We start from the raw sequence: 72,089 nt of genomic DNA, 5'->3' as shown, positions 1-72,089 counted from the left end.
CCCAATATGCAGTATAGACACAAATCCACAGGAGGCATGGGTATCCCAGTATTGCGTGATTACTATACCGCATTTCTTCTGGACCAACTGAGATATTGGTTCATAGATTTAGATGCCAAACCATGGTGTAAATTGGAAAAGGCTTGAATGAAGGATTCCCCTCCCTTGGCGTTGCTTATGGCAGCTTGTATTACTAAACGGAACAATATCCCTAAACACCCTACTATCCAAGCCTCAGTCACAGCATGGAAAGAAATAACATCTGAAGGGAATGAATTCTACCCATCTAAAAGAGTACCAATACCTTTGGACATTGTTAAATGGTATATACCAAACATTAGATTATCCCAATGGTCATTACACAAAGTGGTAAACTGGATAGATATAACTGCAGAGGGTAAAATACTTCCATTTAGTAAGATACAGGAGAAATTCCATCTTCCAAGCTCTGAATTTCTAACGTATACGCAGCTAGCTTCCTATTTTCAGACATTTCAAGTGGTGTGGTTGCCAGTCACTGAAAAAATATGGTTTCATTTACACTCTGACTCTCCAAAATCTAAAGGTATCTCAGTAATTTATCAGTCTTTGAATTCTAAAGATGCCTTCACAAAACCCACGCAATTTCTAAGTTGGGAAAAAGAAATAGGAAAAGAATTCACAGATCTCCAATGGAAAATGGCCATAAAACACTTGAGTATGTACTTCAGGTGCTCGAACTACGATGAATTAATGCAAAAAATCTGGTTAAGATGGTATTACACCCCATACATTGTTGCTAAATTTTCTAACGGCATCTCCAACGTATGTTGGAGGGGATGCGGGAATGTTGGGACATTGTTACATATGCTGTGGGCCTGCCCAATTTTACAACCCTTTTGGGTAGCTGTGTTTGACATGATCTCTAGGATCGTAAGGAAAAGGGCCCCACTCCGGAAGGAACAGGCCATTCTAGGTATAAATATAAACGACTTCCCACCAAAATTTAGATCAGTGGTCTTGCATGTGTTCCTTGCGGCAAGATCCCTGATCATGAGTAATTGGAAAACACCAGACCCTCCATCAATTATAAGCGTCAAAGCCAGAATGAACTCCGTAATGGAATATGAACAAATTTTAGCATATAGGGACGGTAATTTGCAGAAATATGATAAGAACTGGTTCCTGTGGAAATTGTTTAATAATCGAGTCTAGGATTACCACCTTGCTTCTATTCTGATTTAGTACAGCTGGACAGGTTGACAGGTATGGATATGGTTTCTTTTGTTTATTTTCTATGCTCATGTTATTGGTATAGAATTCAGCGATTATGATTGGTTGCATGTTCACTTTAAGTAGGTACACTTCTCAATACCTACAGATTGTTACTGATTTGATTTGTATCTGAACTTATTATTCGGAATGTCATATGTACATTTCATAGTATATAATTACTATTTGTATGATTACTTTATTTTTCAATAAAAAGAGTTAAACAAAAAAAACCCCAGAAAAGTCCATTCAGTGATTCTTGGAGAATATTAATCTGCCAGAGTGTCATAAGCTAGATGTGACCAGAACTGTGTGCCTGCAACAGAGTGAACCTGACATAATTAGTTGAAAGTAAGTGTTAGAAAAGTTTTAAATGTTTATTGTGTGACTATTAGAAAAACAATAGTCCTGAGACTGATTTGTTAAAAAGCTTACTTCTGAGCACATTATTGTATTAACTCATTGTATTGTTTTGTCCTAATTAACTCCATAGTAAGTAGGATGATTAGATTTAACTAAATATGATAGCCTAAGAATGCACGGAACATGTATAGCTTATAAAGTGCAAGCCTGTGCCATGACAACTTAATTTATGTTTTCCTCAGCCAATAGAAGCACAGAGATGTTATTCTTGTGGGATATGTGAGGGCGGAACACTTTCTTTTGTTGGGACTTTTTCTTCAGCTTTCGTGCTGTAAGCATGTCTCCCTGTTGTGGGCCACATCAGAAATAAATTTTCCTGCTTCTCAGAACACCTGATGTTTTTTTTACTGATCACAAGGGAATTTCCTAACATTTTTGGTCTTTCGAGCCGGGAGCAACACGCTGGTTTTCAGATCAGACGGCCCGACAAATCTTCGGTGAGTATTGGACTTTGAAGCTCACCGAACCTTACAAGTCCCCCCAATCAATGTTATTTGGTGAAAAAGGGGCGGGGCCATAGATCTGAATTCCACTGTCTGTTTCCGAACCTTGTGTGATCCAGTCCAGGTGTTTGAGAGGTAAGATAATTTAAATTATTCTTAATTCTTTCTGAGTCTTTTCTTCTCTTTCTCTTGCTTCTGGTTTAATGTGTTGTAATTGCCGACATTGGTATTGATCGTATAATATCTAGATGATCCAGTGCTCGTAGACAGAGACACTTGGGGACGTTGTCTAAGGTAAAAAATTACGTCGCCCGCTGTCCGGACAGATAACAAAAAGATTTGAGGTATACCGAATGTCAGAGGTTTATTGCCTGACTATTTAAAGCGCTGTTTAGTTAAGTGATCTTTTAAAGATCGCAAGGCTAATTTTCTTCTGTGTGTGTTTACTTTATCTTTGTTGATGTTTTTTTTCTCTTGTATTGACATGGTTTTTGTGCTGCATATTTCTAAGCAGATAAGAAAACATTCTTCCCCCTAAGCACTGCACTCCCCCTCCCCCTCCCCTCATGGAAGGATGTTTTCTTTAAGAAGTGGTAAAGTTAACCCTTGATTAGCTATGACAACACAGAAGGGTTATATTGTATATATTGAAACTTAGCATAAAAGAAAAAAGGTAGATGGCATTTTGGAGTAAATAGAATGAATGTTGTAGAATTATCAGGTGGCTTGATGAATGTGAAAAGAAATGAAAAAAAAAAAAAAAAAAAGGCTGAGGATTTTTTCATTGCTACGAAGGTCAAGAAGCTGTTTCTCAGAAACAAGAAAATGCAGATTGCCTGACAGAGGTTAATTTGTGCATCTGTGAAAATATTAGGACTTTTGGTGGGAAAAAGAGTTTGAAAAATAGTCTTAAAGTAAATATTTATATTGGATTGGAGTTATTTTTAGAATTCATAGACTTTCAACTGTGAAGTGTTAATGATGCAATGCTGTTTATATTTGGGTACATTTATAAAGTCAAAAGGCAAAGTTCAAAAAAAGTATGGGTTAAAAATGGCGGCGTATTGGCTTCAGCATGCTAAAATTAGGGTAGAAGGAAAAAGGACAAAGGAAAAATGCCAAGCCCAATTGCCCCTAGTGGACAAAGAGGATGATCTCATCTGCTGTACCCAGAGACCACCTCCCTATGATGGTCCTCCCCCTCAGGTGCAAGTAACTGCCCAGAGTAACACCTTCCCTGTGACATCCACCCATCAAAGGAACCGCCTCTGAACAAAACCCCAATTCCACTTCTTCAATCTCTCCAGACAGTAGTTCAGTCTTGGAGATGAACAGATCGATCCTTGAAACATTAACTGACGCCATAACTCATGTACTAGGTGCCCCAGCAGGAGCCAAGAGACTAAGTAAACCTCCTATTAGGTATGGTGTGGAGGACGGTGAGGAATACCCCTTGATAGAGGTCCCAAACCCAAGGGGAGGACAGAATGATGCACTGGGCCAGCCATATCCCTTGACTATGACTGTTTTTCGACCATGGACTGACAGTGATATACAAAAGGCTACAGAACACATAAAACATCCAAAATTAGGTCCAGCTGAATTCATTGAAAACATAGAGGGATTACGGAACAGTTATAAATTGAATGGGGTGGAAGTAGAGAGAGCCCTGAGGAGAGTATTAGGGTCAGATTGGGCTTCGGTAAAGGGGGATTGGGACCCCTGCGCCCCAGCAAATGCACATGGATGGGGGGATCCATTGCCTCCAGAAAGCCCAGACTTAGGAAACAGGTTGACTGCCCTACTGAACAGATGCCAGCTTAGATGGGTACAACGGACTGATTGGCAAAAAATAAAAAATAAATAAATATGACAGTACAAGAAGACAAAGAAAGTGTCAGTGACTACCTAAATAAATTACGAGAGATTTTTAGAGTGCTCTCCGGGCTCCCCGAAGCTGAGGATGTGAATAGTGCATATTAGCAACAGCTAAAGATTGTTTTTTTAAATGGATTGAAACAGGATCATAAGGATTACATTGTTTAAAACATGGTTACTTACCGAACTGCATCAGTTTTAGATGTTTTACAATATGCTAAGCATTCTGAGAAGTATTTGAAAGCAAAAGCAAAAAAGAATGTGAAATTAAAGGTTCTTATGCAAGGTGATGAAAGGGAGGAGGATGCAGAAGAGTACACTGCTGAGGCAGAACTAGAGGGGTCTCATAGAGGAAGGATTACTCTACAGAAATAGACAGTGCAACGAGAGTACTTCCACCCTGTGTACAAGCACTGGTAGCATCAGCGGTGTAGTGGTTAGCACTCTCGCCTAGCAGTGAAGGGGTCACTGGTTCGAATCCTAATCATGATGCTGCCTGCCTGGAGTTTGCATGTACTCCCTGTGCCTGTGTGGATTTCCTCCGGGTGCTCTGGTTTCCTCCCGCACTCCGGGGACATGCAGGTGGGTTGATTGGCTTCTGTCCCGGTTTGGCCCTGGTATATGAATGGGGACGTTGGATCCTTGGGGGTGGAGAACGATGTGGGTGTACAGGGGTAGAGGCTAGACACTCACTCAGGCTGAACCGGATGGACTGGTGTCTTTATTCAACTTTACTAACTGAAAAGGTACCACATGCAGTGTTTGTTATCCTGTTACAGCAAAAGAATATCACATTTGAGCCCAGCACGACACCTTTCCTGTAAGACAATACTCTTGACACAACCTCACTTAACAATACAGAGGTGTACTACATTAAACCCATCCACGTTACTACTACTTCCTACTGACGGGTATAAATATGACTGCACTGTTGCCATCGCTGAAAAGGTACTGCCACGAAGTGATCTGAAAGATGTACCATTATCTAACCCTGACATGACACTTTTTGTTGATGGTTCTAGTAAGAAAAATCCAGATGGCAAAAATGCAACAGGATATGCAGTAGTGACACAGGATGAGATTTTGGAAGCGGGGCCACTACCAAAACATTATTCAGCACAAGTTGCAGAACTTGTAGCACTGACAAGAGCATGTATACTGTCAGAAGGAAATCTGTAACCATATACACTGACAGTCAATATGCCTTTTCAACAGTGCATGTTTTTGCACAACAATGGAAAAACAGGGGGATGGTCACCTCCAGTGGTAAACCAATTTCACATACGGACTTCATTTTAGAACTCCTAGATGCAATACAGTTACCAAAAAAGCTTGCAATCTGTAAATGTCAAGCACACACAAAATATACGGACCCCATCTCAAAGGGAAATAAAAGGGCAGATGAAGCTGCACATAAAATAATGACGAGAAATCATAGTGATAGATCATACAGTCCTTACTGATATGCAGCAAAATGCCCCCCCTGGGGAAAACAATATTGGAAAACAAAGGGTTGCACAATAATTGATGATATTTACACATCACCTGAAGGGAAACCGGTATTACCAAAATCTTTATTTAGGTATGCAGCAGTATTGACACATGGAGTAACGCATGTGTCAAACAGGGGGATGACTGAGATGTTAAATAAAGTATGTACAGCCTATGGATTCACAAACTACTCAAAAACTTTTTGCTCTCAATGTCTTATATGTGCAAGACACAATGCTCAGGGAGGTATAAGACCACAGAAAGGGAAGTTCCCTACACCACAATATCCATTCCAACACATTTGCATGGATTTTATTGAATTAGACAAATGTGAAAAGAAGAAATATTGTTTGGTACCCAGGCACCCTGACCAAATGGGTGGAGATATTCCCGACAGGAAGTGCAGATGCACAGACTGTAGCCAAAGCATTACTAAGAGATATTATTCCTAGATTTGGAATCCCTGAAAGGATTTACAGTGATAATGGACCCCATTTTGTAATTAAAAAATATACAACATTTGATAGAAGTGATGAGAATTAAAGGGAAATACCATTGTGCCTATCATCCCCAATCAGCTGGATTGGTAGAAAGACATAATGGCATTCTAAAAAGCAAACTGAGAAAAGTTATGGAAGAAATAGGTAAAAATAATTGGATGTATTGCCTACTAGTAGCTGTGACCAGTATGTATATCACACCCCCAAAAGAAGATGAAAAGGTGTATGTGGGAGATTGGGGTCTCAATAAAAAGTAATAAGAAAAAAGCAGTGGTACTCCCCAAGGTGGGATGGTCCTTTCAAAGTCCTTTTAACTACCCCTACTGTGATAAGGATTGTAGAGAGGTCTACCTGGATTCACCAGTCCCATTGTAAAAACGTTTTACAGGCAGAGTAGGGCCAGTTGGCTACAAGAGGTCCAGAAAGTCCGGCTACAAAGGGAGGTCTCACACAAGGTGGGACTTGTCTCAAACCGGTGAAGTCTCCCTCCCCTTCCAACTCCCCTATCCTATCCGCTGGAACTCTGTAGCTGGTTAGAATGAAAGGGACAGTAATTATCCTTGGGTAACTGGTGACTCTAGGAGAGGCATCCATAAGAGGGGGTAGGCGCTATGGAAGAGTAGAGGAACTTTTGGATTGGGAAAGAACAGGAAAAGCATTAAATCTAACCTTTATAGAGGGAATAACTAGCACTATACTGGTAGACTTCTGTCAGATTGCAGATTGTGGGGATACAACTGGGGCTAGAGGACTTCTATGGGCAGATAAATATATCTGCTGGCTCTGGAATAAGGCAGGATGTCAAGCATGGGATCAGGCCCTGTGGACTACAGCGCATCAAGATTGGGGGTATAATCAACCAGGGGCTAAAAAGAGTGGTATAAAGGAGAGACTCATAATCACAAAAGCGGCCAACTCCCCCTGCACAAATAGTAAGAACTGTAACCAACTATTAATAACATTAAAAGGAGCCGAGGAAGGAAGATCAGCGGTTGTATTCCATGGGAGCATGGGTGTCAGGAACTGACCCCTCAGGAACATTTTTCCTTGAGGTATTACCTCCTAATAAAATTAAACAACAGGAAAAAGTAGACTCAGAAGGGAAAGAAGAAGGCCATACTAAAATAGAAGTTCTGAGTAAAACTATAAGATTCACTAACCTAACAATAGAAGATGCCATAGCTTTGGAGACGGGCTACCAAGAAAAAAAATGAGTGGTTAGAATGGTTGAGGTACACGGTTAGAACTCTGAAAAAGGAAAACTGTTTAGTTTGTGCCGGAGCCAGACCACATTTAGCAACAGTTCCTTTTCCTCTAGATCACAATACAGATCCAGAAGGTTTAAAATGTATGTTGCAATTGTATAATAAGAGCTATAAACCTGAAACAAATTCTACTTGTCACACATTGAGTTTGTTGTTTCCCCCAGTACAGAGACCTCAGATACCCCCAGCGGTTACCGCTTATCCGGGCAACTTTACTTGTTTTGCACTCCCAGGGAACCGTAGCGCGGTGGATCTTGGGTCACTACCTGATGACTACTGTGTGGAGAGGATTAACACGGACAACGGTGACTGGGTTGGACATGACATTCAGAGAGCTGATGTCTGGTGGATGTTTGGGGATAAGAAACTGCGAGCTAGACTACCGGCCAATGCCCAAGGGGATTGCGCTATGGTCCAGCTGGCTATGCCCCTGAGAATCCTGTCAGAATACCCGTGGACTAAGAGTCACCGACAGTATCATAGGGACACCTCTCCCTTGGGGTCATTTGACTCTCAGATCTACATAGATGAGGTTGGGGTTCCTCGCGGGGTGCCGGACGAGTTTAAAGCCAGGAATCAGGTGACAGCTGGGTTTGAGTCTCTTCTCTGGTGGGTGACTATAGATAAAAATGTTGACTGGATTAATTATATATATTATAACCAACAACGATTTGTAAATTATACTAGGGATGCTGTGAAGGGCCTAGCAGAACAGTTGGCCCCCACATCTCTAATGGCCTGGCAGAACCGAATGGCTTTAGATATGGTCTTAGCTGAAAGAGGAGGGTATGCAAAATGTTTGGTAGCATGTGTTGTACATTTATCCCTACAATACAGCTCCTGGAGGGACCGTGACCAGGGCCTTGGAAGGACTGACTGCGCTATCGAATGAATTGGCGGAAAACTCAGGTATTAATGATCCATTCACAACTTGGCTTGAAGGATGGTTCGGTAAATGGACTGGATTTATCACATCATGTTTGATCTCAATCGCTGTGGCTTTGGCCGTTTTGGTCACTTGCGGATGCTGCTGCATTCCCTGTATTCGAGGACTTTCACAAAAACTCATTGAAACTGCAGTCTCAAGAACAATGTATCAAACCCTCTCTACCTCTGAGGAGACCTATGTGGACATTGAAGCTCAACTTAATGACATACAGTCCGAAAGTGTATAACACAGGGACTTTCATCGAAATGTGTGGAGATAAAATAGTCACACAAAGAGGAGGGAATGTTAGAAAAGTTTTAAATGTTTATTGTGTGACTATTAGAAAAACAATAGTCCTGAGACTGATTTGTTAAAAAGCTTACTTCTGAGCACATTATTGTATTAACTCATTGTATTGTTTTGTCCTAATTAACTCCATAGTAAGTAGGATGATTAGATTTAACTAAATATGATAGCCTAAGAATGCACGGAACATGTATAGCTTATAAAGTGCAAGCCTGTGCCATGACAACTTAATTTATGTTTTCCTCAGCCAATAGAAGCACAGAGATGTTATTCTTGTGGGATATGTGAGGGCGGAACACTTTCTTTTGTTGGGACTTTTTCTTCAGCTTTCGTGCTGTAAGCATGTCTCCCTGTTGTGGGCCACATCAGAAATAAATTTTCCTGCTTCTCAGAACACCTGATGTTTTTTTTACTGATCACAAGGGAATTTCCTAACAGTAAGTTTATTAAAGTAAATGCATATAAATGCACCACCAATACAAACTGAGTGAACAAACCAAACAACCAAACAGTGATAATAAATTAACCACCATATGTAGCAAAAGGGAGTACTAGAATTGTAGTCAAGCCAGGCCAGTGTCATAAACAGGAGATCAGTAGTTGGGGGGCCAGGAGTAAACAGACAGGGAACAAGGTGGAGGGATTAGACTGCAGGGCAAGGATCCAGGGATACAGGAGCAGATACAAACAGGTCCAGGATAAAGGAATCAGGGTTCAGGATCAGGATCAGGATAACAGATAAACAGGCTGCCAGCCAGGGCACAAGGAAAATACCTACCAGGGCAAGGTGTGTGTGCACTTGTTGGGTATTTATCCTATGGCTGCTATGAAAGTCATGTGTTGCCTGATTGCAGAAGGTAATACCTGCTGCACACTGCCAGGATCCCTCAGCTGGTGGACGCCAGTACTGCGGCCCAAAGATGACGCATAGTCACCCAAGCCAATAGTCAGGGATCAATATGGTGGAACAGCAAGCAGGATCTGGAACCAGAAGGGATGTCAGCAAAGCAAGACTTTAACACCTTGCCGACCAGCCACCACAGTTTTACTGCCGCAGTTTTACTGAGGCAGAATGGCACGGTGACACAATGTTATGTAACGTCTCTTCGCCCTGTAGCCACTAGGGGCGCCCGCTGCTCGCCCCAGAGTTGATGCGAGTGCCCAGCGGTTGTGATCACCACCAGGCTCCTGCGATCGTTGGTGACACACGAGAATCTCTTCTCTGAGGGGAGAAGAGACTGATACAAAGTATGAACAGCGATCTGTCATCTCCCCTAGACACTCACATCCCCCCTTCAGTTGAACACAGAGAGGGAACACAGTTAATCCCTTGATCGCCCCCTAGTGTTAACCCCTTTCCTGCCAGTGCCATTTTTACAGTAATCAGTGCATTTTTATAGCACTGATCGCTGTATAAATGCCAGTGGTCCCAAAAATGTGTCAGAAGTGTCCTCCACAATGTTGCAGTCCCGATAAAAATCACCACCATTACTAATAAAATAAAATGAAAAATGCTATAAATCCATCCCCTATTTTGTAGACGCTATAACTTTTGTGGAAACCAATCAATAGACGCTTATTGAGATTTTTATTACCAAAAATATGTAGAAGAATACATATCAGCCTAAACTGAGAAAAAGTTTGCTTTTTTAATAAAAAAAATTGGGGGTATTTATTATAGCAAAAAGTACAAAATATTGTGTTTCTTTCAAAATTTGTGGGGAAAAAAAGGACATGTATTTTGTTTGGGTGCAGCTTCGCACGACCACACACTTGTTGCTTAAAATGATGCAGTACTGAATCGCAAAACATCGGGGGGAATTTGGCACTTTGAGTGAGACACAAATATAATGTGCCTCCATCCCAAATTCAAAAGTGAAAATAGGAAGGTTGAGATTTTAAAATGATGCCATGGACATAGTGGAGGTAATTTACATAAAATACATATTTATTGATCATGATGAAATGCATAAAACAAATCAAGTCAGAGACAGAAACCACATGTAGGAAAGACATTATAATAAATATAATTTCATAAGTATTTACAAACACATATGTAACCATATCTAATACTGACATCAAGCGTACATGAAATATATAACAACTTGACGCTACATAGTGGTCATAATTGATGGATTATACATTTAAAAAATTCATATATGTACATATGACATTATAGCACTTGTGGAGGGAACAAGAAAAATAAAAGAAACACGATAGAACCATGTTTGGAAGATGAAAGGTATTCTGAGTTGATGGTGTACTATAAACATTAGTCTGCATCCCAAATTTCCTGACACGTTTCGTGTAAAAAAAGACTCTTCTGTGGCGAATGCTCTAAAAAAGATATAATAAAATATGATTGATCTAATTATAACTGATTATAACAGGGGAGGGCTGATGAGCCCACCCTGAATACTTACACAGAGTCAATGCAATGAAGTAAAGTGGGTGTAGAGCTAGGGCCAACAGGGGTGTCTGTCCCGGGAGCTGAGGTATTTTGGGGCCGCATGCTGGCAGGGCGCATACACCCCCACTGGGACACAAGGATTTAGGTTGCTGGTATTCATGGTGACACAAGGTGCTACGCCAGTGGTAACTGCCTAAGATAAAGGGATTTATAATAAATGTATCAAAATATACCAATAAAATAAAAAATAAAAATTGATAAAGATAGTATCTATCTATTGGTAATATTAAAAATCGGAAGTCTGTCCAGATAGAAAAATAAATGGAGATATAATCACATCCAAAACATAGTGAAGATAAATAAAATAAAGAAACAACAAAAACAATTCCGGTTTCTCTGAAACCAATCAATGGAAATAAAAAAAATAAAAAACTGGCTAGCAGGGTGGTGGGTAAAAAACTCCTTGTGATAACTTAAATATAACTTAGGCAGTTACCACTGGCGTAGTAGACATGTGCAAAAGGGAAAAAATTGTTTTGTTTCATTTTAATTCGTTAATTAATTAATTTCGTTTAGTTATATTTGATAAAATTCGTTTTCGGATTTCGTTTAGTTTTCTACCGAATTCGAAAAATCGGTCACATTCGAAAATATTTCAACCAAATTCGAAAATATTTCTACCAGATTCGAAATTATTTCAACCGCATTCTAAACTATTTCAACCGGATTTGAAAATATTTTGCAACCCGACTTTAGGGCTATGTATCTCGGGGTCACTTGGTGCTAGAAACCCCAAATGGAGATGTAGTGCTAGTTCAATTGTGTTTGCATACCAAATTTGGTGTTTCTAGCTTTAAGTGACCCCGAGATATGTGGCCCCAAAGTGGGGTCGCAAAATGCAATTCTCTGCTGCAGAAAAGTGCTTGATATTTTGTGACCCGACTTTGGGGCCACGTATCTCGGGGACACTTGGTGCTAGAAACCCCAAATTTGGAGATAGAGATGTCTCCATTCTTTCAGGTCTAAAGCTCTCTGTCACCAGTCTTGTAATTGCACTCCGTAGGTGACAATTTCTTGGAAAAGTAGCCACAAGGATGCATAGCGCTCTCAGAGCTAGGAAATTGAGACAGAAGGGCACCAACACCAGTCTCAAAAGCATCCACCTCAAGGATAAATAGGTAATAGGATCGGGATGTACCAACACAGGAGCAGAAACAAAGGTAGTCTTGAGACTCTCAAAGGCCTTAATGGACTCTGTGGGTTACCGTCCTTCCTGGTCATATCAGTCAGGGGCTTGACCAGGGATGAGAAGTTACAAATAAACTTCCGATAATAGTTGGAAAAGCCCAGAAAACACTGCAGAGGATGTAAACCCATGGGTCGGGGCCACTGTAGGACTGCCGAAAGTTTCTCTGGGTCCATCGAAAAAAACAGGAGTAGAAATGACATAACCCAGGAATTTAACCTGTTCGCGATGGAACTCGCACTTCAGTTCACAATAGAGATTGTTCTCTCTTAGTTTATGAAGCACACAACAGACATCTGTGTGGTGGCTCTCCAGGGACTTGGAAAATATGAGGATGTCATCGAGATAAACGCATAACTGCAACAAATCTTGGAGGACAGCGTTATTAAATTCCTGGAAAACTGCCAGGGTTTTACAAAGGCCAAAAGGCATTACGAGGTACTGGCCTGTTCTGGTATTAAACGCAGTTTTCTACTCACCGCCCCCCTTAATCCTCATGAGATTGTATGCCCCTCTCAAATAAAGCTTTGTGAAAAACGCTGTTCTCTTGAAGTGGTCAAATAACTCCGTAATCAATGTAAATTGATAGGCATTCTTAATTGTGAAATGACTGAGACCCCTATAATCAATACAAGGTCTCAGTTCACCACTCTTCTTCTTCACAAAGAAGAAACTAACACCAGCAGGAGACGAGGATTTGCGGGTGAAACTTTGAGAAAGTGCGTCTGCAACATAATCCTCCATAGCCTTATCCTCCTAGACCGACAAAGGGTAAACCCGGCCACAAGGGGGATATGGCACCAGGTTGAAGGTCAATTGTGCAATCATACGGCTGGTGTGGAGGCAAACTACCGGCTTGACCTTTGTCAAAGACATCACTAAAATTGAGGTACTCCTCCGGCAGGAAGGAGAGTGAAGAGGTGCACAGGACCTTGGTTACCTTCTGGAAGCATGTCTCACTGCATTGTGGTGACCAGGAGAGAACCTCGGCATGGAGCCAATAAAAAGATGGGATGTGCCTCTGTAATCAAGGATAACCAATAACCCGCGGAAACTTAGGTGAGGAAATAACTTGGAATTGAATTATCTCATGGTGAAGAGCCCCTACGGCCATGGACAATGGAACCATCTCATGAGTCACATGGGCAGGCTGTAGAGGTCTCCCATCAAGAGCCTCAATGGCAAGTGGAGTGTCACGCAGCTGCAGCAGAATCGAGTGCTTCAATACAAAGGCAGCATCAATGAACAGGCCTGCAGCCCCAGAGTCGAATAGAGCCTGTATCTCGAGAGATGACTCAGCCCAAGAAAGGGTGACGGAAATCAGGGGCTTATCCTTCTGGATAACTGGGGATGAAACAACGCCACCTAAGGTCTGTCTGTGACAGGACCTCAAGGTTCGGGCGTTTCCTGGACGGGTACGATAAGACTTCAAACAGTGACCTGCCTGGCCACAATAAAGGCACAATCTCTCCCTCCTCCTAAAGGCTCTCTCATCCACAGAGAGACACGTGAAGCCCAAGTGCATGGGTTCATCTTCACTGACCGACTTGGCACCAGGAGGTATGGGAGGTGAGGGAGGCACGGGTGGGACTGCAAAGCTCTGAGACAGATGTACAGGAGGCTTCCACAAGCGATCCTTAAAAGAGAGTGTTTGCTGCCAGAGTATGGAATTCAATGGCGTAGTTGGAAACAGTTCTCATACTTTGTTCAATGGACATGAGGCACTTGGCAGCAAAAGCAGAGCGTGTGGGAATGTCAAATACCCTTTTAAACGAAGCCACAAACTCAGGGTAGCTCAAGACAACAGGTTTTTGTGCCTCCCGTAGAGGGTTTGCTCAGGCCAAGGCTCTCTCAGAAAGCAAAGATATCACAAAACCTACTTTGCTTCTGTCCGTGGGAAACGCCTGGGGCAGCATTTCAAAAAGTATATCTCAACCTGGTTGAGAAGCCCTCTGCATTGGACGGGAATGTCCCCCAAATCGCAGATGGAGCAGCAGCAGGGTCGGCCTGCAACATAGGTTGTACCAGGGAGGCCACAGTGGGAGATTCCAGGTGAGCCGTGTGACTCAGAAGCCTTTGTAATGCCATGGCAAACTGATCCATGCGATGATCCAGTTCATCCAATCTGGAAAAAATATTACCAACAAGTGGATTGACTGCATCTTCTGAATTCATGGCCTTCGCCTACTGTCAGAAACCATGAAATCAGACCGAGACTGAAGTACAGTTAAATCACACTTGTTTAATAATAAAAGTAAAAAGAACAAATATAGTCAAAACATAGCCAAGGTTCAGTAACCGGAATGGATAATCAGCCAAACCAGAAGTCAGGGATCAATGTAGTGGAACAGCAAGCAGGATGTGGAGCCAGAAGGGATGCCATCAAAGCAAGTCTTTAATCAGGAACACAGGAAACAGTCTCTGTGATGTTGACCAAGGTGAAGGCAGAGATCCACTGGGCTGAAAGGCTTAAGTAGGCCGGACTGATGAGCAGGATATCATCAACAGCTGAGTAACTGTGGAGAGATAGGAGCTGGCAATTTACCTGACAGCTGAGCGGCCAGCTCTGAGAAGGAAGGCTGTTCTCACCCAGGAACACTGCTGCCAACTTCAGCTCCTGAACAGGCAAGGCCACCTCATCTGAGACACTCTTGAGTGAAGTATTTACCTCATCAACCCAGACCTCCATGGCTTTCGACATGGCCGCAAGAGCCAAGACAAGTTTACAGGACGACCCAGCCATCATGTAGATCCTCTTCAGATCTGTATCGATCAGTCTGTCTAGGCCATCTTTAATTGAGACATCGTCTTCCAATGGCAGGATAACATGTTTGGCCAACCTTATGTGGTCCGCATCTACCAGGGGAGCCGATTCAAGGGGCTGGACCTTCTGTGCCGTAGCCTCCTTGGCGGTATTCCCGAGTCTGGTTCGGGGTGAGATTTAATTACCATAAGCGGTATTCCCGAGCCAGACTTGGGATTGCATTGCTGGATCCATGTAGAGGGTTACTTACCTTGTCCCCTCGATCCAACAATGTCTCCCCACTGTCATCAGCGAGCCACCGTGTCTCGCTCGATCTGTGACAGCGCAGAGCTCTGTTCCCTGCGAGCGTTGCGACACACAGGGACCGAGTTCAGCGCCAAATTAAAAAAGTAAAAAACACAGTATAGATACAGTATACTGTAATCTTACAGATAACAGTACTGTATCAAATAATTATACATCCCCTTTGTCCCTAGTGGTTTGTCCAGTGTCCTGCATGCAGCTTTATATTATAAATACTGTTCTTTATGCCAGGAAACTGGAGATTGTTCATAGCAACCAAAAAGTGTCAGTTTATATCAAAAGTGGTTATAGACCAGCTAGAAAACAGCGATAATAAATTAGAATCACTCGCAGAATTGAGCGATAGTAATTTGTGGGGAAATTCATCATCAAACACTAAAAGTAATGACAGTGACAATTCTGCAACTCAGCATATTTCAGTGTTTTTGATTTGATTACATTATTGAATAATTGTTATTATTATATTATTATTTTTTATAATTATTTATAGTTATTTATTTTATTATATATATATATATATATATATATATATATATATATATAATATATATATGTAAGAAGGCCAGTATGGTGGCCTGAATTTATGGGAGGAGCCCGGGGGGTATTTAACCAGCCCACTCACCTGTGGTCTTTGTCGGTTTCCTGTGCTCAATACTACGTCACTAGGCCGACTGCTTGAGTTTCGTTGCCATTCGGATAACTTCTCTCTTACAAGAAGTCTTGTGGTTTTCGTTCCCGTTCGTGTTTTTGTACAACGTCTCTGGCTCGACTGCCGCAGGTAAGGGTCTCGATTGACCTTCCTTTACTAAAACATTTCTATTGAGTGTCTTAAAAACCCGAAACTCGACACTAAACCCTCGAGTCATTCGTTATGAAACCGGGTCGTTAGTCACTCGAACGCACCATTATCACAACTCGCTTCATTGCACGGGCCTCATTTCGGTAGAATTGCTTAAACTGAAAATGTCGCACTATTTCCGTAGCTTATTGTATTGTCTGCCTCGACACCGTGTTCCACAGACAAATCGTTGCCAGTCGCATCACACGGCTCACTTAGATCATTTCATTTTATAATTTCAAACATTTCACTCATTTCTGTCACATACTGCGCTCCGATTCGAATCCAGGCGCATCCGTAATGCGCCGATTCGTCCTGGTGTGCCCCAAGTTGCTCGGCCTCATTTCGGTACATGCTCCAGAGCCCGCTCGTTGTTAGTCGTAGCCTTCGGCTTATCGATCCGGGTCTCTGTCATGGGAATCATTTCACTGTCACCTATTACGTCCTGACTCGAAACCAGTCGCATTCGCAATGCACAGGTTCGATCGGCGTGTCCCAGTTGCGTTGGCCTAATTTAAGTACATGCTCTAGAGCCCGCTCGTTGTTAGTCGCAGGTTTTGCGACCTCCCCGATTCGTGTCTCTATCATGGGAACCATTTCATTATCACGTAATGCGCTCCGTTCGAATCCGATTGCATCCCTGTGCGTCGATTCGTCTGGACGTCCCCCAGGTATTTTTTCAGCCTCATTTCAGTGTATGCTCCAGAGACCAGTTCGTTTCCCAGTCACAGTTCGCGGCTGGTCGATCTAGGCCTCTGTCATGACATAAGTTGTTCGTTTCATTTCACTGTCACGCTCCGCGCTCCGGTTCGAATCCAGTCGCGTCTAAACACGCACCGATTCGTTACGGTCCGCCCCAGGTTTATTTCCCACATTTCAGTACATGCTCCAGAGTCCGGTTTGTTGTCAGTCGCTCTGGCGACATGACCATTTCGTGCCTCTGTCATGGCAATCGTGCTTCATTTCACTCTCACTTAGCGCGCTCCGATTCAAATCCAGTAGCATCCGTGATGCATCGATTCGTTTCGGCGTGCCCCAGATGGATCGGCCACATTTCACTTTTTCCACAGGTTGTCTTATTTTGACGTTCACAATTATAGCACTTATTCGTGCTCCCACGCTTGACACGGATCATCCCACATTTCATCCTTTGTGCAATGATACGTCAGATTGGGACAGGAGAATACGAAAAAAATAAATAAAGGAAAAGGAAAAAATAAAAAATGAGAGAATTACTTCGGAAAACTGTCTACTCACCAGTGCACCTTGGTCATATCAGCCAGCCGTTAATGTCACCCATCAGTTTACTTGTCAGGCTTCTCATCAGTTGTCATCTGTTGTTTCTCTCTCCAGGTCAGTCAAGTTCAGTAGGTCCACCCTGCACCAGGTTGGACGTTATTTTTCCAGGTAAAAAAAAAAGAGAGGGGAAGGCGCAGGCAAAATGCGACAGCAACCATGCTGGCATACGTATATATATATATATATATATATATATATATATATATATGAAGGCACGTGACGATATATATATATGTATACACGTTCGCTCCCGCCTTAGCGCACAGCAACAGGCGGCTTTGCTTGGTAAGATAGAGAAACAGTCTTGACTTATGTCACCCTCTATAGGTTCCGGTCGTCCATCTTGCGACCCCCAAAGAGATAGGACATCACACCTAGGGCACAATCCACCTGGAGCCATGTCTCAAGTCGGCAGCAAAGATCTTACCGCCCCCTTGTCTCCTCGCCCGCCTTCAGTGAGCGACAGCATACAGTCCTTCAGGGGTTGGACAATCCCCAGGCTGACGGCAAAGCTGAGACGCAGGGGCATTCCCTTCCCCGCTACGGCTAGGAAGGCAGAGCTTTTCAGGGTCCTCTCTACCCCACCAGCTACGGCCGGGCCCAGTACGCCACCTCAGGCCTCTCTCCAATCCATCTCAGCGGCTATATCACAGCTACATACAATGGTGTCGTCCTTAGCCAACACGGTCACGGATGTCCAGGCCAGAGTGATGCTCCTAGAGGCTCACCCAGCCACAACCACCCCTGTTCCAGTCGCAGTCCCGTCACCACTGCCGACAGGTACCGCAGGGACATGTCCTGTTGTCTGCCCAGCACATCTGGTTCCGGCCAGCATAAGGAAGGACATCCTGGATGGCAAGGTTGTCAACCTTGCCTCCCTGCTTATTTCGGTCCACGACCTCGCAGAAAACAAGGCCTACACCTGGGGAGATGTCTCCATTGTCCTCAAGGCCAAAGATCCTAGGCTGAACCGCAAACTTTCCATCCCAGAGTTTGCCCTAGCCTTCGGGATGCTAAGGGACGTCATATGCTAAGCATCCCCCGCCAGAAGGGAAGAGCTGGACTTGTACCTCCACACCGTGGTGGACCTAGGGTACAAATACGGAGGCTTCTCCTTCTATGATTATCATCGTTCCTTCTCCACCAAAGCAGCCGCTAGGCTGGCACAGTTTCAGTCACCCACAGACTGGAGTCTTATGGACACCGAGTTGTTCTGCCGGCATTTTGCCGGCCTACGCTCGCCCCTGTGTGCCATCTGCCAGTCCTCCACCCACACCGCCTCCTGGTGCGCCAACATGGCGGTTAGTCGAGTTCCCCTCCACCTCCGGTATGGCCCAAGGCTTGTCAGGCCCCGCTCTGAAGACACAAGTAGACAAGTTTGGACGTTCGGTTCAAACCATAGGGAGGGCGGCTATTTGCAATAACTACAACTATGGCTCATGTAATTTCAACCAGTGCCGCCTACTGCACGTCTGTGTCTTATGCCACAGAGCGCACCCCAGGAATTTGTGTGAGATTAAAACTCAGAAGGGCTCATGACAATCTCTCTGCCCCACACAACCTATGAGTGTAGAAATCTCCGCTCAGCAGCCTCCGATGAGCAGGCCATAGACCGGCTGCTGCAAACCGAGGTGGAACGAGGCTTCGTCATAGGTCCCTTCACACAGCCCCCCTTAAATACGTGGAGAGTTAGCCCTATTGGGCTTGTCAAGGTCAAATTTTTGAATAAAAACCGCTTGGTGTATGACCTGTCTGCGCCTCATTCTTCTCACATTCCCAGCCTAAATTCCCGTATCCCCTCCGAAGAAATTCCCATTAAAATACGCATCTGTTGACATGGCGATTCAGGCCATCCTTAAAGTAGGCACAGGTGCGTGGCTGTCCAAAGCCGACATTTCCGATGCCTTTAAACTGTTGCCTATCCACCCGTCCCTCTGGTGCTGGCACGGCATTAAATGGAGAGACCGATATTATTTTGCCACTAAACTAACATTTGGCTCTAAAAGCAGCCCCTGGCTGTTTGACACGTTCGCACAGTCTCTTGCCTGGATGCTCTTGCAGAAGGCTTGTTGTCAGCAAGTTATCCATTACCTGGATGACCTTCTATTGATTGAGAAGCCGGGCGTACCTCCAAGGGACCTCGACAAACTAAGGACCGTCTTTGGGAACCTCAATGTCCCCATCGCCGAACATAAGGTTGACGGGCCCGCACACTTCATCACCTTCCTCTGAGTCAATCTCGACACCGGCTCCATGCAGGCCAGCCTGCCCCTTGACAAACTGACCCGCATCAGGGCAGTTCTCCCCGAATTTACCCGCACTAGGGGATGTACAAAGAGGCAGCTACAGTCGCTATTGGGCATGCTTAACTTCGCCATGCGAATCATTCCACAGGGTCACTCCTTTATCTCGCGTCTGCTGGTGTCAGGAAAGGCTGGCTGGGGACAGTGGTCCGTCACCTGTCTTTGCGTGCCTGCGGGTGCCTGGTGCGCGTGTTCGCGGTCGCGCTGTTGCGCGCGTTCGCGGCCGCGCAGGGGTGCGCGCGTTCGCGTGCGCGCACGCACGGTTACCGGCGCCAGGCGGGCTATTTAAACTCAGTTCTCCCTTCTGATCTTGCTGCTTGATCTACAGCGTTCCTGAGACTATTACCTGAATCTGATCTGTTTGTGTATCGACCCGGCCTGACCTGCGACCTTCCCTGCCTTCTGCCTGCCTCTGACCTCCGGCTTGTCTACGACTCTGCACCTGTCTCATCCTCTGGTCCATCCGTGCTCATCCGTTACCGACTCGGCTTGTTCCACGTTCCTGCCTCTGCATCTGTTCCTGTACTGACTGTCTGGTTTGACCCGGCTTGCCTGACTCTTCTGTGTGCCTGCCCCTGAGTGATCCACCTGTTCCTGTTGGTCTCCTGCTGTCTACTGGTTCCTGTCTGCTGTCACTGGGGCCTGCTTGTCCAGCTACAGTTCCTGAAGTCAGCCAGATCCATCCACCGGCTGTTGATCCTGCCAGGCACTCGTGCTACCTCTGACTCCCGTGCCTCCTGTCACCATCATCAGGGGCCGTGAGTCGGGGACGCAAGAGAGGTCTCCTTCTGCATTCCGGGCTCACCACTAGGTACGTGACAGCTGGTCTACCTTTCTCAGGCACAAGACCCGGATCAAGTCCTCAGCCTGGATACCGCAGCCATAGCAGACCTGTCAATGTGGGACGAGTTCCTGTCCGCCTGGAACGGTATCTCCCTGTTTATCCCGTCCATCTCACCTCTCTCGCCACAGGTAGTGACAGATGCCACAGCCTCCACAGGGTTTGCTGCTATTTTTGGCCACCATTGGTTCGCCGGACCCTGGCCTTCTCAGATACTCTTGATCCCTGGGTTTAGCCAGTCTTCATCCCTCTTCGAGCTCTACCCCATTGTAGCAGCCACCCAGCTCTGGGGTCATACGTGGACAGGACAAACCATAGGTTTTACCACCGATAACCAGGCCACAGCTGAAATTGTCAACAAAGGCAGGTCTAAGTCTCTCACCGTGATTTCCTTCCTACGCAGGCTGGTGCAGCTGTCTCTGCAGCATCAATTTAATGTCTACTGCACGTTTGTCCCAGGAAAGTACAACCTTGCAGCTGACGCACTGTCCCGCTTTAATTTCCTTTCCTTCTTTCGGCAGGTTCCCGAAGCCGATACAGTGTCAGCTCCTATCCCGCTCTGGTCTCAGTTGACCCTGGACTAGAGCCACATCTACATGGAGCCACTCAGCTCATCAACCAATCACTCTCAGACAACACTCTGAAAGCCTACCGGGTAGCCTGGAAAGCATTTAACACATTTCTGGTTGCCTCCACAGTGGGCACCCCCACAGATGTCAGGCATATACTAGCCTTCACCTCATATTGTCATAGTCGACTGGCCTTGTCCTTCAACACCATCCGGTTATACTTAGCTGGCATACAGCACTTCCTTTCACTCCAGGATCCTACCAAACCATCCATCTTCTCGTCCCATGCGATCCGAGCCGTCCTGCGCGGCATCCAGAAGCAGCAACCGCCAGTTAAAGTCAAACGGCTCCCCATCACCAGTTCCATCTTTAGGGACATGTCCACCATGCTTACCAGCTACCCCTTCGGTGTTCTCCCCAGTCTGGTCATACAGGCGGCCATTTATCTGGCCTACTATGGCTTTCTACGGCCCAGCGAGTTCACCTATAACAACTCACACAGTCCAATCCTTCGCAGACGTCCAATCCTTCGCAGACGTCATGGAGTAGTATGTTGCAGATGCACTTTCTCAAGGTTTCATCCGCGTAATTTTAGAGGGGCATACAATCTTGTGCGGATTAAGGAGGGCGACGAGTGGAAAACTGCATTTAATACCAGAACAGGCCATTATGAGTACCTCGTAATGACTTTTGGCCTTTGTAACGCCCCGGCAGTTTTCCAGGAATTTATTAACGATGTCCTCCGAGATTTGCTGCAGTTATGTGTGGTGGTTTATCTCAATGATATCCTCATATTTTCCAAGTCCCTGGAAAGCCACCACACAGATGTCTGTCATGTGCTCCAGAAACTAAGAGAGAACAATCTCTATTGTAAACTGGACAAGTGCGAGTTCCATCGTGAACAGGTTAAATATAATTTCCACTGCTGTTTTTTTCGATGGACCCAGAGAAACTTTTGTCAGTCCTACAATGGCCCCGACCCATGGGTTTATGTCCTCTGCAGCATTTCTTGGGCTTTGCTAACTATTATCGGAAGTTTATTTGTAACTTCTCATCTCTGATCAAGCCCCTAAATGATATGATCAGAAAGGACAGTAATCCACAGAGTTGGTCTCCTGAAGTCCATTAAGGCATTTGAGAGTCTCAAGGCTGCCTTTGTTTCTGCTTCTGTGTTGACACATGCTGATCCTATGTTGCCTTTTATCCTAGAAGTTGATGCTTCTGAGACTGGAGTTGGTGCCCTTTTGTCTCAACGGCCTAACTCTGAGAGCCCTATGCATCCGTGTGGCTACTTTTCCAAGAAATTGTCACCTGCAGAGTAGTGATGTTCAGTTCATGAATGAATCGTTCTTTTGAATCTATTCTATTCAGTGAACTGGATGAATCGATTCATCTGACTGAGCTGATCTGTTTGAAACAGTTCACTATGCACTCAATACAAAGCATAGCAGGCCTGGTAATATGATCCTAGAGTGAGAGCTCAGCCCCTCCCTGAAACCAGCCCAATCACAGCGCACTGACACACTCGACACGGAGAGGGGAGAGATCGTGACAGCAGCATGTGTAGTCTCCACAGCGCTGCTCAGCGACAGATCCATCCATGCTCACCCATCCATACTCTGCATAGCCATCCATACTCTGCATACCCATCAATCCATACTCTGCATACCCATCCATGCTCTGCATACCCATCCATACTCTGCATACCCATACATCCATACTCATCCACCCACCCTCATCCATCCTCAGCAATACTAATCCATTCATCCATCCATGCTCAGTCATCCCATCCACCCCCATTCATAATTAGCCATACCCAGCCATACTCAATCGTACTCAGTCATACCCAGCCGTACTCCGCCATACTCAATTGTACTCAGTCATACCCAGCCATACTCAGCCATACCCAGCCTTCCTCCCCCATACCCAGCCATACTCAATCGTGCTCAGTCATACCCAGCCATACTCAGCTGTACCCAGCTATCCCATCTATACCCAGCCATACTCAGCCATAGCCATCCATACTCATTTATGCTCAGCCATCCCCATCCACGGCACATCCATCCCCATTCATTTCATCCATGCCACTACAGTGCCTTACTAAAGTGTAATAGGTAGTCAAATTAGATTTGAAATGTATGTCCCTAGAACACCTGATGGTGCTCCCTGCATGTTGGTTCTCTGTATGTGGCCACTCTGTGGAAAAGTCTCACACGTGTGGTATCGCCATACTCAAGAGGAGTAGGAGAATCTATTTTGGGGTGTAATTTTTGTTATGTACATGTTATGTGTTAGAAATATTGTGTAAATGGACAACGTTGTGTACATTTTCTTTAATTTTTACATTTTCTTTACACATTTTCCAAAAACTTGTAGAAAAAAATAACATTTTCAAAAGACTTGATATGGCTCATAGATTATACATTGGGTTGTTTTCTTTCCAAAATGGGGTAATTTTTGGGGCGTTTCCATTGTTCTGGTTCTCCAGGGCCTTCAAAATTGTAAGAGGTAGTCAAGAAATTATATGTGTAATTTATGCTCCAAGAACGCCTGATTCCGCTCCCTGCATGTTGGGCCTCTGTATGTGGCCACATTGTGTAAAAGTCTCACACATGTGGTATCGCCATACTCAGGAGCAGTAGTAGAATGTGTTTTGGGGTGTAAGTTTTGCTATGCATATGCTGTGTGTGAGAAATAACCTGCTAATATAACAATTTTGTGAAAAAAAAAGAAAGAAAAGAAAATCTTGATTTTCCAAAGAATTGTGGGAAAAAATTACAACTTTAAAAAACTCACCATGCCTCTTACTAAATACCTTGGGATGTCTACTTTCCATAGCTTGTGGACTCTATAACTTTCACAAAGACCAAATAATATACACCAATTTGGGTTATTTTTACCAATGATATGTAGTGGTATAAATTATGGGCAAAATATATGAATAAAAATTACTAATTTGTAAAATTTTATAACAGAAACAAAGAAAAATACATTTTTTTACAGAATTTTTCGGTCTTTTTTATTTTATAGCACAAAAAATAAAAAACCCAGCGGTGATTAAATACCACCAAAATAAAGCTCTATTTGTGTGAAAAAAAGGACAAAAATTTCAAATAGGTACAGTGCTGCATGACTGAGTAATTGTCATTCAAAATGTGAGAGCACCGAAAGCTGAAAACTGGTCTGGTTATTAAAGAGGAAGTAAAGGCAATAAAAACAAACAGACCCTGTAAGGCAAAGGCATGCACACGGGAGCCGACACGAGCGGCATAGAGCCGCAATCTGCGGCCTGCCCAGTGCGCCTGCGCCACTGTCTACGGCGCATGCGCCATAGACAGCGGTGGCTGTCTTTTTGTAAATATCTCCTAAACCGTATAGGTTTAGGAGATATTTCTTCGACCTACGGGTAAGCCTTAACCACTTAAGGACCAGGCCTCTTTTTCAGATTTGGTATTTACATGTTTAAAACAGGTTTTTTTACTAGAAACTTACTTAGAACCCCCAAACATTTTATATTGTTTTTTTTTCTAACACCCTAGAGAATAAAATGGCGGTCATTGAAATACTTTTTTTCACACTGTATTTGCGCAGCAGTCTTACAAGCGCACTTTTTTGGGAAAAAATTAACTTTTTTGAATGAAAAAATAAGACAACAGTAAAATGAGCCCAATTTTTTTTATATTGTGAAAGATAATGGTACGCCGAGTAAATTGATACCCAACATGTAACTCTTCAAAATTGCGCCCGCTCGTGGAATGGTGTCAAACTTTTAGCCTCAAAAATCTCCATAAGCGATATTTAAAAAATTCTACAGGTTGTATTTTTTGCGTTACAGAGGAGGTCTAGGAGGGCTAGAATTATTGCTCTCGCTCTACCGATCGCGGCGATACCTCCCATGTGTGGTTTGACCACCGTTTTCATATGCGGGCGCTACTCACGTATGCGCTCGCTTCTGTGCGCAAGATCGTCGTGACGGGGTGTTTTTAAAAACCTTTTTTTTTTCTTATTTATTTTAATTGATATATATTTATTTTTACACTGTTTAAAAAAAAAAAAAAAATGGATCACTTTTATTCCTATTACAAGGAATGTAAACATCCCTTGTAATAGAAAAAAGCATGACAGGTCCTCTTAAATATGAGATCTGGGGTCAAAAAGTCCTCAGATCTCATATTTGGACTAAAATGCAAAAAAAAAAAAAATGACATTTAAAAAAATATACCTTTAAGAGGTATGGGCGGAAGTGACGTTTTGACGTCGCTTCCGCCCTCCTATGGTATAGAGACAAGTGGGAGTCATCTTAGCCTCACTCGTCTCCATACCCAGCTAGGAAAAGGACCCGATCGCCTCCGCCACTACCGACGGCTCCGGTAAGCGGCGGAAGGTGCGGGAGGGCAGCGGGAGGGGGGGTGGCACCTCTCCCGCCGCCGATAGCGGTTATCTCGCTGCAAATCCGCTGCGGAGACCACCGTTATCGTACAGACGACCGGTGCCTGAAGAGATGGAGATCTCGGCTGTGGCAGCAGCTGCTGCCGTTACCGAGATATCCCTCTTCAAAAATAGGACGTACATCGGCGTGCGCTGGTCGTTAAGTGGTTAATCTAGGCTTACCTGTAGGTCAAAGTGGTTTGTAAGCGTTTACAACCACTTTAAGGGGGTTTAAGTGCCCAGTGGTAAAGTGTAGAGGTCGACCGATATATCGGCCGATATTTGCAGTTTTTTAATTACTCGGCATTGGCCGATTGTGCTGATAAAATGGCCGATTATAATTACAGAGTGACTTGCAAATGACTTCTGTAATGGAAGTCAGTGCAAGTTGCCTGAGTCTTCAGTGAAGCGACTTTCCTCCTCTCTGGGCAGTCTGCCAAGAAAAGAGTAAAGAGATACAATGTTTACACTTCTGAATGAACTGAACTCTGTGTGGAGAAGTTCTCAGTTTAACCATTTAACCACTTAAGGACCGCCGCATGGCAATGTACGTTGGCGCAATGGCACCGACAGTCACAAGCACGTACATGTACGTGCTTGCCTTCCAGGGGGTGGGGGGTCCGATCGGACCCCCTCCCGCTGGATGCGGCGGTCTGTTTCACTTCAGGAGCGATCCGGGATGAGGGGATAGCCGTTGGTTTCTGGCCATCCCCTCTCGATCGCTCCTGGCGAATGAGAAGCTTCCTCCGCTGTGTATTGTAAACACAGGCAGGGAGGAAGTGATGTCATTCTCCTTGGGGCAGTCTTTTTGACCGGACTGCGAGGAGAACAGAGAAAGTAAGTGTGCACCAACACTACACTGACATGTAGGTACACATAGGCACACCAATCCCCCCCCCCATCGCTCCCCCCCCCCCCCCAGTCACAGTGTCACTGATTGCAGTGATCATTTATTTACTGATCACTGCATTTAGTGTCAGTTGTGACAGTAAAAACTGTCAGGGCAGTTAGTGTTAGGTCCAGGGTAGCCCCCTACCCCCCCATAAAGGTTTAACCCCCTGATTGCCCCTAGAGTTAACCCTTTCACCCCCCTTTGCCAGTGTCACTAAGCGATCGTTTTTCTGATCGCTGCATTAGTGTCACTGGTGCCGCTAGGTAGCTAGTTATTTTTTTAGGTTCACCACCAGGTTTTTATAGCGCTAGGTACCCCAATATACTACCCAATAATGGTTTTAATCCCCTGATTGCCCCTAGTTAACCCTTTCACCCCCTTTTGCCAGTGTCACTAAGCGATCGTTTTTCTGATCGCTGCATTAGTGTCACTGGTGCCGCTAGGTAGCTAGTTATTTTTTTAGGTTCACCGCCAGGTTTTTATAGCGCTAGGTACCCCGATATACTACCCAATAACGGTTTTAACCCCCTGATTGCCCCTAGTTAACCCTTTCACCCCCTTTTGCCAGTATCACAAAGCGATCGTTTTTCTGATCGCTGCATTAGTGTCACTGGTGCCGCTAGGTAGCTAGTTATTTTTTTAGGTTTACCGCCAGGTTTTTATAGCGCTAGGTACCCCCATATGCTACCCAATAATGGTTTTAATCCCCTGATTGCCCCTAGTTAACCCTTTCACCAGCTATCACCGTATAAGTGCCACTGGTGACGCTGGTTAGCCAGTTAGTTATTTAGGTTCCCCGTCAGGTTTTTATATAGCGCCAGGGACCCCCATATACTACCTAATAAAGATTTGAACCCCCTGATTGCCCCTAGTTAACCCTTTCACCAGTGATCACCGTATAAGTGTTACGGGTGACTCTGGTTAGTTAGTTTGCTTTTTATAGCATCAGGGCACCCACCATTTATTACCCAATAAAGGTTTAACCCCCCTGATCACCCGCCGGGTGATATCAATTAGGTTTTAGGGTCAGGGTCTGCGTCGCCCCAGGCAGCGCTAGGTTAGTGCCAGTACCGCTAACACCCACGCGCAAAGCATAAACCTCCCGTAGTGGTATAGAATCTGAACAGATCAATATCTGATCTGATCAGATCTATACTCGCGTCCCCAGAAGTTTAGAGTTCCAAAAAAATTGTTAGCGGGATCAGCCCAGATACCTGCTGGCACCTGCGTTTTGCCCCTCCGCCCAGCCCACCCAAGTGCAGTATCGATCGATCACTGTCACTTACAAAACACTAAACACATAACTGCAGCGTTTGCAGAGTCAGGCCTGATCCCTGCGATCGCTAACAGTTTTTTTTGGTAGCGTTTTATATTTAAATCTGAAAGGCAGCGCTTGGTTTTCGGGGTCCCGTACGTGGCTAGGCTCCCAAAAAGTCCCCCACATGTGGTATCCCCGTACTCAGGAGAAGCAGCAGAATTTATTTTGGGGTGTAATTTCACTTATGCCCATAGCATGTGTGAGCAATATATCATTTAGTGACAACTTTGTGCAAAAAAAAAAAAATTTATATTCCTGCAACTTGTGGCAAAATATAAAATATTTCATGGACTCAACATGCCTCTCAGTAAATAGTTTGGGGTGTCTACTTTCCAAAATGGGGTCATTTGGGGGGGGGGGTTGTGCTGATTTGGCATTTTATGGCCTTCGAAACTGTGATAGGTAGTGAGGAGTGAAATCAAAAATTTGCACCCTTAGAAATCCTGAAGGCAGTGATTGGTTTTCGGGGTGCCGTACGCGGCTAGACTCCCAAAAAGTCCCACATATGTGGTATCTCCGTACTCAGGAGAAGCAGCAGAATATATTTTGGGGTGCAATTCCACATATAACTATGGCATGTGTGAGCAATATATCATTTAGTGACAACTTTTTGTAAACTTATTTTTTTTTTTGTGTCATTATTCAATCACTTGGGACAAATTTTTTTTTAAAATCAATGGGCTCAACATGCCCCTCAGCAATTTCCTTGGGGTGTCTACTTTCCAAAATGGGGTCATTTGGGGGGGGGGGGGGTTGTATTGCCCTGCCATTTTAGCACCTCAAGAAATGAGATAGGCAGTCATAAATTAAAAGCTGTGTAAGTTCCAGAAAATGTACTCTAGTTTGTAGACGCTATAACTTTTGCGCAAACCAATAAATATACGCTTATTGAAATTTTTTTTACTAAAGACATGTGGCTGAATAAATTTTGCCCTAAATGTATGACTAAAATTGAGTTTATTCGATTTTTCTTATAACAAAAAGTAGAAAATATATTTTTTTCTCGAAATTTTCGGTCTTTTTCCATTTATATCGCAAAAAATAAAAATCGCAGAGGCAATCAAATACCATCAAAAGAAAGCTCTATTTGTGGGAAGAAAAGGACGCAAATTTCGTTTGGGTACAACATTGCATGACCGCACAATTACCAGTTAAAGCAGTGCAGTGCGAAATTGAAAAAAGACTTCTGGTCCTTAGGCTGACAATTGGTCCGGGGCTGAAGTGGTTAAAGACTAAATTTTTTCTGACACTTGTTGCTTACAAGTAAAAGTCCTGCATTTTCAGCCAGAAAATCACTTGGAACACCCAAAAATTATATATTTTTTTTTAGCAGAGATCCTAGGGAATAAAATAGCGGTTGTTGCAATATTTTTTGTCAGGTGGCATTCGCACAGAGGTCTTTCAAATGCAATTTTTTTGGAAAAAAATACACTAATGATTTAAACAAAAAAAAACAGTAAAGTTAGCCCATTTTTTTTTGTCCAAAAGTTTTGATTACCTGTTTTTATTTACTATATAGTTTTTTTTTAATCTAAATTATACATACAAGTAAACTGATTGGATGTTTTTTTTGTTTAATAAATGTTTAAATGTAAGAAATTTTCTGTATCACTTATTAAGGCTGCTTTCACACTGGAGCGGGCAGGCGTTGATGGTAAAACGCTGCGTTTTAGCGGCGCTTTACCGTCATTTTAGCGGTGCTATTTGGCTGCTAGTGGGGCACATATAACCCAGCTAGCGGCCGAGGAAGAGGTTAAATTCGCCCGTAAAGCGCCGCTGCCAAATCGCATTGCATTCGCTTCGTCAGTGGTGCCCATTCATATCAATGGGCAGGAGTGGTGGAAGAGCGGTATACATCACTCCAAAGGTGCTGGTTGCAGGACTTTTTTAACATCCTGCCAGCGCATCGCCTCAGTGTGAAAGCACTCAGGCTTTCACACAGATTGCAGGGGGAGCCATTTTGTAGGCACGTTACAGGCACTATTTTTAGCCCAAAAGCGCCTCAAAAATGCCCCAGTGGGAAAGGTGTCTGTTAGATTTTATGAGATGAAGGGGGAAAAAAAAAGGAAAAAAAAATCAGCCTAACATATCGGCCCGAAAAAAATCAGCATCATATATCGGCCATCGGCCGCTGTGATTTCTAAATATCGGCATTGGCCAGAGAAAAACCCATATCGGTCGACCTCTAGTGAAGTGGTTAAAGAATCATACGAGTTGTTAGAACACAGTACACTGAAAGAATCGTGAGTCACCACCAGTACTAGCAATGCTAACTATGAAGTTGGCCCATCAGAATGCAGTTCACATGCACAAAAACCCGCTTTTCATTTAGGCTCCATTTCCAATTGTGCAACTTCTCCTGCGACTTGGAACTGCAAAGTTGCATGACAAGTCATACCCCATGATTTCCAATAAGTACTGTTCATATCTGTGTGACTTCAAGTCACAGCGACTTCAAAGTAGTCCCTGCACTACTTTGGTCCCACTTTGATGTCCACAGACCTCCAGAATACACAGGCATTGCTTTAAGTCACATCAAAATTGTGGCAGAATCTTGCAACTTTCAGGCTGCCCTAGCCTGAAAGTCGCACCATTCTGTCGCAATTTTTGTGTCACGATTTTGCAGCGACTCAAAGCAATGCCTATGTAATCTGGAGGTCTATAGACCTCAAGTCACATCAAAGTGGGACCAAAGCAGTAGTTTGAAGTCCCTGTGACTTGAAATGGCACAGATATGAATGGTTCTCATTGGAAATCATGGGGTACAACTTGTCATACAACTTTGCAGTCCCAAATCGCAGGACAAATTGAATAAGTGGAGCCTAAATGAAAAGCAGGTTTTTGTGCATGTGCAGGTCAACTTCACATTGCTAGCCATCAAATTTGTGGAAACCTAGGCTCGTAGCCAGTTCACACTGCTGAGTGGTGCAAAACTGCATGTGATTTGCACCGCAATTCACATGCGATGCGATTTCAACCATATATATATATAGTATGGTTGAGATCATATTGCATTTGGGCTAAACTCACACAGGACCCTTTTTTTGGTCTGCACCAGAATCAGATCGCATGGCACTCATGCAATCAGATTCATGTCCGAACTGACACTTCGCAGTGTGACATGGAAGCTCAAATGGGGGTGTCGTTAACACTGTATGATGCTCCCCAGCAGTTCACATATGTCAGTGTGAACTGCCGTGCTAGTCAGGTGCGATGCAGGAACCAGTAGTGGAATCGCACTACACAAGTGTGAACCCAGCCTAACACAGCTGTTTGTGTGTCGCCAAAATTGTTGAGGCTGAGCTAATCTGATAAATTGTGGTCTCACAACACTAACCTTGTGCGCTGAACTAATGAACGAAATCAAAGTAAACGTCCCCATGACCTGACAACCTTCTGTGTGAATCAATCTTCTGATTCTAATCATTTTAATGGTTAAGTCAGAGCTTTGGTTCACTTGAATAATCGATTCATTGAATCGGTTCATTTCAGTGAGTAGTTCGAAATGAACTTCACTTTAAAGATCCTGACTTCCCTTCACTACTGCACTCTACTACCATGGATCAAGTCTCTTTGCATTGCAACCCCTACGTACACCACACCCGCAGAAACACTGGAAATGCGTCATTACGCGCCGCCCGCTGATGTCACGTGACATGCCCATACTTCTGCTCGCGCGGCGGATGCCTATATTCCGGCGTCCTTTGCGGCTGGCTTTCTCTTTCCGGTAACCAAGATGTCTAAGAGGGGTGAGTGTTTGTAGCGGCGCCGTGTAATCTGGTGCCATCCGCCCTCTGTGGTGGTTGTTCGTTCTTGTGTATAACCATGTTTTGTTCTCTGCATTCCTGCCTATGTTCTAGCGGGGTTATGACAATGGTTGTGTAGGATAATGTGCAATCATCGAGGGGGGGAAAAAGAAAAACACAGGCGGCCATGTTTATAGTCGGGGAATCCTGTCACGCAGGGTGTGAGGTGGAGAAGTGTGTATTATGTCTGTAGCGCAGTGCTTCGTGAGGGCTCCGGTCGGCGTTGCACTGTTTTATTTTATTTCTGCTAACTTGATTGTATATAGATGTACTTTGGTTGAAACGCATTAGAGCTGTTAGATGGTATAACTCATTCTGTGTGGCGCTCCGTGGTGTGTGCCTTGCTTGTAATTCTGACCCATAAATACTACAATACTATTGAGGGTTTTTATTTTTTAATACTTTTTCTGAATAACCACCCAGATCAGTTTATTAGACTAGTCCTGATATACTTGTGATGTTTAACAATGTTTGGTGCATGGTGGCAAAGCTGTGGCAGACGTTAAAGTGATAAGGTCTTCTTATTTATACCTACAGTTAAAGCCACAATAATTTACCTGTAGGTACAGTATATATCTCCTACGGTAACAAAAAACTGTTTAGAAGATATTTAGTAGTAGCCGGTGATGACACTGGCATATGGATGGCATGTTGTCCATTGACAGAGCTGTGCCATGGGCATAACATGATCGGGGTTCAGCCATTCAAACAGCTGGAGCCCCTAAACCCTGTAGGAATACCAAGTGAAGATGGAAGCCCTGTCAGTGGTGACAGCGCACCGCTGGAGGACTTTTGTTTTAAGGTAAACTTTTCATGATGTTAAGTATGTGTTGCATACTGGCACGTTATGCTCTTGACTTGCAAGGGAAGAATATCTTTTTTTTTTTTTTTCTCTCCTATCTGCTTTAAAGAGGAAGTAAACCCTGTCTGTTTTAAAAAAAAAAAAAAAAAAAAAACTGTCCCATTGGGGAGGTTTCCCTTCACTACCTTTCCCTTAGCTACAACCAGAAGAGAGAATATGTCCATCAGAACTAGTGTCCCATTTGGAAGCTACTCTATTCCTTTTCTGGTGACACCCCAAAATATCTCCAACAGGGCCATAGACAGCAATTAAAACCTCTCATGTTGTAAACCCCCTCCACTCTATCCCAAACTTGTGGCTTTTTTTTGTTTTGTTGCTTTTAATCGCAGAAAAAATGGTTTATTTGCGGTCGGGATGGTAGAAATAGTCTGAGCCACAGTTTTACCACCCGTCTTAAAGACAAAACTTTTTCCATTTTGAATAGCAAAGTTATTTTAATTTCCTGTCCCATTGCCGAAACAGAACATGAAAAGAAATCCCTTCAAAATGAGGGAATCCCTGGTTGTCTTCCTAACAAGTATCCCCCATTGGAAGATTTCCCCTCTATTGGTCTGGTGACAACCCAAAATTAGATTTTTCTTTCACTTACGGTGATAACGGTGAATCCCCTTATGGAGGCACAGACATCAAAAAAAAAAAAAAAAACCCTGGCAGGTGTTCTAAAACCTTTCTGCTCTATTCAAAGCTGAGACATTTTGCCGTTCGCATTGGAGGGGGTCAAATCAGGTGAGTTTGGCTGAACTCTCCTAAATTCAACCCGGCAATGCAGTCCAACTTCATGGACAATTTGACAGACATCTGTGCGCGTTCCTGCACAGATGTCTATACCAGTGTTTTTCAACTCCAGTCCTCAAGGTGCCCCAACAGGTCATGTGTTCAGGATTTTCTTCAGATTAAATGGCTGTGGTAATTACTAAGGCAGGGAAACTCATCAAATCACCTGTGCAAAATAATGGGAAGCCTGAAAACATGACCTGTTGGCACGTCATCAAAAGTAACACAGGCTCGCCGCATCGATTCAGACGGTGCAATAGCTGCCTATTTGACATGTCAAAATTGCTTAAATGTGAACCTAGGCTCAGATATACTCCAGGATATCACAGCAGCCGTAAGGGGTTGTACACAAAACACTGGGCTGTGGTCCTTGGCTTTTGTGGCCACAAACATTATACCCTCTTTTTGTTTGGCTGCTGAATGCCACCCATTTGACTGAATTTAGGCCACACTGTAACAGTGTATGCCATGTTTACCCGCCCTGAGATGCAGATGTTCTGTGTAGACAGTCTCATTGATGACAATTAGGACTCAGCAGCCAAACTGCCACAATTTGACATTTGTGCATGGTCCTGAATGCACAGTTTGCATGAATGAGCCCTTAAATGTACCTGCAAAAATACTTGCCTACCCCTTGGACACAGCAGTGACATAAGGGTCTGTGGGAGGAACCACTGAACACAGTGGGGACATGGAAGATTTAGGCATCCAGGATTCTTCTCTTTATGGAGCAGTGTTTGCAGACAGACCGCTTGGAGGCATTTTATTTCTTTGTGGGTGCAGCTTCTAACCTGTGATGGACTTTTGCAAGTTTTCTTTAAACAAAGTATACAGTGGACATCTCTTATAAACTGGCATTCGTTTCTGTTTTTAGGACGTGGAGGTTCTTCTGGTGCGAAGTTTCGCATCTCCCTCGGTCTCCCTGTGGGAGCGGTCATCAACTGTGCTGATAACACCGGTATGTCGAATACGATGATGATATTATTTGTGTGTTCTAGTTTTTCAAAGTCTCATGTTTACTTTTATCAAAGCGGAACTAAAACCGGCATTCTTCTGGGTGAGTTTTTGTCATAATGAATATAACAAGTCATCTGAACGGAGGACTTCTACTGTATACTGGAATATACAGACCATTTAGCTCTTTAACCCCCTCACCTGCTGTCTATCAGGCATAGCTAACAGACCACTGTAACGGCTTGCTGCTGGTACTATTACTGTGGCCATTCACAGCAGATGACATGACAATTGTACACAATGAAAGGCTTTGATTCATGCCGTTGTGTAATATTTTGATGAGCTCTGTGTTTGGTCAGTGATCACATGATACAGACGGGCCCAATCACAGTTGTACTATGTAATTGACTATTACAATAGTCAACACCGGATGGATAGTTTTCATTCAGAAGAAAATGGTTGCTTATTTTAAATTCTAAGCAATCCATATTAGTATGTAGTATATATAAAAAAACAAACTGATTACCTGCCCAAAAATAGGAACATTATATATATATATATATATATATATATATATATCTCTCTCTTCAAAAAACTTGCCTCTTACCTTGGACTGTGTAGTTTCCAAAAATGGTCATTTGGGAGATATTTGTACTGTTCTGGTATTTTGGGCCTCAAGGAATTAGATAAGCCATCAGGATCAATAAAATTTCAGTAGATGTGCACCGAATAGAGATTTTTGTGCCCAAAATAAATACATTTTGTCAGCCATTATCTGTCCCTTTAGTGCCGAAAAGCTCAAGAGAAATGCATCCCTTTTTAAATTCTGTCTTCACACTGGTCTGTTGCGCTTCTGTTGTGTTAATCTTGCTTGCACGTTTTTGGTCAGTTTAAAAAAACACCAACGCACCACTCCATTGAAATGCATTAAAAGTGCATCAATAACGCCCCTGTTATGTGTTTGATGCAGTTTTAAGTCACTTGACCTATGGAAAACCCACCATAGGCACAGTAAAATGTCAAAATCTCATGCATTATCTGCACCTTTTTTCTGTATCTGCAAAATTCTGCAAAAACAATTTTCAGACAATATTTTGGCTGCCAAAATCTTGGTGTGTGTATACACAGTATCTCACAAAAGTGAGTACACCCCTCACATTTTAGTAAATATTTTATTATATCTTTTCATGTGACACTGAAGAAATGACTTTACTACAATGTAAAGTAGTGAGTGTACAGCTTGCATAAGTGTAACTTTGTTGTCCCCTCAAAATAACTTCACACATAGCCATTAATGTCTAAACCGCTGGCAACAAATGTGAGTGAAAACTGTAGTTTTAGGCGTGGCAGCCCACTTTTTATTGAAAAAAAGGAAAGTTCACTTATACATCAGTTGCCCATGCAGGGGATTCTTCCATAGAACATTAACAAATACCAAGCCACCTGGCTTGCGTGTTGGCAGCACGGCTGCTTCTCTTACCAGTCCTTTGACTGTCAGCTCTCTCAGAACCCTTGGCTCTCTAGACTTCAGTTGCAGTGCCCTGCTGCGTGGCACACTTCTGGCCTAAGGATTGAGGTTCTCCTGACACCTGTTAGGAGCTGATCTGACTCCTGGCACAGAGCCCTGTCTTGTGGCTTCTGGCTGGGCCCTCTGACCCCGGGTGAAACCTTCCGTCTCCGAACTGGAAGCTGTCTTCAAAATGAGAGCCTTGAGCAATTCTCAGACCTGGCTATATAATGACCCTGCATATCTGTGTAGTGAGCCAGGTTGCAGACCTCTAGCAAAACCCGGACCCAGGATTGAATGTTCTGATTCAGAACTTCAGAATTTGGGGAGATTCTAGTTCTGAACCTTGCATTAACCCTTAATGAGACTCCCGGGTCACCCTTTTCTATAAACTTATAGGGACAGAGCCTCTGTGTGTGGATCTCTCTACAGAGAGATCTCTATCATGGTTTGTAGACCCTATAACTTTTTTTTCTTTTCTACAGACTAAGTGATATACACTGATTTGGGTTATTTTCCCCAAAGTAATATGGAAGTATACATTTTGGCCTCAATTTCTGAAGAGAGGTTATAATCAAAGAGAAAAAGCTTTGTTTTTAAATTTTCCTCCAGCCCCCCAAGCCACATCATTAGAACCTAATTGGCTTGAAAAAGGATCGGCTCTGGGTGCAGAGCATTGCACCCTGAACCCACCCACTTGTGACAATAGTGAATTTAATATTCACTATTGTCTTCTGGCTTCACCTCCTGGCTGACCAATTGGAATGAATGGGGTTGGCTGGGGGGAGGGGGGGGAGAGAACCGTCACCGTGGAGTTGGGTTGACCTGGGGTGTATTTGGCAAGATACCAGAGGTCTGAACAGACCCCCCCATATCTTTTTCTGAGACCGGGAAAGGCACTGAAGATGGTCCTTTTCTCTGTAGCACTTTTCTTGAATAAGGAATCTGCATAGATAGTGGTCCCTAATTCATTCAGATAATGAGTCTAGTAACACTCAGTGCAGGGAGAAGCCACGGGAGGGGGAGAAGAGATGGCGCTCAGTGGCCATGGCTTCGGGGGGGCCTTTACATCTGGATCCCCCCTCCCATCAGCACCTGCGGCCGGCGGCAGAGGTATGATGGCTGCAGGGATCCAGTATGTGGGGGGGGGGGGATTAAGATGGGAGTGGCAGGGTTCAGGAAAGCGGTAGCATGGGGGGGGGGGGGGGGGTTCACATTTAGGGTTTATAACTGAGTGTGTTGTAATCCACTTTTTTTTTTTATTGAAAAAGCCAACTTTATTGAAGTACGAATGCTTGGTACATCGACTGAGGCCAACATGGCCAAAACAATAGCACATATATAGACACATTACAGTAGCCTTGTAGCATAAAGCAAAATACCCACAAGAGGTAGAGCCATCACATAGTATATATGTATGTATAAAAAAGGAGACAAAGGAAAGGGGGGGGGAGAGACAGAGACAGAGGGAGGGGAGAAGAAAAGGGGGGGGGGGGGGGGAGAGATGAAGGGCGAGTATATCAAGTACACGTTTCACCATCTGCCAACCATCTACCCCAGACCTTTTCGTATTTAGGTGAACACCCCCTGTGCACATAAATCGGCTTCTTGTATGGAAGAGTATCATTTACCTCTTTTCCAACACTGGATTGTGGTGGGCAGGGCCTGCATCCACCTTCTAGCCACCGCTTTCCTTGCCAGGAATAGGGTCTCGTGCAAAAAGGTGCGAAGAGATTTATCAGCTTCTAAGCTATTTATTTATTTTTTTATATACACAAAGTTGTCCATTTATAAGATATTTCCAACACATAGCATGTACATATCAAAAATTACACCCCAAAATACAATCTGCTACTCCTGAGTATGGCGATACCACATGTGAGACTTTACACAGCCTGGCCACATACTAGGAAAACCTGACAGTGTTCTAGGGACACATGGCATGCACATACCAAGAATTGTACACCAATTTTTTTTTGGGGGGGAAATGGCGTTCGGAAAATATGCTAATCCCATCGGATCCAATGGTTTCTGGTGGGCTGTTCGGGAATACAAGGGCAGTTGTGATTTCCTCCTAGTAGCCAAGGAAGGATTTGGGGCTTTCAGTGGATTTGTGATATAGAACATAGCTGTTGTATATGGCCAAATGAAACAAATAAATTAAAACTTTTTTTTTATACCACTGGTATGCTCGTCTTGTGGCAAAGTGGGGTTCAAGCATTTGGTCGTTGAAGTCGACACCCCCCCCCATGAACATATTGTATTCGTGGATACATGTTGGCTTTTGGATTTGGCCATTCCTCCTGGTGATCTCCACAAAGGTATTATTGTGGATCTATGAAGGCACGTATACATGCGATCTGTCCCTCCACTTCACAGCCAGAATTTCCTCGTTCTGTAAACTCGCAGTCTCCCCTCTTAGCTTCTTGTTGATGAGGCTTTGAGGAAAGCCCTTCCAGTTCATCCTTAGGTGCCACATGCTGGAGTGTTCTTTGAAGGTTGCGTAACGGGGCAAACTACTATAAGTTGTCCACATACAAATGGCAGCCTTTCTCCAGGAGTTGGGTTTGAGTGCCCAAACGACTTTCCCACTCGATCTGATGTATTCTGGGCAATTAAGGGAATGTAGCTGGGTCTTTCCCTTCATATACCATGAAGGCATAGGTATACCCTGTCACATAATTTATAAAGCTTCACCCCATAGCGGGCCCTTTTGGTGGAAGTTTTATGCACAGCCTGTCAGAAAATTTGACAAGGGACTCCTCCACGCTTATGCGTTGGTCTGGGGGAAGATTTCAGAAAAATAATTTAGTAGCCAAACTTTATAAAGCTTGTCAAAATTTGGGTTATTTCGTGAGGGCACTGGGTATTATCAAAATTTCTTTAACTCCACTGTTAGGGCTCTCCACTTGTAGGGACGGCATAATAGGACGTTGGGTTACTTGCTATGAATTGTTGGGCATATAGGTTGCACTGGGCCACAATTGATGCAAGTATGTCCTCAGTAAAAAATAAGGTTGAAAAAAATCTATTTGTGAGAATTTTTTTTGTGTCCACCTGGACTCCTGGCTGGGCAGTGAAACAGGGAATGATGGCTTCTCCTGAATTAGGAGGAAACCACAAGGGGTTCTGAAGGGACTAGGGAAGGCTGGCGTGGAACCTAACCCTTTGGGACTGAGGTGACATCCCATTGGTACAAGGTCTTTGCCGAGGTACTGCGGTGCTGGTGGATGGCACTGCCTCATCGCCAGTACGCCTTCGTCTGGCAGGTGGACACTCGTCCTCCTCTGATGCTGTCAGTGTTCCACTGCTTGGGAAGGGCTTGTAGTCCATGTCAGACTCAGAATCTGAATATGAGGAATCGGAAGTGGAGAGCTCCCTGTTGCTCTCGTCAGCCACAAGAATTTTGTATGCGTCCTCAGCTGAAAATCTTTGACATTTTTGGTTTTGACATGTGCCATCTGTCAGTGTCGCTGATGGAACATGGCACTGAAATGTGACAGGTGGCACGGACCACTGATGGCACTGATAGCACTGTATGAGCACAATTTGGGCTCTGATGTTTTACTGTAACTGGTGTTCAAAAAACGGCTTGCGCTCACAGTTCTGAGGCTAGAAGCTCTCCCTCCTCATATGGCAGTCTCTGTGAGGAGGGAGAGCCCGCAATGAGAGAGAATATCATGTTTATACTTGAGATCATCTCTCATTGGAAGCTCCGAGTGCTAAATGGCTGCTGTCATTGGTCATTTAGCACGACCTGTGATTGTTGGGCGTGTCCCTTGGACCTTGGAGCCAATTTCTCCAATGCATGCCCACGGCGGCACGCAGAGAGGAAGAAAACAGGAGACCATCCAGGGACACCCTCTCAGCAATTGTGCGCCGTGCTGTAGCAGTCTTTCGGCTATAGTACAGGCGCAAAGTAGTTAAATAGAGCTTAACTCTAGGTTTCCTAAAGGTGCCTGCTGGGCACACTATAAACTGTACCCTCAGTTACATATAGTGTACAGTGATGTTCCAGCAGCGTGACAGTTAAGCCCCCATACACTCAGTTTTTCTGCTGAGTTTTTCCTTCAGATTTACCAAAACCATATAATATGAGGTCAAACCTTAGGAGTTTCAATTTGTATGCAATCAGGCAGGCCCTTACACTACATGGTTTTGGTAAATCTGAAGGAGAAAGTCAGCAGAAAATCTGATAGTGTGTATGGGGCTTAACTTGCCACCTAATCCTAAAACAAAATAATAGAGTTGGGCTAAGCACTTTTTTGTTTTATGAACTGTGCACACTCCTCTGGCTGAGGTGGAGATCACATCTGTCTGCCTCAGAGAATGATTTGTGTTCATAAAATAGCTTCCTGTGAAGCTTCCATCTGAGACTTTTAAGGGATAAAATTGTTCTGGAAAGTGTAAATACTTCACTAAAAATTGACCTGAATTACAATGTTAGTGAAGTAAAAGGACTTTCTTTCTAAGGCAGCGTTCCCACTGCTGCGATGCGGGAACTCTGCAAATCTACTGCAGGTTCCCGCGTCGCATGTCTCCCAGCGGCAGTTCACACTGCCCTATGCGAACTGCTGGGAGTGTCAGTTAAAAGTTAATGACCCCTCCAAATCAGTTCACATATCGCAGTGTGATCTGCAAACTCGGACAGGAATCGAATCGCATGGTGTGAAAGGTCCTTATGAGTTTGCTCCGAATGCGATGCAAAGTCAGACATACTATCTGTATGGCTGAAATCGCATCGCACAGATCGCATGTGATTTGCGGTGCAAATTGCATCAGATCTCGGACATCGCTGCAGTGGGAACCCTGCCTAATGCATCCAAATTTATGGGGAACCATGATTGGTGTGTTTAGTACTCTGCTGAGTTGTAGAAGTAAAGCATGCGTTGCTGCTATTTGCTCTGTGCTAATTCGACTGGCCTTGATACAATGCTGCTTGTTCCTCTTATGTGAACAGTTCTGGATCAGCAAAACAAATGTCACGTTTGTGTGCTGTTAAATTCGTTTTTTCTTTTTGCTTGAGGAACTGGTAACATGTATATATAATTTTTTTTTCTTAGGTGCCAAGAATTTGTACATCATTTCTGTTAAAGGAATCAAAGGTCGCTTGAACAGATTGCCAGCTGCTGGTGTTGGTGACATGGTGATGGCCACAGTTAAAAAAGGAAAACCTGAACTTCGTAAAAAAGGTGGTGTTTTGGTATCCTCATATGAAATGACACTTGGGATATTGTAAACTGCTCTTGCTCTTAGAGCTTTAGACCTGAAATGTAAATGTGATTTATTTTTACCTCTACAGTGCATCCTGCAGTGGTAATAAGACAACGAAAATCATACCGAAGAAAAGATGGGGTGTTCTTGTATTTTGAAGACAATGCGGGGGTGATAGTGAATAATAAAGGGGAGATGAAAGGTATGTATTGCATAAAATTTCCCAATGGTGCGAATTGTTGGATTGTTTTGTTTACTGGCTCCAGGCAATCCGGAAGAATGTAGTATTCTGGAAACTAGATGGATCCCCCTCAAACAGGCTCAGGCTCTATGTAGCCTTGAAGGATTTGCGGATGCTACTTTTAATTAGGATTGTTTCACACGTGTTCTGTATTTTGGATGGAAATCTGCAATTCATTTGAGGATGTAAACCTATCTGTTTACATCTGTGTGCCTTCGTACCTTCAAGGCCCTTTTTTTTTTTTTTTTTTTTTTTTTTTTTAACCACTTCAGCCCCGGACCAATTGTCAGCTTAAGGACCAGAGGTCTTTTTACAATTTCACACTGCTTTAACTGGTAATTGCGTGGTCATGCAATGTTGTACCCAAATGAAATTTGCGTCCTTTTCTTGCCACAAGTAGAGCTTTCTTTTGATGGTATTTGATTGCCTCTGCGATATTTATTTTTTACGATATAAAAGGAAAGACTGAAAATGTAAAAAAAATATTTTCTACTTTTTCTTATAATAAAAATCGAATAAACTAAATTTTAGTCATACATTTAGGCCAAAATGTATTCAGCCACATGTCTTTAGTTAAAAAAAAAGTCAATAAGTGTATATTGGTTTGCGCAAAAGTTTTAGCGTCTACAAACTAGAGTACATTTTCTGGAATTTACATAGCTTTTAATTTATGACTGCCTATCATTTCTTGAGGTGCTAAAATGGCAGGGCAGTACAACCCCCTCCAAATGACCCCATTTTGAAAAGTAGACACCCCAAGAAAATTGCTGAGGGGCATGTTGAGCCCATTGAATATTTTTTTGTCCCAAGTAATTGACACAAAGTTTACAAAAAGTTGTCATTAAATGATATATTGCTCACACATGCCATAGTTATATGTGGCATTGCACCCCAAAATATATTCTGCTGCTTCTCCTGAGTACGGGGATACCACATATGTGGGACTTTTTGGGAGTCTAGCCACGTACAGCACCCTGAAAACCAATCACTGCCTTCAGGATTTCTAAGGGTGCAAATTCTTGATTTCACTCCTCACTACCTATCAGTTTCGAAGGCCATAAAATGCCAAAATGGCACAACCCCCCAAATGACCCCATTTTGGAAATTGGACACCCCAAGCTATTTACTGAGAGGCATGTTGAGTCCATGAAATATTTTATATTTTGCCACAAGTTGCAGGAATATTACAATTAGATTTATTTATTTTTTGCACAAAGTTGTCACTAAATGATATATTGCTAACACATTACACCCCAAAATAAATTCTGCTTCTCAGTACAGGGATACCACATGTGGGGGACTTTTTGGGAGCCTAGCCATGTACAGGACCCTGAAAACCAAGCATTGCGTTCAGGATTTAAATATAAAACGCTACCAAAAAAAAACCTGTTGGCGATTGCAGGGATCAGGCCTGACTCTGCGAACGCTGCAGTTATGTGTTTAGTGTTTTGTAAGTGACAGTGATCGATACTGCACTTGGGTGGGCTGGGCAGAGGGGCAAAACGCAGGTGCTAGCAGGTATCTGGGCTGATCCCGCTAACAATGCGTTTTTTTTAACCCAAAACTGCTGGGGGTGCTAGTATTGATCTGTTCAGATACTATACCACTACGGGAGGTGTATGCTTTGCATGTGGGTGTTAGCGGTACTGGGCACTAACCTAGCGCTGCCTGGGGCGACTCAGACCCTGACCCTAAAACCTAATATCACCCGCCGGGTGATCAGGGGTGTAAACCTTTTTTGGGTAATGGTGGGTGCCCTGATGCTATAAAAGGCAAACTAACCAGTCACCCGTAACACTTATAAGGTGATCACTGGTGAAAGGGTTAACTAGGGGCAATTGGGGGGTTAAAATCTTTATTAGGTAGTATATGGGGGTCCCTGACGCTATATAAAAACCGGGGAACCTAAATAACTAACTGGCTAACCAGCGTCACCAGTGGCACTTATACGGTGATTGCTGGTGAAAGGGTTAACTCTAGGGGCAATCAGGGGGTTAAAATCTTTATTGGGTAGTATATGGGGGTACCTAACGCTATAAAAACCTGGCGGTGAACATAAATAAATAACTAGCTACCTAGCGGCACCAGTGACACTAATGCAGCGGTCAGAAAAACGATCGCTTAGTGACACTGGCAAAAGGGGGTGAAAGGGTTAACTCTAGGGGCTATCGGGGTTAAACCTTTATTAGGGGGGGGTAGGGGGCTACCCTGGACTTGACACTAACTGCCCTGACAGTTTTTACTGTCACAACTGACACTAAATGCAGTGATCAGTAAATAAATGATCACTGCAATCAGTGACACTGTGACTGGGGGGGCGGCGATCGGGGGGGGTAATTTGTGTGCCTATGTGTACCTACGTGTCAGTTTAGTGTTGGTGCACTTGCTATTCTCCTCGCAGTCCGGTCAAAAAGACTGCCCCGAGGAGAATGACATCACTTCCTCCCTGCCTGTGTTTACACTATACAGGCGGGGGAGGCTTCTCATTCGCCAGGAGCGATCGAGAGGGGATGGCCAGAAACCAACGCACATCCCCCCCCCCCTCATCCCGGATTGCTCCTGAAGCTAAACGGACCGACGCAGCCAGCGGGGAGGGGGTCCGATCGGACCCCCCCCACCCGCTGGAAGGCAAGCACGTACATGTACGTGCTTGTGCCTGTCGGTGCCATTCTGCCGACGTACATGGCCATGCGGCGGTCCTTAAGTGGTTAAATGGAACAAGGCCACCTCCTTTTCTGTTTAGATGGATCATAACGGAAGTCGTCCATGCCGTTTGTTGGTTTTTGACCACTTGCCCACCAGCCACCGTTGTATACGGTGGCAGATCTGCTCTCCTGCATGAATCACCATAGTTGTACGGCAGCTTGTGCAGGTGCACATGCTGCTGGTGCTAGCCCATCTGTCGGGCAGACTGCCAGCAACCTGCGATTGTCTAGTACAGAGGCAGAACGAGGATCTGCCAGTGTAAACAAGCGGGTCCCCTTTCTGTCAGATGACATGACAGATCACTGTTCCCAATCGCTGGGAAGAGGAGATCTGACCTGTCCCTGGCAGCCCATCCTCGCCTATAGTTGAAAAAACCTTGCTTGCCCCCTGGTGTTAACCCCTTCCCCGCCAGTGTAGTTTTTATATTGATCAGTGCTTTAATAGCACTGATCAATGTAGTAATGTCACTGGTCCCCAAAGTGTTATTTGGTGTCTTTTATTTATTTTATTTTTTTAAATTGTCGCTTTGTTTATAGTGCAAAACAATTCAACCGCATAGGTGATCAAATGGCACCAAAAGAAAGCTCTATTTGGGGGGGGGGCGCACGTCAATTTTGTTTGGGTACAGCGTTAGGGCACTGGGTCGCTTTAACTGACAATTGCGCATCGTGAAAAATGGCTTGGTCATTAAAGCGGGAGTCCGCTTTTTTTTTTTTTTTTTAAGCCAGCAGCTACAAATACTGCAGCTGCCTGCGATGTCGGCACCCAAAGCCGTTCTCTCAATCGTCTCTCGGGTGCTGCCGCCGCCATCTTGGCTATGGGAATCAGAAAGTGGAGCTTTGTGGCTTCATTTCCCGGTTCCCTACTGCGCATGCGCGAGTCGCGCTGCGCAATAAGGATGGCCCCCGCTTTCTCTGGGATCCATGTGTTTCCCAGCAGACAGCTGGGGATCTTCGGAAAGGGGCGTATATTCTGCAGATATCTATGCCAGAAGTGGGTGCAGATACCTGTACTGTACAGGTACCTGCACCCCCTCCCCCCTGAAAGGTGCCAATTGTGGCACTGGAGGGGGGGAGGGTTCCAATGAGCGGAAGTTCCACTTTGAGGTGGACCTCTGCTTTAAGGGGGCAAGTCCTTGCGGTCCTCATTCACTTGCCTACAGGGTACTTATACCACCTTCCTGCACAGGCCATTTTTTAGCTCTCAGCGCTGTTGCACTTTGACAATTGCACGGCCATGCTACACGGCACCCAAACAAATCTATGCATTTTTTTTTTTTTTTTTGTAACTAACTTATTCTCCTGTGCTGGTGGGCACTATTTTGTAATCAGGGCACTCAGTGCCCTGATTACATCTGGAGATGCCGCTGATCAGCTCTCATCACACGCTCTGTCAATGTGAGGCAAGGAGACATCCAGCATCTAAGTGTTTACATGTGACTGTGATTGGACACAGCCAATTAACATGGTTAAAGATCCGCATCAACTGTTCTTTAGAGATCAGGGTCGCGCTGTGTCCTAGCAACATCGCAGTCGTGCGAGAACCACGCCATCATTTGACTGCAGGTGGCAACTAGTTAACTGGTTAAGCGAGAAACCTATTTTTTGTTTACTTTTGCCACCTATTTCTTCAATAAGTTAAAAAAACAAAACAAAGGGTATTAAACAGAATAGGTATTCGTTTTTTTTTTTTTTTTAGTAACAGTTGAAGTTTGTGTAATAAGACCCTTCTATGTGCATTAGCAACAGTGTGTGTATGTATAAAACATTTTTTTTTTTTTTTCATTTAACGTGTTTTGTAAAGCCGTTTATTTATTGCCTGTGTGCAGCATCTCCCCTAATAACCTAAGCCCCATCTCAATCCAGGGATGTCTGACTGCCTCAGCCGTCCAGGACTTCAAACGCCCCACCCCCAAATTGGCTGGGACACTTCAGCGGCGCCATTGGCCCCCTGCTGCTTTCAGTTGGCCAATGAGGAGATGGGGCGCAGGGCCAAACCACAGCTTCGTGTTTGACTGACTACACAAAGCTATGCCTTAGGTGCACTCATAGCAAGCTGCTTGCTGTGGAGGGACCCAAGAAGAGGAGGATCCAGTGTGCTCTGTGCAAAACCAACTCAACCAAAATCACTTTCAAAATTGAAATGTTTTTTTTTTTTTTGTAGCACCAGAGATGGTACTTAACTTGACTGAAGTGTCCCGTGTGCCGATGGCTGTTTGGCTTAAAGCTTAAGTCCGGTGTCTCACCTAAGTCTTCCGGTCAGTGTGAATGGCTGGCTGTGCCTGTTATAAGCACTCGTGGAATGCAGACTATGCCCACCCTTTCTGTCCTTTGTTATATTGGTTACCACAAAAAATATTGAAGGTGGCAGATTTCTATTAATCAACCTATCCTCTTGTGATAGAGCGCTTTTCATTGTGGGAACTATTAGTACAACTTCTAGGGCATGGGGGTGGAAACAAGGGGGCATAGTTTGCACTTGAGTGTGCCAATTACAGGTGAGTCACTCATATTAACCCCTGCAGTACTGGGAAATTGCTGCTGCAGGGGTAGCCGTGGGGAGAGGACATAAAATTTCAGTTGGCCACCAGCACACAGGTGCCACTTCGTGGTAAGCACCGTCCCTGCTTGGTGTAATGCTTGTACTCAGCACTAGCCCAACTTTCAGCACAATGTGCTGTTCACCACTTTGGTTCCACTGCCTGCCAACAGTGCCCTTGTCACCTCTGACCATCTGAAACCCTCAGCAGCATCAAATGGCCAAGTATTTATTTTGAGGCCTCGCCTTTCATCAGGCCTAGTTGCTTACTTTTATGTGAGGCAATGCATTCTCGACGCAGGGCAGTTTGCTGCTACAGATGACTTTAGCCCATTAGTCCCCTAGTGGTTTTTAGGGCATTTACTCCGGTATCCCCATAGGGAGCTAATGCCTATAGTCTGAAACCTGGGACCCCTATAGTTGGTCATCAGTCTTCTGCAGCTCTGTTGGACAGGTCTTCCTGATGTCCACAGGGACATCCATGTCCAGTTTAGACTTCTGTTTGTGCCCAGTTACTGGAGCAATCTGCATGCTCCAAGCAAGCCCTGGAATTATCTTGAGCAGTCTGTCTTTGCTCCAATTGCTACAGCAGGGGAAAAATTATTTCCTGATCTCACTGAGAGGCAATCAGATTTTCCATGGAATTCTTTTTCAGAACTGGTGCCCAAAACTGAACTGTGTATTCCAGGTGAGGTCTTGGATATTTTGCCCCTGTACAAATTAGTATCTGGAGTCCATATCTCTCAATACAAGAGAGGACTTTTCTCGCTTTGGAAACCTCAGCTTGGCATTGCATGCTGCTTCTGAGCTTATGATCTACCAAAACCCTCAGATTCTTCTCCACCATTGATTTCCCCTAGTTGTACGACCCGACCCTCACCACCACCCCAGTATGCCTGAAGCATGCATATTCTTAGCCCCCCAAGTGCATTACTTTACATTTATCAACATTAAACCTAATTTACTACTTGGTTGCCCAATTAGACAGTACATTGAGGTTGGTTTGTAAATTGGAGACATTCTGTAAGGAAGTTTTTCCACTGTATAGCTTAGTGAGCTCTGCAAAGAAAATTTTTACTTTTAATCTCAGACTCTAGATCATTTAAAAAGTAAAGATCACAGCACTGAACCTTCGGGTACACCACTGATAACCTTAGACCATTCAGAGTAAGAATCATTAACCACAACTCTCTGAATTCTGTCTTAGCCAGTTTTCTATCCACGTACAAATGGATCTTTCCAGGCCTGTAGACTTAACCTTACACATGAGCCGTGTGTGGAAGTGTCACACACTTTTGCAAAATCGAGGTATACCACAGCCACCCCTCTGTCCAAGGTTTACTTACAACCTCATAAAAAGAAATTGAGTGTTTGACACCTTCTGTCTTTCATAAATCCATGCCGTCTGTGGCTTTTAAAATATTTTTTTTTCCAGCAAGTGCTTGTCTGTGTGGGTTTTTTATTTATTAAACTCTCCAGTATCTTCCTGACTACAGAAGTTAAAGCGGAGGTCCACCCTAAAATGGACCTCTGCTCATTGGAATCCCCCCCCCCCCTCCGGCGCCACAATCGGCACCTTTCAGGGGGGAGGGGGGTGCAGTTACCTGGATAATCCAGGTAACTGCACCCACTTCCGGGCTAGCTCTCTGCGGAACGGGGCGTACGTTCCGCAAGCGCCCGCCCCCTTCAGCAAGTGCCCCGCTGCCTGCTGGGAAACACACAGCTCCCAGAGGCAGCGGGGACCGTCCAGATTGCGCCGCGCGGCTCGCGCATGCGCAGTAGGGAACCGGGAAATGAAGCCGAAAGGCTCCATTTCCTGATTCCCATACCCAAGATGGCGGCGGGACCCGGCAGCCTAGCGAGCGATCGGCTTCGGGTGCCGACATCGCGGGCACGCTGGACAGGTAAGTGTCACTATTTAAAAGTCAGCAGCTGCAGTATTTGTAGCTGCTGGCTTTTAAAAAAAAAACGCGGAGTCCCGGTGGACTCCCGCTTTAAACCAACAGGTCTATAGTTACTTGGAAAAGACCTTGATCACTTTTTAAATATGGGCATCATATTTGCCCTGTGCCAGTACATGAACCAGTCCCTAAATATTAGAAACCCTGGTGTTGAAATGACAGCTCAATTCTTTTAGGATCTGTGGCTGGATGCCATCTGGTCCAGGTCCTTTATCCACCTTTATTCTGTCTAAATATTTCTGGACCATATCACTTTTGAGCCATTGTGGATCACTTGGGGCTGTCACCAAGACCCCTATTATGGACCTGAGCTCTCCAATGCTTCTTTGTATATACAGATGAAGTATTAAACATTTAAACAATGATGGCATTTTTTACTTCTATAGCCATTTAACTTTGGCTGTCAGCCACATAGGTTTTATTTTTAGCCTTTTAAACTTATTGTCCATGGGAATATACTTTGCAGTGAGTTTACAGTCACTTTTAAGAATTCCCATTTCTGCTCTGTCCATTGATGCCAATATTCCCTCCCAGTCAATCTTGCAGTTCCACATGGCACTTGTACTTCTGCAACAGATGGAAGCCTGAAGTTTGCCTACCCCCTTTCCTATAAAGGCTGGAAACACCTTGATGGTTCCTGGGCTATGCCTGATAGTGTGGCAAAGCATTTTCCTTTTTGAGAAGAGATTTGTAAACCTGTACTTTGACCATTGTGGCTGCATCTGTGTTCTACAGTGCCATAAAGATTCATACCCCTTGACATTTTCCACATTTTTGTCATGTTACAACAAACATTTTGTTGATCTTATGTGATAGACCAACAAAGTAGAACATAATTGTGAAGTAGAAGGAAAATGATGTTTTTAATTTACAAATGTCTGAAGTGTGTGGCGTGCAATTTTATACAGCCCCCTTTACTCTACACCAGTGATGGCGAACCTTGGCACCCCAGATGTTTTGGAACTACATATCCCATGATGCTCTGGCACTCTGCAGTGTACTGGAGCATCATGGGAAATGTAGTTCTAAAACATCTGGGGTGCCAAGGTTCGCCATCACTGCTCTACACTGATACCCCTAACTAAAATCTAGTGGCACCAATTGCCTTTAGAAGTCACCTACTTGGTAATAAAGTCCACTTATGTGTAATTTTAATTTCACTTTAAATACAGCTGTTCTGTGAAGCCCTCAGGTTTGTGAGAACCTTGGTCAACTAAAACAATCATGAAGGCCAGGGAACACACCAGACAGGACAGGGCTAAAGTTTTGGAGATGTTTAAAGTAGGTTGGGTTATTAAAAAAAAAACACACACAACCTTTGAACATCTCACGGAGCACTGTTCACCCAAAAATGCAACAAAGTGTAGCACAACTGCAAACCTACCAAGGCATGGCCATCCGCCTAAATTGACAGGCCAGGCAAAGGGCATTAATCAGAAGCAGCCAAGAGGCCCATGGTAACTGGAGGGGCTACAGAAATCCACAGCTCAGGTAGAACAATCTGCCCATAGGACAACTATTAGTTGTGCACTTCACGAAATCTGGCCTTTTATAGAAGAGTGGCAAGATGAAAACCATTGTTGAAAGCAAGCCATAAGAAATTCCGTTTGCTCTATCCCCTGCATGGCTTCTTGCAAGTGTGGAGAAGGTGCTCTGGTTGGAGGAGACCAAAATTAAACTTTTTGGTGTAAAAGCAAAATGCTATGTGGTGGAAAGATAACGCTGCACATTCCCCACCTTGACATGTGGTGGCAACATCTTGTTGTGGGGATGCTTTTCTTCAGATGGGGAAGCTGGTCAGAGTTGATGGTAAGATGGATGGAGCCAAATACATGACTTTCTTAAAAGAAAACCTGTTGGAGTCTGCAAAAGACTTGGGGCGGATGTTCACCTTCCAGCAGGACAGCGACAATTTTGAAAAAGGCCATATTTTTAACTTTTTGCTAGAATAAATATTCCCCCCCCCCAAAAAAAAATAAAATAAAAAATTCTGTTTAGGCCGATACGTATTCCACTTTAAGCAATTGGCTATTATTGGATTGCACAAAAGTTATAGCGTTTACAAAATAGGGGATAGTTTTATAGCATTTTTATTCATAATTTTTAACTAGTAATGGCGGCGATCAGCGATTTTTGTGACTGTGAGATTATGGCAGACACAGCGGACATTTTTGGGACAATTATTTATACAGCAATCAGTTCTATTTAAATGCACTGATTCCTGTGTAAATGACACAGGCAGTGAAGGAGTTAACCCCTAGGGGGCAGTGTAGGTGTTATGTATGACGTTATGCGGCTTATTGTAGGGGGCGTGGCCTGGCATGTGACGTCACCGACCGTCCTTCCCTATAAAAAAGGAACAGATGATCGGTGACAGCCACACTAGGAAGCATGGGGAGAGGTCTGTTTACACAGACCTCTCCTCGTTCTTCAGCTCTGTGACCCAATCGCAGGACACCAACAGCGATCGGGTCTGCTGGTCCCACGGCCACAGAGCTCAGGATCGGGTCGGGAGCGCGCCGCGCTCCAGACCCATGGCTGGGCACTTAAAGAAAGTTACAGGTACGTGCTTGTGCCCAGCCGTGCCATTCTGCCGACGTACAGCGGCGTGAGGCAGTCCTTAAGTGGTTAAATACACAAAAACAGGTAATCAAAAATTTGACAAAAAAAGGGCTAACTTTACTGTTTTACTTTTTTTTTTTCTTAATAATTTTTGGGGGTTCCAAGTGATTTTCTAGCAGAAAACACTGAATTTTTACTTGTAAGCAACAAGTGTCAGAAAAGATTTAGACTTTACATGATTAAACTGAGAATTCCTACACACAGCTCAGTTCATTCATAAGTGTAAACATTGTATCTCTTTGCTCTTTTCTTGGCAGACTGCCCAGAGAGGAAACAAGTCACTTCACTGAAGACTCAGGCAACTTGCATGGACTTCTATTACAGAAGTCATTTGCAAGTCGCACTGAAGATATAATCGGCCTTTTTATCAGCACAATCGGCTGATGCCAAATATCAGCCGGCCGATATATCGGTCGACCTCTACACATGACTATGCTTTCATCTAAACCATTCCATTACAGCTTTGGCTGTATGATTAGGATCGCTGTCCTGCTGGAAGGTGAACATCCGCCCCAAGTCTTTTGCAGACTCCAACAGGTTTTCTTTTAAGAAAGTCATGTATTTGGCTCCATCCATCTTACCATCAACTCTGACCAGCTTCCCCATCTGAAGAAAAGCATCCCCACAACAAGATGTTGCCACCACATGTCAAGGTGGGGAAATGTGCAGCGTTCTTTCCACCACATATAGCATTTTGCTTTTACACCAAAAAGTTTAATTTTGGTCTCCTCCAACCAGAGCACCTTTTCCACACTTGCAAGAAGCCATGCAGGGGATAGAGCAAACGGAACTTCTTATGGCTTGCTTTCAACAATGGTTTTCATCTTGCCACTCTTCTATAAAAGGCCAGATTTGTGAAGTGTACAACTAATCGTTGTCCTGTGGGCAGATTGTTCTACCTGAGCTGTGGATTTCTGTAGCCCCTCTAGTTACCATGGGCCTCGGCTGCTTCTGATTAATGCTCTTTGCCTGGCCTGTCAATTTAGGCGGATGGCCATGCCTTGGTAGGTTTGCAGTTGTGCTACACTTTGTTGCATTTTTGGGTGAACAGTGCTCCGTGAGATGTTCAAAGGTTGTGTTTTTTTTTTTTTTTTTTTTTTTATATAACCCAACCTACTTTAAACATCTCAAACTTTAGCCCTGTCCTGTCTGGTGTGTTCCCTGGCCTTCATGATTGTTTTAGTTGACCAAGGTTCTCACAAACCTGAGGGCTTCACAGAACAGCTGTATTTATAGTGAAATTAAAATTACACATAAGTGGACTTTATTACCAAGTAGGTGACTTCTAAAGGCAATTGGTGCCACTAGATTTTAGTTAGGGGTATCAGTGTAGAGTAAAGGGGGCTGTATAAAATTGCACGCCACACACTTAAGACATTTGTAAATTAAAAACGTTTATCATTTTCCTTCTACTTCACAATTATGTTCTACTTTGTTGGTCTATCACATAAGATCAACAAAATGTTTGTTGTAACATGACAAAAATGTGGAAAATGTCAAGGGGTATGAATCTTTATGGCACTGTAGAACACAGATACAGCCACAATGGTCACAGAGTACAGGTTTACAAATCTTCTCAAAAAGGAAAATGCTTTGCCACACTATCAGGCATAGCCCAGGAACCATCAAGGTGTTTCCAGCCTTTATAGGAAAGGGGGTAGGCAAACTTCAGGCTTCCATCTGTTGCAGAAGTACAAGTGCCATGTGGAACTGCAAGATTGACTGGGAGGGAATATTGGCATCAATGGACACAGAGCAGAAATGGGAATTTTTAAGTGACTGTAAACTCACTACAAAGTATATTCCCATGGACAATAAGTTTAAAAGGCTAAAAATAAAACCTATGTGGCTGACAGCCAAAGTTAAATGGCTATAGAAGTGAAACTGCTATCCTAAAACTAACAAACTATCTACTAATGGCCAAAACCAATCGACAGTATTCTGTATTCCTACTCCTGGACCTCTCTGCTGCCTTTGATATGGTTGACCACCTCCTCCTCCTCAAAAAAAACTCCACGCCTTTGGTCTCCGTGACTGTACTCTTCGTTGGTTCTCTTCATACTTATCCAGCCGCACCTTTTTAGCATTTTTCTTTCAACTCTGCTTCCTCCTCTTCTCTTCCTTTCTCTGTTGGGGTCCCACCAGGTTCTGTTCTTGGGCCTCTATTTTCATTCTGCACCTCCTCCCCGTGTAAGCTGATGGCTTCCAATATCACCCTTTGCCTCACCCACAAATGCGTGCATAGAGAAGCTCCGACATACCTGATGGAGAAAATAAATCATTACACACCAAACCGCAGTCTTCGATCAGCCAACAAAAACCTCCTCCTTGTGCCCAAAGCCTGGTATAAATCCAAGGGTGATCGGAGATTCGCTGTCCAAGGGCCTCGGCTATGGAATGCTCTACCAATCAACATCCGCCTGGAAGAAAATCACCTGGCTTTTAGGGAAAAAAACTCGACCTTCCTCTTTTAGCAGACGTTCAAAGCTCGCCACAGCGCCTAGAGGCGATTCAGTTCGCATTGTGCGCTATACAAGTATTTCATTCATTCACCCCTACGCTGACACCCACATCTATTTCTCTACCCCTCAGCTCGCTCTCACTGACAATTTCTATGATTGTCATTTATAATTATTTGGTTGTTTAGATCAGCAATTTCATTTTGATCTATCAAATAACTGAAGGGCACAGTAATATTTCAGTAGTGAAATGGTTTATTGGATTAACAGAAAATGCTCAATTTGCATCAAAACAAAATTTATACAGGTGCATAAATCTGGGCTCCTCAGCAGAAAAATCACCAATATTTAGTAGAGCCTCCTCTAGCCGAAATAACAGCCTCTAGACTCTTCCTATAGCCTGTAATGAGTGTCTGGATGAATGTATTTTGGACCATTCCTCCTTGCAAAACTGCTGAATTCGAGTGGAATCCATGCGACCCCAAACTTTAACCAGATTCCCAGTACCGGCACTGGCCACACAGCCCTACCGCATGAAGGAACATCCACCAAATTTCACTGTGGGTAGCAAGTGTTTTTCTTGGAATGCTGTGTTCTTTTGCCGCCATGCATAACGCCCCTTGTTATGACCAAATAACTCAATCTGTTTCATGAGTCCACAGCACCTTATTCCAAAATGAAGCTGGCTTGTCCAAATGTGTGTTTGCATAGCTCAAGCAACTCAGTTTGTGGCGTGTGTGCAGCAAAGGCTTCTGTCGCATCACTCTCCCATACAGCTTCTCTCTGTGCAAAGTGCTCTGAATTGTTGAAGGATGCACAGTGACACCATCTGCAGCAAGTTGATGTTGGTCTTTGGTGGTCCGTGGACTGTTTTTGGCTGTTCTCGCCATCCTTCGCCTCTCCAATATTTTGTGGCCTGCCATTTCTGGCCTTAACGAGGACCCTGTGGTCTTCCATTTCTTCACAGTGGACACTGACTGCTTATATCTCTGATAACTTTTTGTAGCCTTCCCCTAAACCATAATGTAGAACAATCTTTTTCAGGTCATTTGAGAGTTGTTTTGGGGCCCCTTGTTGCCACTCTTCACAGGAGAGTCAAAGAACTTGCAATTGGCCACCTTTTAAAGTGGTTGTAAACCCTTACAAACCACTTTGACCTACAGGTATGCCTAGATTAAGGCTTACCTGTAGGTCCAAGAAATCTCCTAAACCTATACGGTTTAGGAGATATTTGCCCGAAGACAGGCACCGCTGTCTACGGCGCATGCGCCGTAGACAGCGGCTCACTGAGCGTGCCATCGTCAATGACGAAGATGCTGCGTGTGTCGGCTCCCGTGCGCATGCACGGCAGTGATGTCATTGCGGCTGAGCTGCGAGACCCCACCGAGAAGATGGATGCGCCGGACTACAGGGGACAGCGGTGACGTCGCTGGCTCCTGTGTCAGGTAAGTGACACATAATGAGCTACTCTGCAATGCATAGTAGTCCATTATGCTTTGCCTTTGCAGGGAATGAAAGAGGAAGTAAACCCATTAGGGTTTACTTCCTTTTTAAATCCACTTTTCTATAAAATGCAAGGCTTAATGAGCTTGCCAAACCAATTGTGTTCCAATTAATCAGTGCTAAGTAGTTACAGGTAATCAAATCAACAAAGTGACAAGGGTGTCCAAATGTATGCACCTGTCTAATTTAGTTTTGATGCATATTTTAATTCGATAAATCTCATTTTACTACTGAAATATTTTACTGTGTGCTTCATTTATTTGGATCGGCAATTTCATTTTGCTCTATAAAACACCCAAATATTTATAAATATGACAATTGTCAGGGGTTCCTAAACTTTTGCATACAACTGTATCAGTCTGAATGTTACACCACTTCCTCAAACTCAATCTATCCAAAACCAAACTTATTTTTCCTCCCCCCCATATGCCCCTTTCCCTTCCCCTGATCTGTCAAAATTGATTGGCGTGGCTATAAACCCTTCCCCTGCATGCCAAAGTTCTAGGTGTAGTCCTGAACTCTCCTTTAACCACTTTCAGACCGGACCATTTTGCTGGTAAATGACCAGAGGTCTTTTTACAATTTGGCACTGCGCTGCTTTAACTGGTAATTGCGCGGTCATGCAATGTTGTACCCAAACAAAATTTGCGTCCTTTTCTTCCCACAAATAGAGCTTTCTTTTGATGGTATTTGATTGCCTCTGAGATTTTTATTTTTTGCGATATAAACGTAAAAAGACTGAAAAATTTTGAAAAAATGATATTTTCTACTTTTTGTTATTAGAAAAATCCAATAAACTCAATTTTAGTCATACATTTAGGCCAAAATGTATTCAGCCACATGTCTTTGGTAAAAAGTCAATAATTGTATATTTATTGGTTTGCGCAAAAGTTGTCACATCTACAAACTAAGGTACGTTTTCTGGAATTTACGCAGCTTTTAGTTTACGACTGCCTATCATTTCTTGAGGTGCTAAAATGGCAGGGCAGTACAAAACCCCCCCCCAAATGACCCCATTTTGGAAAGTAGACACCCTAAGGAAATTGATAAGTGGCATGTTGAGCCCATTGAATTTTATTTTTTTGCCTCAAGCGATTGAATGACAAAAATTTTTTTTTTTTTTTTTTTTTTTTTTTTTTTTTTTTACACGAAGTTGTCACTAAATGATATATTGCTCACACATGCTATGGGCATATGTGAAATGACACCCCAAAATAAATTCTGCTGCTTCTCCTGAGTACGGGGATACCACATATGTGGGACTTTTTGGGAGCCTAGCCGCGTACGGGGCCCGGAAAACCAAGCACCGCCTTCAGGCTTTCTAAGGGCGTTACAGTTTTGAAGGCCATAAAATGCCAAGATGGCACAAACCCCCCCCCCCCCCCCCAAATGACCCCATTTTGGAAAGTAGACACCCCTAAATTTAGGGGTACACTACTGAGACTAGGTAATAAATGTCGGGTGCCCTGAAACTATAAAAAAATAACTAACCAACCAGCGTCACCTGTAACAGTTATATGGTGATCACTGGTGAAAGGGTTAACTAGGGGGCAATCAGGGGGCTTTATGCAGTAGTATATGGGGGTCCCTGGCGCTATAAAAAGCTGCGGCGAACCTAAATACCTACCTGCCTAACTAGCGTCACCTGTGACACTAATACAGCGATCAGAAAAACGATCGCTGCTTAGGCTGGGTTCACACTGGAGCGATGCGGGAACGCCACGAATCCGCGGCGGGTTCCCGCATCGCATGCCTCCCGGCGGCAGTTCACACTGCCCTATGCGAACTGCTGGGAGTGTCAGTGAAAAGTTAATGACACCCCCAGATCAGTTCGCATATCTCAGTGCGATCTGCAAACTCGGATCGCATGGTGTGAACACCCATGCGATCCGATTCTGCTGCGGGCCAAAAAAAGGGTCCCGTGCAAGTTTGCGGCGGGTGCGACACGAATTCAGCCATACTATCTGTATGGCTGAACTCGAATCGCACAGAGATCGGATGTGATTTGCACTGCAGTGCGGTGCGAATCACATTCGTTCTCATAAACCGCTGCAATGTGAACCCAGCCTTAGTGACACTGGCGACGGGGGGTGATCACGGGGTTAAACCTTTATTGGGGGGGTTAGGGGGGTACATTAGAACTAAAGGGGCTAACCCTAACTGCCCTAACAGTTATTACAGTCACAAATGACACCAATGCAAAAAAAGACATTGGTGTCACTGTGACTGGGGGGCAGGGGTAAATGGGGGGGGGGTGATCAGGGGGGTGTGAGTTTGCCTGGCATGTTCTACTGTGTAGTGTCGTGTTGGTGCAACTCACAGATCCTCTCTCCTCGGTGTCGGAATGAAAAATACCGACACGGAGGAGAGATTACATCACTTCCTCTCCTGTGTTTACATTACAGGAGAGGAAGTGATGTCACGGAGGATTTTCATTCGTCGGGAGCGATCGCGAGGGGGTGGCCATGAATGAATGGCCGTCCCCTCGTCCGGGATCGCTCCCGAACGAATACCGACCGCCGCAGGCACCGGGCGGGGGCCCGATCGGGCCCCCGACCCGCGGGCAGGCAAGGACGTACATGTAAGCCCTTATGCCTGCCCGTGCCATTCTGTCGACGTACAACGTCGTGCGGCGGTCGGGAAGTGGTTAAGAACCACATCCAATCACTGTCTAAATCTTCCCACCTCAACCTCTGCAACATCTTCAAAATACACACCATTCTAACCAACACAACAAAGCTCTTAATTCACTCCCTGGTCATCTCTTCTCGACTACTGAAACTCCCTTCTCATTGGCTTACCTATACATAGTCTATCACCTATTCAATCCATCATGAATGCTGCTGCCAGACTCGTCCACCTTACCAATCGCTCTGTCTGATACACCTCTGTCAATCCCTCCACCCAACAAATTAGATTCAAAATACTAACAACTACTTGCAAAGCTATCCACAATTTAGCCCCCAGCTACATCACTAGCCTAGTCTCTAAATGCCAACTTGCTCGTTCTCTTCCTTCCTCTCAAGACCTTCTGCTCTCTAGCTTCCTTGTCTCTTCCTCCCATGCTTGCCTCCAGGACTTTTCCAAAGTCTCTCCAATCCTAGGAAATGCCTCACCCCAATCTGTCCACTCATCTCCAACACTATTCCTTTTAGGCGATCCCTGAAAACCCTACCCTACCCACACCTGTTTTTCTTTTCATACATCAGGGCACACAGAGCCATAGTAGTTACTATGTGGGTTATAGGCCACCTTCAGGTAATGGACACTGGCACGCTCTTAATTTGTGCACTCCCTATATACCACTGGTGGGAGCATCTGTGTTGTTTTTTTTTTTTTTTTTTTTTTCGCCAGTGTCTAAGGTGTTGGTCACGTGTTAAGATGTGCTGAGCTCCACTGGAGCTATGCAGACGGATCCATTCAGAGTCTATTCTTGGCCGTATTGAATGATCCCCGTGCCTCTTATCTGAAGAAACTCAAGGTTTTGGCTTGTGAATGATCACCTTTTGGGATGCAGTACTTTTTTGCCTTAAAGAAAAAAAAAAAAAGTTTACTGCCAGGATTGTGGGTTTTCCTTTTTGGATTCCCAGCTCCTGAAGGTTTAACGGAACCCATCGTGAAGGGTGAAGATTAGGTCCGTTGGTTTACCCATAGAAAAGCCTGTGGCGGTAAAGGTAAATGGAGTTTTCTAAAAAAATAAAATAAAATTCTTATGAAAGGTCTCTTTAAATTTAGTAAATGCTGTCATGCCTGTCACCACTGGGGGCTGTATTGCGTACTTGCGTCTCATGCTTCTCAGAGCCACCTTGAGTCTTGAAGCAGATGCTGCTTCCTCTGGCAAGTCTGGGGGGTTCTCTCTCCAGACATCCCCCATGCCAGACCTAACACTGGCCAGATCTTCTTGCGCAAGGTCCAGTACTCCAGCTTTCCTTATGCTAAATTTTAATGGTTTGGCTATTGAGACCCACATTTTAAAATAAGACAGTGGGCTGTCCGCTTCAGTAGTTTCTACTTTGGTTATACTAGGAAGCCGGCCTCCAGTGTCGTATACTGAGTTTGGAAGGCATATGTCTCCTGGTGTGAATCCAGGGGTTGGCACCCCAGGAAATATGTCATGGGTATGATCCTTGAATCCCTACAGATGGGATTAAAAATTAAGTTTCGATCTTGTTTTTTTTTTGTTTTTTTTTTTCAATGACCACTTGCTTCTCACTCTCTAGTTCATAACATATTCAGGGGGGAATGTGGATTGATCTTCCAGTTGGGTTACGCCTGAATCCTTGGTACTTGAGATTAGTCCTGTCGGCTTTACAAAAAACAGCCTTTTTGAGCCAATGCAGGGTTTTTACCTTGGTCCTCTTGACGAGGAACATTTTTTCCTGGTTACCATATCTTCTGCAAGAAGGGTATCTGGGCTGGCTGTTCTTGTAAAGAGTCATATTGGATTATTAAGGATAAGGTTGTATTGCGGCCTCATCCAAATTTACTTCCGAAGGTAGTGTCAGGTTTTTTGATTTAAACCAGGATGTTCTGCCTCCCCATCCCCCTTCTTCTTCTTCTTCATTTTTTTTTTTTTTTTTTTAACAACTTTGTTCTGTACTTTCTTTTGATGTGGTCAGTGGTCAAGGTGCATTTAAAGATGACTACTCAGGCAAAAAAAAACCCACACATCTGTTGGCAAGCAGCATTGGAATCGATTTCTAGGTGGATTTGTCTAGTGATCAAGCTTTTGGCTTAAGAGAATTTTATTTATTTTTTTCCATTTTAAAGGCACTCCACTGGGACAGTTAGTGCTTCTTGGGCGGTGCATTACCAAGCCTCGGCTCAGATCTGCAAGGCTGCATCAATCCATACATTTACCAGCTTCTATCAAGTAGATGTAAAGGATCATGAGCATATCGCCTTTGGGTGCAGTGTACTGCAGTATGAGTCCTCTAGTCTCTTGGTGTCCTACTATTGTCTCCCTCCCTTCAGCTGGCATTGCTATGGGACGTCCCACATAGTAACTACTATGGCTCTGTGTCCCCTGATGTATGAAAAGAAAACAGGATTTTTTTTTTTTTTAAAGCTTACCTGTAAAATCCTTTTCTTTTGAAGTACATCAGGGGACACAGGTCCCTCCCTTTGGTATACACCTATATTGCTTTGCTACAAAACTTAAGTGCTCCCACCAGTGAGAGGGGTTATATAGGGCAGTGCGCGACAAAACCCGGTCGCATTGGCGACTAGAATCAGCGACCTTGCGCCTGGGGCAGCATAGCTGGGGGTATTCTGTCTCCGTGGACCCCCCCCCCCCCCCCCCCCCCCCCCCCCGCGCGATCGCGTCGGGCCGCACCGCAGGCGGCCGGTAATTGAGCCCCCGGCTTTGAGGCCTCCTGTGATCCTATGGTTCCTTCTGGAATCTGGCGCCCTCTTGTGGTGGCCGTTGGAATTACAACCAACAATGCTAATGGGCCAGTCTTTCTCCATGCCTTTACTTAGAACCCCTAAACAAAACAAAAAAAAATAAAAATATATATTATATTTATATAATATTTTTATATATATATATATATATATATATATATATATATATATATATATATATATATATATATATATTTTTTTATTATTTATTCTAACACAATAGAGAGTAAAATGGTGGTCGTTGCAATACTGTCTGTCACACCATATTTGCACGGCGGACTTACAAGCGCACTTTTTTTGGGGAAAAATTTTTTATTTAATAAAAAAAAAAGACAAAAGTAAAGTTAGCCCAATTTTTTTTTTTTTTATATTGTGAAAGATAATGTTACGCCGAGTAAATCGATACCAAACATGTCGCGCTTCAAAATTGCGCCCGCTCATGGAATGGCGACAAACTTTTACCCTTTAAAATCTCCATAGGCGACGTTTAAAAAATTCTTCAGGTTGCACGTTTTGAGTTAGAGGAGGTCTGGGGCTAGAATTATTGCTCTTACTCTACCGATCGCAGCGATACCTCACATGTGTGGTTTGAACATTGCTTTCATATATGCGTTCGCTTCTGCACGCAAGCTTGGCAAGACAGGGCGCATTTAAAACAATTTTTTTTTCTTATTTTAACTTTTATTTTTATTTTTTTCACTGTTCTTTTAAAAAAAAAAAAGTGTCACTTTTATTCCTATTACAAGGAATGTAAAAATACCTTGTAATAGAAAAAAGCATGACATTTCCTCTTTTATATATGAGATCTGGGGTCAGAGAGACCTCACATCTCATATTTACACTAAAATGCAATTTAAAAATGTCCCTCTAAGAGCTATGGGCAATGACTTGGAGACAGGTGGGGGGCTGGGGGCTATCTTCCCCTCACTCGTCTCCATATGTCAGGCCAGGGACAGGTCCAGATCGCCGTCACGGACCTGGCTCCTAACTTTTTTAGCTGGCTCCTAGATTCCAAGCAAATTTGTCAACCCCTGATATAGGGAGTGCACTTTTTTAACTTAAGGAATGCCAGTGTCCATCACCTGAAGGTGGCCTATAACCCACATAGTACAAGAAGAAAATCGGAGAGCTAGGCTTGTTAGAGCTTATGATCCAGGAGTTGTATTGTTTCCTTTGTATGAAATACCTGGTGTTCCTGCCAGTTCCTGTTTTACTAACCAAAACTGACAACATGGTTGGGTTTTCTGGCCCCGGTCATTAGAGTAACAGTACACATACTGAAAGTCAGCTGGTTCCTGCTGAATTATACCCTGCTCTTTTCCTTCCCCGGGGACTCATATCCAGCAAAAACTTAACTTTGCTGTGCAGGAAGAGTACTGCTACCATTTTCTGCAAAACTGGATACTATTTGGTAAAGAAAAGGACAGCAGTGAGTGAGAACTGTTGCATTGGTTACTGTGTTGTACATGCATGTACAACTGATGGTCATTACTGATGGCTCGGGTGGGCACCTCTGATGGGGGCTGTGCTGATTCCGCTCCCCCTGTCAGCACAAACCCAAGGAAAGCCGGTTACAAGCTGGGATTTGGTCACAACTGATCATGTGGTTAAGAGCTTGCGTCCATAGGCTCTTTACCACGATCAGAAATGGGTGGTGCTGTGTGTCACTCGACACACCATATTGCCGCGCTGCATGCCCCCGTGGCTTATCCTGCTGGATGTCATGACTCCCAGTCAGGATAACAGGGCCATATTGTGGACATCAATCCGCAATGGGGAGGGCGGGAAGTGATTAAACAAGCTCCTGTCTGCAATGGCAGTATTTAGGAAAAGATCAACAGATGGCCTCAATAGCAAAGTGAACATCTTGTTAAAATAGTGCTGTCTGTATCTGTATGGGAGACCTGACTTTGCATCCTGTCCTAGTAAAAAAAAAAAAAAAAAAAAAAAAAAAAAATGTATCCCAAGGTATTCTGATTGATTTGAGCTTTAATAACCTGTATGGTAGTCTTGATATAAATGTTAACATGGTAATTGAAATGTGATTCCTCAAAAATGAGCAATTTTATTGAGATTGCAATGGTGGTTACCACGGTTTCTGAATTCGGTGATCATTTTATAGAGAAATTACTCTTCTCTAAGCACTTATGTCTGTTTAGTAGTGGCACCTAGTTGTCAGAGGAAATTTAATGCACTGGTTTTGGGTGAGGATGTGGCTGCAGGTGCCATACTGCTTCAATCAGTGGTGTGTCCTTAAGGACAGAGGAACCTTTTTATCTGTAGATGCCAGTTAGTGTTCTTAGAATTAGGCTACTTAAAGCTCCTCTTGCACACGATACTCCTGTTTGAGCATCTACTTTTTTCAGGCTTTTTTTTTTTTTTTTTCTTTGAAGAATGCAGTGCCTGCGTGCATAGGCATATTACAATTTATTTGGAAGGGGGGAGGAGGAGGGAGTGCTGTACTGTACCGCTCTGTGAAGCTAACACTAAAACAGTCCTGGTTGAATAAAATAAACAATGTAGCGCGAAGTGAACCAATGGAACACCACAGTGTACCAAACAAATATAAAATGGTTGCAAAATGTGAGTACAGCATATACTGTGTACATACAGTGCATTGGTGACATAGAAAACAATCTAAATGTCCCATAAAGTGGAAATCAAAAAAATGTTTATGAACACAAAACAGAAGTATTGGTGAATGACATGAGGCTTATGTCCAGTCTGAATGGCTGATCGAAAATCCTCACTGACAATTGGTGTAACAATGCAAACTGGAATCTGGCTATAGAGCATGTTCAGAGCTGGACTAAGGTTCTTCTAATGGAAAGTTGAAGATAAATACTACTTACCAGACTGGGTGGACCCACTAGCCATACTGCAATGGGTAAATTGAGCTTTTAATGGCCAGAAGCCTGATCAAACAATGGCACCACCTCAGATGCGATTGGAATGTATGGAGAGATCGCTTCAAACAAGATGGATCCAGGAGATATACCATGGCTAGGTTTACAGGGTTCAAGCAATTCTTTAGGCCAAGAACTGATTGGACCTCAAAAGATCTGTACCAAGGACTGATAATAGATGAAATATTTTCACATTTGGACCGGGATGAAAAACAAAAAGGGCTGCAAAAGGTGCAGGTCATAAAAGGAAAGATTTTTTTTTATTTCTCCCCCAAACCTCAAATTAGATGAATGCTAAATGTGGGAAGACTGGGACATGAGCCTCATGCCATTCACCAATACTTCCCTGTTTGGTGTTTTATGAACATTCTTTCTTTTTTGATTTCAATTTTATGGGACATTTAGGTTTTTGTCACCAATTCACTGTGTGCACAGTATGTTTCATGTTTTTCAACCATTTTAAAATTGGTACACTATTGTGTTCCATTGGTTCATTTAGCGCTCTACTTTATTTATTTTTTACAATTAATGGGCTGCATTTTAGCTGAGTAAAAACTACTGAACTTTTTCACGCTGCAGTGTGCAATTTCAGTCTTGTCTGCAAGAGGCCTAAACCTGTATATTACACATGGTCAATAAAGTAACCGGTTCATTCTGGCGGGTTCTGGAAACAAGCTTTTACTTCTGAGGGTGCAGAATCTGTAGGTTTTGAGAAACTTTAGGGCATTTTCAGTGATGGTAAAAACTCAACAGTACACCAATCATGAGCTTAACCAGTCCTGCTTTATATGCATGCTCATGATGTAATATTGATGCGTGATGGGAGCTTACCTGCTGCCTTTGTTTTTATATAGGATAGCTCCCAGAGGTAAGAGTGCACAATGTAAATATGCATACTTTGAATCCAGATGCCATTTTCTTTAAATGGGCCATTGGACAAGGCCTCCCTTGGGACATGTTGTCCGAGGTCAAACTTTGGCTCCATAGTGTTGGGAGGGTTATGAACTTTGTAACATATGACCTGTTCCTCTGATTATATCAGTTACTTAGATTTAATTATTACCCCATGTTCTTGGGATTATCTACATTATATTTGACTAAAGAATCTTCTAACCCATTTACACTTTTTTTTTTTTTTTTTTTTTTTTTGTGTAGGTTCAGCTATAACAGGTCCGGTGGCAAAAGAATGTGCAGACCTGTGGCCCAGGATCGCCTCAAATGCTGGAAGCATTGCCTGAACATGCCATCTGTTTGTAAAATAAAGTTCTTGTTACAAAGATGTTTCGTGTTAATTTTATTACTGAATGAAAAGACAAATGGGGGAAGCTGCTATCCTAATGATATATCAAAAACTGTCTAAGAATAAAGGATTGACAGCGCTAACCCTTGTGTGTATCAGTGCTCAATGCTGCAATGTGTGCATTGTATTAACTGACATTGTATACAGTTTAGGATTTTCTCTGATTTTGTGGCAAACGCATATACCCCCAACCTTTTATATGGGTTGTAGTAGTCGGTGAGTAAGGAACAAACGTGTTGACCCTGAAGTGGTGTGATGAGTGTCTTGTCCTCCCATCTACAATGACACCTTGGGTGGAAATCCATGGACTGTCCAAAAACCTGAATGCATACATGATTATAAATGGTTCATGGGAGGTGTGGATTGCAATGATCAAATTTTACTACCCTATTTTGCAACCAGATGGTCCTGCTAGGAAAGGTTTAAATTATTTGGCAAGTTATGATTCCGCCTATCGTGAGTCCATGGAAGGACCCAGAGGTTTTTTTTTATTCACCGACCAACACAGCTCCTCTCTGTAACAAATGGGTTGTTGGCCTTATCACTAGGAGAATACTAGGCATAGTTGTAACAACACTCAGAGCTTTTAGTTCTGCCCAGGGGGGTGGGTGGTCCCTTGGGCTACAACCCTTCACCCTGCCAAACGGCATCAGTTTGCTTTGTCCTAGTAAAGCAGAAGGACCTGGGAACCCTGTGGTCTGTGCTTTTTTTTTTTTTTTTTTTTTTTTTTTTTTTTTTTTTTTTTGTGCAAAATGAATGATCCTGTGATCTATCAACAGCCAACTGGGTGACAAACTGGATACTCTTATCATTGTAGTCTCCCCAGTCCGGCCATCGAGCGTGTGCAGGCCGTGACAAAACCTCAGCTCCAGAGGTGGTCATGAGCTTTTATGCTCCGGGCGTACATATGACCGAGCTACTGATGTCTGCGTCACAGTATGCCGAGGCCGGTAGCTACCCTGTACTGATTAGTAGATCTACAATGGAATGTCTCCCTGCCTGGCGGGGCTGAGCAGCTGGGCATTCCCTGGGAGGTTGATTTGGGGGTCCCTCACCTCCCCGTCCCTATCTTCCCTCCCCTTCACCTGGGGGGGATGCTGCATGTGTTGTATGTGTAAGATCCCTGGGGGCTCTCACCTGGGATAGGGGACTCGCTGGCTGGTGGTGTCCTGGATCCTGTGTGTTAAGCTCCCAGAAGGTGCCTGTGAGGGTATGCTGTGTTTTCGGTGCAGCACTGTGTCTGACAGGTTCTGTCTTCTGATACCTCATGGAGCTGGCCGGAAACCATTTTAGGTGTGAGGGCAGCATGTCCTGGGCTTCAAGTGGCCATTTTCTGGAAGCCTGAACACATTTTACAGTGTTCTCTAGCAGCAGCTGCATGTGCTCTCACAGCCATTTCCCCTGTGTTTCCTGTCTGTTTTGCTGGGCGGCCAATTTATTGATGCCTAGCACGTTTTTTTCAGATTCTGACAGCTGCCACTGACCACAGCTTTTGTTCATCTGCACCTGGGAGCACTCTGGTCTACAGGCACTGCTTGTGAACAGCGCAGAACTCCTCAGGGTGGTGAGTCCGGGGGGGTTAGAGCCCCTCAGTCAGCGTCAGCAAAGAGGCTGCCCATGAACACCCTGACGGTGGTCCTCAATTCGTTTTCCAATATGGAGGCGGTGCGTGGGAGGAAAGGTGCTAAAAAGTGGCCCCCGTCCTCTGCGGGGGGAGCTCTGACGCAGACTCGGGCCCTGCGGAGGCTGGAGACCCCTGCTCTGTCTTGTCAGATGATGCTGACCAAGACCGTTTGTCACGCCCGGACTCATCCTGTGTCCAAAGTGCTTGTTGGAGCACTTATCACAGCTGTGCATGATACCCTGAAGGTTCAGGAGCCAGAGGATCCCTCTGCTGATGTACTGGTCCCTTTTGGGTCCCGCAAGCCAGCATGTTCACCTTAGGTGTTACCGTATCCGACTTATTTTGACAAGTTCATTTACAAGGAATGGGGTTGCCCGCAACGGACCTTTTTGGGCCCCAAATACATGGCAGTGCGTTACCCTTTTGAGGAAAGCCTTCTCAAAAAATGGTTGGCTCCTACGGTCGTGGACCCCCCATCCCCCCCCCCCCCCCGTATCCAGGTTAAACAAAGTAACCACGATCCCGCTTGCGGGGACTCCTACATTCAAGGATCCCACAGACAGGAAGGCTGAGGCAGTGGCTCGTTCCTTGTTTACGGTTGTGGGGTCAGCCGTGCGACCTGTACTGGCATCCGCACTTGTGTCAGACACTGAGTGGGCAAAACTTTTGCACTGCGAATTGGGAGAGCAACAGGCTTCCCCTGTCTGTGGAACTAGCAGACAAACTAGTGCAAGGCCTGAAGTACATCTGTGTGACGCAGCCCTGGATACTCTCCCTCTGCTATCCAGGGCCTCAGTGTCAGCTGTGGTGCTGAGGCGCCCAATTTGGCCAAAATGCTGACCAGACTGAAAGGTTATGTTAAGCATCCATCTTGTTTCTGTCAGCCATCTTAATATTCACAAACTTCCATTTTACAATATGTACAGTTTGAACACCCCTTTAACTTCTCAGATAACTGTCTCAACATGAGATTCTTCTAAATAGTGTTCTCACACACTTATCTATAATCTTCACACTGTTTCTCAGCATTCTTTTAGCTACAGAAGGAATTATGTATCTTTTTTTTTTTTTTATCTTTTTCTTATTCAGCTAGCTTAGAAGAACAATAGCGTTTTGTCTTGACCAGCTGTAATCGTCTTGATGTCTACTGCGCATGTCTTATTCTGTATGATGTGAAATTTACTATATCAATCGCTTTGTAATAACTCAATACAATTAGTTCTTGAAGGACGCCATGGTGTGTGTGTGTGTGTGTGTGTGTGGTTTTATTTGTCCTTCGAGAATTGATTCCAGATATATCTGAATTTATACAATACATTGGATCTAAGGTCTGAGAGGTTGAAGGGACCACCCTAGACACAGGATTAACCCTTTCAGCACTGGGCGCTTGTCCCGGGATGGATGTTTATTTACCCTTAACGGACGTGGAAAGCTACTTTTAACGGCTTGGTAAGTGAATTCTATTCTTATTGAGTGAAATTGACTTGCCGGGCTCCGGGTGTCAGGTGTGTGACTTGGCTTCCATCCCACAGAGATTGCTGTTGGGTTATAGAACCTCTCATAAGTATACATAAGTTGACCAGTCATGACCTTGGGGGTCATATAGTGTTTTGGGGACACTTGTAAAGGTCTTGGCGCTCTTAGAAGAATAGGTTTTGGGGACCTTGGAAAAATTTAGAGTACTCTAGAGTTTTAGTTCTGTTTGGGACAGAACTGGTGACTGATGATCAATGTATTGTGTATGATTGTATTACGCTGAATGAAGTGCCCCGTGTGTTTGCGGACTGCTGTTTTGCTTCAGGAACCAAAGGGAATACTTGATTAGTAGTGTTCCTGGAGGGTACTGGCACAATTTGGGCAGAGGTCCATATTTTAGGGAAGGTAAACCAAAAATTGAAGTTTTAAGAATTAATCTACATTGCAAAGTTAATTTCATAGGATTAAGCTTGTCTGAGGCAAGACGGCAGGTCCATGAGCAAGATCGTGTGTTTATTGTATGTCCAAAAACTCTCGAGCTTGTTCCAAATCTATTCTTTTTTGTGTAAATAATTGAGGTATTGTCTAACTTGCACCACTAGGTGGTAGTCAAATACTGTGAATTGATAATGGGAAAAACACAAGGGAAAATTCCATTGCCAAATGTAGGTGAAAGCTGTAAAGATTTTGTTGCCAGAGTGTGTGGTACAGAACACTACCTAGTTAACCCTTGGGTGGATCATATGGCAGGATGGACAGAAGGTCTAGGCAGTTGCAGTCCCTTTCCCCGGGATGGCGCAAATGACCCCTTTCATATGGACATGATTAAAGGCCTCTGTCTAAATGACAGAGACGCATGGCCATATTATGGTCCGGATCCCCAATGGGACAAGGACTATATGCGAAAGGGAGGGGAAAACTGGTTGACATACGCTCCTTATTGGTATGATAGAACAAATAAGAATACTAAACCTCCCAAAATGCAGGATAAAGATCCAGCTTCGGAGAAGAAACATGAGTTAGAGAAATCTCTGAACCATGGACACTTCGCCGTCACCCTGCCCCCGCCCTATAATGTTACCACAACCACCAATGCCCCGAAAGGTTTATACCCAAGTCTGAGACCTGAGGACTTAGATTTGTTAGCAGGTTACCATGTTACACAAACCAACAACCCCAGCCATAGTCCTCCCCAAAGACCACAGGCACCACCTTCACAGCAACAGGACAGAGCAGCTGTAGTTTCATCCACAGTACGAGATGCAGAGGAAAAATCGGATGAGGAAGGTAAGGATAATGAAGCAACGGGAAGGTCCCTTATTACTAGCGTTATTGACAGAGCTGATACAACTGACATAAGTCCATCAGGAAAACAAATCGAGACTAGAACTCAAAGGATACAGCGAAAACAGCAAGAAGCGGCTACTGCAACTCAGCAGCTGCCCTTCATGACTGTAGGTAACAGCCTATTAAAAAAGGTTATAGAAATTGAAGACATAAATCGCATAGTTAAGAACTGTCCTAAACCCACTGTCTCTGCACCAGCCACTCTTGCCTACCTAAAAAGGGCTTGTAAAGGCAGAAACTACACACAGGAAGATATGAGGTTAATTATTGAGGGTGTTGTGGGGACAGATACAGCTTGGGATTGGGCCAAGGTCGGAACTATATCTACTATAGAACCGGCAGGCACGGCTGCATCCGATTACAAGCTTAACACAGAACAAGGGAGAGATGATATGTGGGCTGAAATAAATCACATGTTAGAAGTTTTTTAAACGAAATCCTCATTGCCCATCGCCATATCATGCAAACACAAGACAGAAGAATCAGTTCTTGAATTTTGGAAAAGATTCAATGATGTGTGGATACAGGAAGCCGGTTTGGGTGTTGTGCCAACTATGGATCCATTATTGATCCAGACTTTCCTGAGTAATCTCAAACCCCATTTAGTGGTCCCAGTCAAACAAATGATTACTGAATGGTCAACACTTTCTAGAACTGACTTTGGTAAAGCTCTTTCACAGAAAGATGCAGCAGGTTGTTTTGATATACCAAAGCCCTCTCCTGCCTCTACACAACATTTCCAAGGGAATACGAAGGGGAACTTTAGAGGCAGAGGAAATTTTAGAGGCAGATTTAAAGGCAGAAATGGAAGAGGGATGAGTCGCTCTAGAAACAATGGATGTTTCAATTGCGGTGCTGAGGATCACTGGATGAGTCAGTGTCCTCACCCCACCCCTACTCAGACTCCCGATTCCAGCTCTGTCCCTAACCAGACACAACAACCACAGGCATCCATCCAACAAGGTCCAACATTTCCAATCAAATGGGGAAATCAACAACAATGATGGGGCCTGGAGGGTAGTGTCCCAGCTTTTCCTTTTGTCTCAGATGATTTCACTGACAGTCCAATGGTTGCTATTTCAATAAATGGGAGACTCCTCCCCTATCTCGTTGATAGCGGGGCCACTAGGAGTACTATTTGTGAAGATCATTTCAGAGGCAAATGGGAACCAGCGGAACCCTCTTTGGGAATTAATGGGATACTGACAAAAACATATAGGACTCCACCCCTACCAATAGAAGATGATGAAGGGTACACCATATGCACACATTCTTTCAGGATAATACCAAGGTGTCCTGTAAATTTGTTGGGAAGAGACTTGTTTGGGCCACTAGGAATCACAATTAGAACCAACTCAGAAGGAGGTCTAGACATTTCCTCAGATAAAATCACTATAGTAGCATGCAAACCAGGTTTATTGATGCTGTCACAACAAAATAGTGAAGAAGAGTTTGAGGATATAGACCCCGAGGTCTGGTCTACATCAGATCTGGATGTAGGACTTGTTTCATGCACACCATACAAGGCCACTCTCAAAGAAGGTGCATTTCCTATCTATCATAAACAGTATCCACTTTCTAAAGAAAAGATGGATGGCATAGTGCCAATGGTGAAAAAGTTTCTGCAGGATGGAATCCTGGAGGAAATTATTTCTCCATACAACACACCTGTTAACCCTGTAAAGAAGCCGGATGGCTCCTTCAGATTTGTACAGGACTTGAGGGCCATAAATGACCTCATAGTCCCAATAGCACCCATTGTACCTGATGTTCCATCTCTACTGTCCTCCATTCCAGTAACAGCCAAATGTTTTACTGTAATTGATTTAAAGAATGATTTTTTTTCTCTGTCCTTGTAGACAAGGAGACAAGGCCACTCTTTGCTTTTACTGTGTCGATTGACCAACACAATCGCCAGTTTACCTGGTGTAGAATGCCCCAGGGCTATATAGACTCACCTGTGGTCTATTCTATAGTACTCCAAGCCACCCTCAGGCCTTGGACTGCCCCTCATGGTTCTGTACTGTTGCAATATGTTGATGATCTTTTGATTTGTAGTTCTTCAGAGGAGGACTGCCGAGCTGATAGCCTATCCTTATTGAAATGGTTACATACGTGTGGTCACAAAGTGTCTAAGAAAAAATTACAATGGTGTAAACAGGAGGTTGAGTACCTAGGGTTTGTGCTGTCTCCGGGAGTTAGGAAAGTCAGTCACAAAAGAACTGTTGCTATAGTGGGTCTGCCCCGCCCACTTACCAAGAAAGACCTGCTAACCTTTCTTGGAATGATTGGTTACTGCCGCCAATGGATACCTGACTGTTCTTTCTATGACAATATATTGAGACAAGCAACAGTCTCTGAAATGTCTGATATTGTAAAATGGTCTGATGAAATGTTAAATGCTTTTACCATGTTGAAAAGTGCAATGGTTACCAGCCTGAGCCTCGGCCTCCCTGATTTTAGCAAAATGTTTCACTTGTTTGCTAGGGAAAATTGCAGAACCATGGCAGGAGTACTGGCCCAGGAACATGGTGGGAGACTGCGCCCTGTAGCTTTTTTCTCAAAGGTGGTTCCAGTACAGGTGCAAGGCATGCCTGCTTGTTCTATGGTTGCAGAGTTGGCAGCACCATTTACCTTGGGCCATAACACTACTTTACACACCTCACACAACGTTACCACACTCCTCAAAACTTTACATACTCAGCATATGTCAGCACAAAGATTGAGTGGGTATGAAGTCATCCTCCTGTCCAATCCAAACCTGAAAATAAAAAGTTCAAACATAAACTCTGGCCCAGCTCCAACTTTGAATGCCTTATTAGGTCTTAAAGGAGAACAGGATGACTTACCACCACCTCATGACTGTACATAATCAATACATCAGGACACTTCACCTAGAGCAGATATGCTTTCAGTACCAATTCCTACTGCACAAACAGTTTTTGTTGATGGCTCTTGCAGCAGACCAAGTGATAATGTCTATCATGCAGGATATGCTGTTGTCCAACTGCTGGATACTGTCCTCGAGGCCAATCCAATACCCTATCAGTCTGCACAAGCTGCTGAATTGATAGCATTAACCCGTGCATGCCAGCTGTTTGCAGGAAAAGAGGTAAACATTTACACTGATTCCAGGTATGCTCATGGTGTGGTTTGGGACCATGGTGTAATATGGCTTCACAGAGGA

At 44.0% G+C, this 72,089-nt stretch overlaps 1 protein-coding gene across 1 annotated transcript; it reads left to right on the top strand.

Moving 5' to 3' along the window:
• Positions 1-31,301: 31,301 nt before the first annotated feature.
• Positions 31,302-64,434, top strand: RPL23 (ribosomal protein L23). Its single transcript, XM_077459415.1, has 5 exons — positions 31,302-31,445; positions 34,013-34,096; positions 40,663-40,791; positions 40,902-41,015; positions 64,311-64,434. The coding sequence occupies exons 1-5, from the start codon at positions 31,433-31,435 to the stop codon at positions 64,391-64,393; spliced, it is 423 nt and encodes a 140-aa protein (XP_077315541.1). The 5' UTR covers positions 31,302-31,432; the 3' UTR covers positions 64,394-64,434.
• The last annotated feature ends 7,655 nt before the right edge of the window (positions 64,435-72,089 follow it).

Source organism: Lithobates pipiens, unplaced genomic scaffold (genome assembly GCF_037356315.1).
Source record: "Lithobates pipiens isolate NorthernLeopardFrog02 unplaced genomic scaffold, aLitPip1_a1.2 Scaffold_28, whole genome shotgun sequence".
Classification (NCBI taxonomy): domain Eukaryota; kingdom Metazoa; phylum Chordata; class Amphibia; order Anura; family Ranidae; genus Lithobates; species Lithobates pipiens.
Note: the sequence above shows the minus strand (reverse complement) of the source record. Positions and strands in the feature narration are given on the sequence as shown.

What these genes read in the sequence shown, in the direction of transcription:
- RPL23 (XM_077459415.1), top strand. An exon ending in CAACTGTGCTGATAACACCG is followed by an intron (nt 34,097 to 40,662) that starts GTATGTCGAATA and finishes TTTTTTTCTTAG; the next exon opens with GTGCCAAGAATTTGTACATC. An exon ending in ACCTGAACTTCGTAAAAAAG is followed by an intron (nt 40,792 to 40,901) that starts GTGGTGTTTTGG and finishes TTACCTCTACAG; the next exon opens with TGCATCCTGCAGTGGTAATA.